Source organism: Homarus americanus, unplaced genomic scaffold (assembly GCF_018991925.1).
Source record: "Homarus americanus isolate GMGI-L3 unplaced genomic scaffold, GMGI_Hamer_2.0 scaffold51216, whole genome shotgun sequence".
Classification (NCBI taxonomy): Eukaryota; Metazoa; Arthropoda; class Malacostraca; order Decapoda; family Nephropidae; genus Homarus; species Homarus americanus.
The window spans coordinates 367969-423430 of NW_024721271.1; the positions used below are offsets into that span (position 1 = coordinate 367969).

At 36.9% G+C, this 55462-nt stretch overlaps 2 protein-coding genes across 2 annotated transcripts; both read left to right on the forward strand.

Annotated features, from left to right (window-relative positions):
* The first annotated feature begins 13883 nt into the window (after positions 1-13883).
* LOC121861662 (transcription initiation factor IIB-like) lies at positions 13884-29765 on the forward strand. Its single transcript, XM_042359557.1, has 7 exons — positions 13884-13913; positions 16580-16690; positions 19309-19495; positions 21391-21504; positions 23373-23474; positions 24642-24896; positions 26760-29765. Exons 1-7 carry the CDS (start codon positions 13903-13905, stop codon positions 26919-26921), a joined length of 942 nt encoding a protein of 313 aa, XP_042215491.1. The 5' UTR covers positions 13884-13902; the 3' UTR covers positions 26922-29765.
* Positions 29766-35652: 5887 nt separating this feature from the next.
* Positions 35653-51590, forward strand: LOC121861663 (programmed cell death 6-interacting protein-like). Its single transcript, XM_042359558.1, has 11 exons — positions 35653-35918; positions 37607-37725; positions 38977-39104; positions 40052-40205; positions 42525-42703; positions 44123-44311; positions 44504-44821; positions 46144-46337; positions 47153-47351; positions 48570-48722; positions 50127-51590. The coding sequence occupies exons 1-11, from the start codon at positions 35707-35709 to the stop codon at positions 50886-50888; spliced, it is 2607 nt and encodes an 868-aa protein (XP_042215492.1). The 5' UTR covers positions 35653-35706; the 3' UTR covers positions 50889-51590.
* Positions 51591-55462: the final 3872 nt, after the last annotated feature.

Genomic DNA, 55462 nt, shown 5'->3' on the forward strand with positions numbered 1-55462 from the left:
CCTCCCTTAACCCGTCTCATACCTCCCCACCTACCTTACCGCTCCTACCCACCTCCCCACCTCCTGTGACCCGTCTCATACCTCCCCACCTACCTTACCGCTCCTCATCCACCTCCCCACCTCCTGTGCCCCTTCCTCCATCCCACATAACTTGCTCCATCTGTTCGTCTGTTTTCTTGCCAGGACGAAGTATTGTGTCAGTTCGATCCAGTCTGAGGATTATGTGTATTTATTACTTTTCCAGTGGGTTTTGAGGTGTCGCTAGCATAGAATTATTACTATTATTATTAATAGTAGTAGTAGTAGTAGTAGTAGTAGTATCAAATACAACTTCGAAAAAATCCTTAGCTAATACAACCCAAACTCAAGACAATTTCGTTTGGAGTCTGTGACGTTAGTTTGTACATAAACCGGTCAGTGGTAACTTAAGAACATAAGAACATAAGAATGGGGGAAACTGCCGGTACGCGGAGAGTTTTCAGAAAAGAAAGAAACTATAATCACGTTCCACACCACGTGACACTGCCGGGACATCTGACTCGGTCTTTTTTTTTTTACATTTTCATTGTAGTTTTTATATTTATTATGGCTATATTTTTCATTTACTCACTCATGTTAAAAGTCATTGCTATGCAACTAACGAATGCGATATAATGAACAGCAAAACAGAGAACTGAAATACGTATAACAACACCTTCATGATGGTGTGGCGTTTGACTCTGTGGGAACCACACCCGATATATAACTAGGGCGCATAGAACATAAGAACATAAGAACATAAGAAAGTGGGATACTGCAGGAGGCCGACTGGCCCATACAGGGCAGATCCCTTTCACACCCATCCCAGCACTTCCATGTGCCTATCCAACTTCGTCTTGAAGCTCCCTAGCGTCCCCGATCCTACTATAGCACTCGGTAGCCTATTCCACATATCCACAACTCTATTACCAAACCAGTGCTTGCCTATATCCTTTCTGAATCGGAATTTATCTAATTTAAAAGCCATTTGTTCTAGTTATTTCGTTATTACTGAGCTTCAGAACATCTTCCATTTTACCCTTGTTAATCCCACTTACCCACTTGTACACCTCTATCATATCTCCCTAACTCTACGCCTCTCTAATGAATGTAAGCCTAAGCTTTTCAGTCTTTCTTCATATGGAAGGTTTCTAATATTATGGATCATTTTGTCATTCTTCTTTGTACTCTCTCCAAAGAATCTATGTCCATTCTATAATAAGGACACCAGAACTGAACCGCATAATCCATGTGTGGCCTCACTAATGCTAGGTAAAGTTTCAAGATAACGTCAGCAGTTCTGTTACTCACAGACCTAGATATGAACCCAAGAATCCTGTTTGCCTTGTTGCGAACGCTAATACATTGTTTTCTAGGTTTCAAGTCGTTGCTAACAAATACACCTAGATCTTTTTCACAAACTGAGTTTTCTATTTCCGTGTTACCTAGTTTATACTTAACGTTTGTATTCGTCTTCCCTATCTGTAGTACCTTGCATTTATCAGTATTAAAATTCATTTGCCAGTCTACTGACCACTCATGTAAGGTATCTAGATCTCTTTGAAGGTGTTCAAAGTCACTGTCTGAATTTATCACTCTCCCCATTTTGGTATCATCTGCAAATTTACTAATCCTACTAGTTATGCCTAAATCAAGATCATTAATGAATATAACAAACAGCAGAGGGCCTAATACAGATCCCTGGGAACTCCGCTTTTGACCGCACCCCAGTCTGACTTTAATCCATTTATGCTGACTCTTTGTTTCCTACCAGTTAACCATGACCTAATCCATTTTAATACTGATCCACCTATTCCATGTGCTTCTACCTTCCTTATCAATCTCTCATGAGGGACTCTATCGAATGCTTTACTGAAATCTAAATAAATTATATCATATGACTTATCATTATCTACCGCTTCATATACTTCTGAGAAAAAGCTAAGCAAATTTGTGAGACAAGAACGTCCCTGGGTGAACCCGTGCTGAGAAGAATGAATTAAGTTGAATGTTTCAAGGTGGCTTCTGATTTTTGTAGCAATAATTGACTCTAGCAACTTGCCTATGATTGACGTGAGACTAATGGGACGGTAATTTGATGCTATTGATTTATCACCCTTTTTGAAAATCGGAACTACATTTGCAAGTTTCCAAGCTTCTGGCACTAGGCCCGATTCTAATGACTTATTAAATAAAACTGCTAATGGATTACTCAACTCATCTCTACATTCTTTTAATATTCTAGCATATACCTCGTCTGGACCAGGCGATTTATGAGGCTTCAGTTTGTTAATTACTTTAAGTACATCGTTACTAGTAATATTGATATTCATCAACATATTTTCTATACTGTTGTTATATACCTTATGAACTTCTGGAAACTGTGCTAGGTTTTCATTTGTGAATACGGAGCGAAAATGACTATTTAACGTACTACACATTTCTAACTCATCATCAGTCATTTCTCCTGTCGTAGTTTTAAGGGGACCTATTGTATCTCTAACCTTTGATTTATACAGTTGATAAAGAGCTTTGGGGTTATTTTTCGATTCGTTTGCTACCTTGATTTCATAATTTCTCTTTGCTTTCCTAATTTCTGTTTTTACCTGTCTTGTTAGGTTCTGATAGTAACCAAGTAAGTGATTTTCGCCTTTCTTAACTTTTCTATATACTCCTTTCTTTTTCCCTAGAAGATCTAAGAGTCTATTATTCATCCATTTTGGTTGGTTCCTTATCGATCTGAATTTTCTTGTGTTGCAAGAATTGCCACGTATCTCGGCCACCAGTTGCGCCATATCCACCCAAAACATAAATCTTTTTATTTTAAGTATGGTAGTTATTTAATTTCGGATAAAATAAATGTATGCATCCCATTAAAAGAAATGGCCGATTATTTACTATGCGTGCCAGCCGTGAAGGGTGTCACACAGCTGGCAACCCTGCTATTTCACACGTGTGGATCAGCAGTCTGTGATGTCAGGTCACAGGTCAGTGGTTACATAAGAACATAAGAATGTAGGAAACTGCAGCGGGCCTATTGGCCCATACTGGGCAGTCCCGTTTATACCAAACCCCTATTGCTCATATAAGCATCCAACCTATGTTTGAAGCTAATCAGCGTATTCGAGTTAATGATAATATTTGGTAACTTGTTCCATTCATCCACTAATCTGTTTCCAAACCAGTGTTTACCTATTTCCCGCCTAAATCTAAATTTGTCTAATTTAAAACCATTGTTACGAGTTCGCTCCTGGTTGGATAGTTTGAGTACCTTTGTAATAAGAACATAAGAAAATAAGGAGTCTGCAATCGGCCGGTTGGCCTGTGCATGGCAGCTCCTGTCGAGAGTTACTACCACTCTCTATCATCCATGAATCTATCTAGCCTCCTTTTGAAACTTTCCAGAGTTACCGCACTTACTACAAAGTTGCTAAGCTTGTTCCACTCGTCCACCACCCTATTTGTGAACCAGTTTCTTCCTATCTCCCTCCTAAACCTAAACTTATCCAACTTGAATCCGTTGCTCCGAGTCCTATCCTGCTCGGATATTATAAGAACTTTATCTATATCCCCTTTATTGATTCCTTTCACCCACTTAAATACTTCTATCATATCTCCCCGCACTCTTCGTCTTTCTAGGGAATGCAAGTTAAGATTCTTTAACCTATCTTGATATGGAAGGTTTCTAAGTCCCGGAATCATTTTTGTCATTCTTCGCTGCACCGACTCAAGTGAATTTATATCCATTCTATAATAGGGGCACCAGAACTGAACCGCATAATCGAGGTGCGGCCTAACTAGTGCAAGATATAGTTGCAATAAGACCTCTGCACTCTTGTTGCTTACACTTCTAGATATAAAACCCAATACTCTGTTTGCCTTGTTTCGAACATTAACGCACTGTTTTCTAGGCCGTAGGTCCGGGCTTACAAGTACCCCTAGGTCTCTTTCACAAGTCTCTTTCACATCCAGTACAACATGTATATAGAGAGCACATTGTGAGTTTCCTTTCTCCATTCCATCCTGACTGTGAACCAAACATCCTGAACCCCACAGTAGACTTGACTAACACTGCCGCAGGTACAAATGCACTCGATGTGGAGCAGGGCTATCGGGGTTCCCGATTCTTGTTTACCGAACACGCTGATTGGTTCAACTGCTCGCGTTGCGATTGGTTGCGAGAACATGACGTAATATTACGATTTTCTAACAAAGAATGTGTGGTGAGGGTAACGAAGATCCCAGATACGGTAATGTGTGGTGAGGGTAACGAAGATCCCAGATACGGTAATGTGTGGTGAGGGTAACGAAGATCCCAGATACGGTAATGTGTGGTGAGGGTAACGAAGATCCCAGATACGGTAATGTGTGGTGAGGGTAACGAAGATCCCAGATACGGTAATGTGTGGTGAGGGTAACGAAGATCCCAGATACGGTAATGTGTGGTGAGGGTAACGAAGATCCCAGATACGGTAATGTGTGGTGAGGGTAACGAAGATCCCAGATACGGTAATGTGTGGTGAGGGTAACGAAGATCCCAGATACGGTAATGTGTGGTGAGGGTAACGAAGATCCCAGATACGGTAATGTGGTGAGGGTAACGAAGATCCCAGATACGGTAATGTAGAGGGTGAAGATCCCAGATACGGTGTGTGGTGAGGGTAACGAAGATCCCAGATACGGTAATGTGTGGTGAGGGTAACGAAGATCCCAGATACGGTAATGTGGTGATACGAAGATTCCAGATACGGTAATGTGGTGAGGGTAACGAAGATCCCAGATACGGTAATGTGTGGTGAGGGTAACGAAGATCCCAGATACGGTAATGTGTGGTGAGGGTAACGAAGATCCCAGATACGGTAATGTGTGGTGAGGGTAACGAAGATCCCAGATACGGTAATGTGTGGTGAGGGTAACGAAGATCCCAGATACGGTAATGTGTGGTGAGGGTAACGAAGATCCCAGATACGGTAATTATATTAGAGTAGTCCTCATACTCGGTGAATTTCATTGTTCCTGTCCATTAGTTTTATAAATTTCTGAATAATAAACACGGCATTATACACCATTCAGAGTGTTATATGAGGTCACATTAGATTTGTATTTTATCAATTGTAATTTGTATTACTTTTCGAAAAAACTGAATAAAAAATAACCATAACATTCCAACAATTTTATTTTGACAATACATAAAAAAATACAAATATACAAACATTTAGAAGCATATCCTGCCGAACCGGATATATATTTTTTTTTAAGATGAAAAAAATAGTACCTTAGGTTCAATCTATGAATTCTGGCTTCCTTTATATTATATAATGCAAAGGGGCTATTTTCTTAATAAATCCAGCTAAAATACTGAGGCTCGGGTTCGTGACCCTGCAGTAGACAATGCTGTACTGGTCCAGTACAGCATTTGTAACTCCTCCTTCACTAGTGGTGTCTTTCCTGATAAACTGAAAATTGCTAAAGTCCACCCGGCATATAAAAAATCTGGGGACAAAGGTCTCTTTAAGAACTACCTCCCCATATCAGTCCTCCCAGCCTTGAGTAAGATACTGGAAAAGCTAGCATGTAATAGACTAAATGCCTTCTGCAATGCCAATGACATCTTTACAGACTCCCAGTTTGGATTTAGAGCTAGAAGGTCGACTGAGAGTGCTCTGCTAGCCTTTACTAATGACATCTTAAATTCCTTTGATGACAGTCAGTTCACAGTCGGTATATTCTTGGACCTCTCTAAAGCCTTCGATACTGTCGACCATACCATCCTCCTTTCAAAGCTTGAACATTATGGCGTTAGGGGCCTGTCCCACAATTGGTTTACCTCATATCTGTCCAACAGGATGCAGTATGTCTGCTATAATAACCACCAATCTGACTCCTCGCCTATCTTGTATGGAGTCCCCCAAGGTTCAATTCTCGGTCCAGTACTGTTTTTTTTGTACATAAACGACATAGTCCACGCCAGCCCACTCATAAAATACAACTTATTTGCCGACGATAGTAATCTCTATGCCAGCAACTCGGACCTCCATTCCTTAATGAGAACTATGAACACTGAATTATCTAAAGTCGGGACCTGGGTAATAAGGAATAAACTGACCCTAAATCTTGAGAAAGCCTACTACACGAAGAAAAAACTTACCTCCAGACTTGAACCCCCTGTTCCTTGGTAATATAGTCCTCAAACGCGAACAAAATACTAAATTCCTCGGAGTTATTGTTGATGAGAAACTTAACTGGAGAAACCACATACAAGCCATTCACAGTAAAATCAATAAACAGTGCGGTATCATGTATCACACTCGACAGTCACTCACTCTCACAGCATTGAAAGAAATCTATCATGATCTTGTTTACCAACACCTGATACACTGTCACACACTATGGGGGGCCTCTGGCTCTTCAAAAACACAATATCTGGTTACTGCACAAAAGAGAGTTGTACGGACAATGACCTACTTGAAAAAACAGATCACACAAACGAAAAATTTGCTATATTGAAATTTTTAAAATTCGAAGATATTAACACTTACTGCTGTGCCCTCCTTGTTTACAAATCTATCAATCACTTGCTTGACAATAATTACTTCCAGTTCCGGAATAATCAGAGATACAACTTAAGGCACCCAGAGCTAATAAGACCACCCACCATGAGCTCCTCTCAGTCCCAGACCTCCATAAAATATCATGGTGTGAAGGTATGGAACAACTTACCCCCACCCATCCGAGCAAAGACTACGCTCCCTTCCTTTAAATCATCTCTAAAAAAATATCTATTGTCTAAGTATTAATATTTCTTGTAACACTTACTATATTTACAGTACCTGCTTTTATTGTACCATCAAAACCGTCTTATCGGAAATTATCATGTAAATAAATAAGTAATTACCATTGCAATACACAATACACATAATTGCCAACTAGACATAATCCTGAAAGCTCTGTCCTCTTGTTTAACCTTATTACTGCACAACCCAGGTTGCACTGCTCCCCCATTATACTTATGTTTTTAAATTCCACCCTAATTTATATGTATATGTGTGTGTGTATGTATGTGTGTGTGTATATATATATATATATATATATATATATATATATATATATATATATATATATATATATATATATATATATATATGTATATATATGTATATATATTTCAGTTGCCTCTGAAGATGTCTTGAATAAAGACGAAAGCTAAGGTACTCCGTTGTTTCCATTTTCCCGTGTGATTTTATCAAGATATGTATATATATATATATATATGTGTAATGAGACAAATCTCACAAGAAGAAGATTACATATAGGTAGAATATTGATAGTATAAGAGTATAAAAGAGAGGAAGATTTTGGTAGCGTGGCCGTGATAGTTATTTACACTTATCGTATGTTATACGTCAATACACATCTATTACGTCTTAAGGGCGACTTCTCAAACACCGCTTCGTTACAACTCTTTATTAATTACGAACATGACATGGACACATTAATAACACCTTCTATTGAAGTTACTAGGACATTATGTTTACGTTACTAGGACATCATATTACGTTACTAGACACTGATTCTCGGACACGAACATGAAATGAATACACTTCCCACGTAAGTAACTCATCCCATGGAAAGCTCTGACAAAAACTCACGTGACCTAGGGGAGGCCTAGCAGGTGGTCCTGGGTTGTCTCTATGGGAGACTGCTTAGCTGGGCACCGGTGTGTCGAGGGCAACTCGCTCCCGACCGGAGGCGACCGGAGGCGGCTTGCCTCCGGCCCCTGACTTCTCTCGAGCAGGACTGGGGACGTGGTAGCTGGCCCTTCTTGGTTACAAGACACACTCTCTCTCTGTCTCTCTCTGGGGAGAGGGAGGACTAGGACGTCCTATATATTGGGAGGCGAGCCGTCAGGTTGAGCTGATCGGGGGGGGGCGGCGAAGGGTCTCCTTACATTTGCCCTCGCTAATGTAGGGTCAGGTCTGGACTTTTTCACAGACTATAAGTTGTATCTTCTGGAGAAATCATCAGGTGAGGCCGTGTGACATGAGAGGCCCTGGTTGATTTGTGGCCTCTTGACTTGGGCTCGAGAGTTGCATTTGACCTGGCTAATGTGAGGTCAGGTCTGGACTTCTTCTGCGATGTAGGTTATTGTGTATATTGGGAGAGAGTCGGCTGGTGCCTTCTTACATGTTTGTTGGGGCCGTGTGACATGGGAGGGGAGCCTGGCTGATTTATAACCCTTGGTCAGCCGTGAGAGTTACCCTACACTTTTGACCCCCCTAATGTCGGGTCAAGTCTGGACTGTTTCTGGGATGTAAGCTGTGGTCTGACAACCCATCACTACATATGTGTATATGTATGTATAAATAAATAAATAAAAATAAATAAATAAATAAATAAAAATAATAAATAATAAAATAAATAAATATTGAAGTGATAACCGTGGTAACACTATGAGATGTTCTTATTACTACCATGCTATTGTACTATTCCAGATGATACTAAATGTTACATAATACTTCCTTGAGATAAATGTATAGTATATATCAGGTGCCTCAAAGAGAGCTCAGTTTCTCAACTGGCTCAGCCATGTTAATATTGTTATTATTATCCACTCTGTTTGTGTATTTTTCTGACTAAATAAACTGTTACAATTCAATTCAATTCAATTCAATTCAGCGAGCAACACCTCCGCGCCAGCCGTGCGGTTGCCGCTCCCGCCAGCGACCTTGGCGTCCCTCAAGCCGCGTGCCCTCACTCTGGGCACCCTCACCACCCAGCACTCTCTACTCAACGCTTATTACCATGCTACCTACCCAGCAACAAGCTGCATTGTACATCCAATACAATATGTATACAGTGAGCACATTGTGAGTTTCCTTTCTCCATCCCATCCTCAGTGTGAACCCCAACATCTCATAACCCCACAAATGGTGACCTCGGAGTGATCACTCACACAGGATGGAGGAGAATCTGATCACTCTCCCAGTCTTCAAGCAACATGGAAGACTGGCTTACCCACGCAGAGGCAGCTCTCATCGGCTCTACAACTTCTTTCTCTACACCGCAGGTTAGACACCCTAGAGCAGCTCTGCTACTCTAAGCAGACAGCCGCTCCTCTTCCTGCCCCAAGCACCACGTCCTACCGACCCCAACACACACGTCCTGCCTCAGACCCCGCCCCCGGCCCAGCAGTACCCCCTGCCGCTCCTCCTGACGCGGACCCACACACCCCTCTTTTCTCCCTCAGGTACCCCCTGCTACTGTCCTGCACCCTGCTGCTGTCATGCACCCTGCTGCTGTCATGGACACTCTTCCTAATGCAGCCCCTGCTCCTGATCCAGGTCCACACACCCCAGCAGGCGCATCTGAGGACTCTGTACCTGTCGCGAGTGAAGCTCAACATTCATCGCCTCCACAACCCTCCTTCCCCCCTCTGTTCTCCCACACATCACGTGTATCTAGACAGAGCTGTCCCCCCTAGCGGCCGGCTCATCCACGCCCTCGCCGTTATGTCCAACATGTGGCAGACACCGCCCGTTCTGCCTCACATGTGGCACCCAACTCTGCCAATCTCAACTGGCTCAGCCATGTTAATATTGTTATTATTATCCACTCTGTATCTGTATTTTTCTGGCTAAATAAACTGTTACAATTCAATTGTTACAATTCAACCTCCAGCCTCCCGCCGCGCCCGGAGGGGAAGGGGAGTATTGTAGTGGATTCCTCCCCTACAAGCACCGAACCTTCTCGAATTCCCCAGCCTACTCCTCCAGCGCCGCCCACGGAGCGGGGGTCAACTATCTACCCATGCCTACCCCCGCCTTATAAGGCCTGACACCTTTAGTTTAACAAATTTATTGGCAGAGCTTGTAGTACAGTTTGCCTATTCTGAGTACAGTCAGGTCTTGACACTGAGGGTGGTATCACTTCTCACTGCCACGCAGGACAGAGGTTCATACACAAAGAAATACATCATATTCATTAACAGCTATAAATGTATAGAGGTCAGATTCATATGGGTAATATCACTGTTCACTGCCATGCAGGACAGAGGTTCGTACACAAAGAGATGCATCATATTCAGACAGTACATATACATATATGTACACACACACATACACATATACAGTACATACATATACACATATACATACACATATACATGTACATATATATATACACATGTGCACACATACATACATACATACATATACGTCGGTCAGATTCATGTGGGGTAATGTCACTCTTCACTGCCATACAGGACAGAGGTTCGTACACAAAGAATGCAACATATTCATTGATACTATATATAGGTCAGATTCATGTGGGTAATGCCACTGTTCACTGCCATGCAGGACAGAGGTTCGTACACAAAGAAGGAAATACATCATATTCATTAGCAGTATATATAGGTCAGTGGATCACATACATTGGAGTCATATTCTAATTGAAGAATAATCAGTGTGGGCTAGCAAATTTGGGATAAACAGCAAGAATGTCCTCAAGCACACCTGATTCAATGAAGTATTTACATAGTTCAAGATACAATAAGTCAGGTGGCCTGAAGTCTTTGACAGTGTCACAATCAATAATATAGTGTTCAAGTGTATGCTTTAAAGGTTTATCACAAAGTTTACATGCTGAGTGTTCCGGTATGGGTACAGCGTTACTAACTTGTCAGATGTGTCTGTATCCTAGCCTAATTCTGGCCACGACTACATCACATTGTCTGGTTCTGTCCTTATGCTGGCCATACCGGTACCTCTTGTCACAAAATTTGTCATATTTACTAATGCTACAACTGTCAGGTCTCTGCATTTCTCACTTCTTCTAGATCAGAGTTCATGATTCTGACTTGAATGAACCGCTGTGACCACCCTCTTTCTACTCAGTGCCACCAGTAAGCAACACCTCCTCCGCGCCAGCCGTGCGGCTGCCACTCCCGCCAGCGACCTTGGCGTCCCTCAAGCCGCGTGCCCTCACTCTACTTTTACTTTTATCCTCTTCGCCACTGATCGGCTTGTTAGCCGCTTGGGCGATCGGTCACGCCTCTCTTCATTTATATTCTTCACCAAGAGATCGGCTCGCTAGCCGCTCGGGCGATCGGTCACGTCTCTGTCACGCACTGTTGGCAAATACTGGGCATGCACCGGCTCCTGAATGTACCTGAACCCGCTCCTGTGTTGGTCAAGTCTTCTCTTGAAAGAGCTCACACTCGGTGTCCTCACAACACTCTCTGGTAGATTGTTCCAAGAGTTTACAACCCTCACTCCGAAAAAGTTTGCCCTCACGGTTTTCTGGACTTGCGGCTTCTTCAATCTTGAGCTGTGACCCCTTGTGGGGCGAGCGTCCGCCAGCTCCAAGTAAGGACACTCAACTGAGTAGTGCCCCCTGAGATGCTTATAAACCTCAACTAGGTCCCCCCTTGCCCGTCTGTAGTATAAGCTAGGCAAGTTCAGGCGCTCCAATCTCTCAGGGTAGCTGAGGTGCCGAAGTGCAGGCACCAGTTTGGTGGCCCTCCTTTGAACATTTTCAACCAACTGACAGTCCCGAGCATATCTCGGGGACCAGATGGGGTGACAGTACTCCAGATGGGGAAGCACTTCACTCTTGAAGATCGTCACGAGGGACGGACCGTCTAGATATCTGAACGACCTTCTTATAAGACCCAATAATTTATTTGCCTGATTTACCTTCTTCTCACAATGGCCCGAGAACTTCAGCTCATTGTCAACATACACACCTCGGTCCTTCTCACACACAGTCTCAACTAGTACATTTTCTTCATCCCGTTGGGACATATGGTACGCCTCCTTACCGTTGGCACGCCCCAGGTGCATCCTCTTACACTTCGTGACATTGAATCTCAGCAGCCATTCCTTCGACCATTCCTGGAGCCCACAGAGGTCCTTCTGCAGCTCTTCACAGTCCGCTTGGTTCTTAATTTCCCGAAATAACTTGCCATCATCGGCAAACATTTGTATGGAGGAGTGTACAACGTCAGGCATATCATTTATGAAACAAACAAACAACAGCGGGCCCAATACACTACCCTGCGGTACCCCACTTGTTACAGGTACAGATGACGATTTCGTGCCATTAATCACCACACATTGCTTGCGGTCATGTAGAAAGTCTTCTATCCACGCTAGGACATTTCCCCGAATTCCGTACCCTTCCAGTTTGATTTTCAGCCTTTCGTGGGGTACACTGTCGAAAGCCTTGGCAAAATCTAGGTAAATATTGTCGATATTACCACCCCGTTCTAGAATATGGGTCCAAATATCCAATACCTTGAGCAATTGTGTCAAGCAAGAGCGCCCCGGCATAAAACCGTGTTGGCAATCTTTTACAAGGTTGTTTCGTAGTAGATGTTCCATCGCGGCATCTCTGATAATACTCTCAAGTACTTTACATATTATGCTGGTCAGGCTCACCGGTCTATAGTTGTTCGTGGAGTGACTATCGCCCTTCTTGAAGATAGGACTCACATAAGCCACTTTCCATTCACTGGGGACCATTTGTTCATCCAGGCATTTACAAAACAGAATCTTCAGGGGCTCTGTAAGCTCGTTGCACAGCTCTCTTAGCACTCTAGGATGCACCATGTCAGGTCCAGGACTCTTATGGACCTTTAGCCTGGACAGTTTATTTCTAATACCCTCTTCTGTGAACACAATGTGGGTCAGTGCTGTGTCGAACCGTCTGTCCTCAAACGCAGGAAGGTTAGTTGCACCCTCACCACCCTCACCACCCAGCTCTCTCTACTCAGCGCTTGTAACCATGCTACCTACCCAGTAACAAGCTGCATTGTACATCCAATATAATATGTATACTGTACAGTGAGCACATTGTGAGTTTCCTTTCTCCATCCCATCCTGAGTGTGAACAAATATCACATACCCCCACGCTCAGTATTTTAGCTGGATTTATTAAGAAAATGGCCCCTTTGCATTATATAATACAAAAGAAGCCAGAAATCATCGATTGAACCTACGGTACTGTTTTTTTCATCTTAAAAAAAAATATCCGGTTCGGCAGGATATGGAGCACATCCCTATGATAGTAAATGCACATGTACAGTACAGGAAATCTTTCCTACTCAGGGTTGAGTCGAGAAATTCAGTAGGGGGTTACTAAACTTGTAACGATCCTATAATGTTCGTGTATTACTATGCTTCAACAACTGAGTCCTTCAAAAACGTAGCTAGGTCCATAAATCACAAGTACGCTAGTCATCAACAAGTAAAATTTAAGAAAAATTTATCTATAACGAGTAACCCAAGAATGCATTTAAACGCAATAATTAAATATTTTTGCATTAAAGGACGTTGCATTGCTTGAAATCAGTCAGAAAAATGCAAGGTTAGTATTTATGGATGTTGTATATCCGCACTGTGTACACACTGAGTCAATGTTCATTTTATGATGATAGAATGGGATCCGCTATGCCTTTTAGCTAAAGAAATGTGCAACTGGTGTTAATATCAATAATCAAGTACTGTATTTTGTATTACATTTGATTTTATATTTCACTTTACTTGGGAAAACAATAAATATTTAGTTTAATGGGTTTAAAAAGTGTAAAATTTGCTTCAAGGAAATAATAATATTTGTCTGTTCAAATTCCCAATTCTGGCGCTGTAATAACAAGTCCTCCATGATGTGAGATAAGTTACCATGTGATAATTTTATATATATTTTTAGTTCTCTTAATACAATATTTGATAAAAAAAATGCCATATCAATAAGAGAATAATTTATTAATGTATAGATATTTATTTAATATAATTAGTAAATGTATCTTCTCGTTTACAAAATAAAGAAATATAGAGTCCCTTTGGTAATACCTCGTCAGTTGCCCATCAGTTCCTTGGAGTAAACATGGCCAACACGTAAGGCAGCCTTTTACCTCCACGTTTATTTACTTTCAGAGTACTCCTAGACACCCTATTGTGGTCTGGTGTGGTGTGGTGACCCATGAGATAATAGATAACTTACAGGTATTCAGTTAAACCCTGTGAGATGTGTGGTTTAGTAGGTTAGGCATCACATATTCACAGTTTTGCTTACATCGTCATAATCTTTGTTTGAGTTTTGTGAGTAATATTTATGTCCTGGTGTACTTTAAGTGAAATGGATAAATATTGGGTAGTATCAGCTCGCATCTAAACAGTTAGGAGTAGAATTAGATCATAGATGTGTAATTGTGAAGGAAAGAGAAATTGTGGAAAATTTGAAGGTTGGTGGATTGTGTTGTAGTTCAGACAAAGATGGTGCAAGCTGTGGAGAGGAAGGTCTTCTCTTTGTATTCTTTTTTTATAGGATTAATATGTTTGGGTAGTAATTTAGGTCATTTTTTAGGACATCACAACCACCAGAAAACGTTTATGGATTTCCCTTAGTTTTTACTTGTTTTGGTGATAGTATGTGGTTTAGGAGTAATAACTTTATATTTCTCCTTTAGTATTTTTTTTTCCTATACAGTATCTTCGATCATAAATCACTTGTTAGTGGGCAGGACATGAAAGAAGGAAATAATGAGGTAAAAACATGTATAAACCTGATACAACAGCATTTTCAAGCCTCTATGACTTCTATACTCGAAGAATAAATTTTTCATCGTTAAACATGGAGCCACGGGTCTAATGGCCATCTGATATTATAGTGGTTCGCTTTCCTTGTACTGCGTCTTCCATCTTTCCTCGCAAGCTACATGGGGGTCACTTAGTTAGGAGGTTAGGTCAGGTTTTGACAGTTTGGTGCTACTGTAGCGTGCTGTTTGCAAGATATTTAGGTTAGGTTAGACTTAAGATATCTTTGTAGACCGCACACTATAGTATCACCAACAGTTCTCTGTATTCGTTATTAGTATTTGCTGTGTTTTTCCCCACAATTTTCCTCTTCCTTCATGGCCTGTCCATTAACAAATGATTCATGATCGAAGGGTGGTCAAATATAAAAAAGTCGAAAATGATGATTCAAGTAAATGCCGCCTCTTTTAGAATACTTAATATAATGATAAGAACATATTGTGAAAAAAAATTAGAAATATCCGTGAACTTTTTCTGGTGGTAGTGGTGTTCTCATACACTATCCTTCATTAATATGTTTGGGGAGTAGTTTATGGAAGGGTCGTGTCGGCAACCTTCACAAAGAGATGCAACTACGCAATTCGAATTCCAGAGCTTGCACATTCTCACAAATACCACGTGACATCCAAACTTCCACTAATTGGTTGAGTAAGAAGTAATCAATGTATTTTCTGTGAATTTGTACAGTACTGTGCAGTATTATGTTCAAGTGAAATAGAAAAATTAAAATAACTTGAAAAAAAATTCTGGCGCAAACACTATACATTACTACGTGGTTTTTTCCTTGTCTTCTTATATAGTTGCATGGCAATTATATATATTATTTATTATATACATAAACGACATAGATATTGGCATAGACAGCAACATAAGTAAATTTGCTGATGACACTAAAATAGGATGTGTAATTAAATATGACGAGGACTCCACAAAACTACAGGAAGATCTAAAAAAAAATTTGAATGGTCGGAAAAATGGCAGATGAAATTCAGTGTTGAAAGATAACCCTGTTGAGAGGTAGAACATATGTATTGTACACATCTTTTAATTATATTTCACATGTTCCGCACAGTATGTATTTATTTTATGTTGTCTTTTTTTATTTTTAAGTGTTTTTGTACAATAAAAAAGTTTCTTTCGTGAGGTAGGAATAACATGAAATTGTTTGAGGAGAACTTTATCAACAAAAATTATCAGTTTGTGAATAGTACTGTACAGTACTGTTTGGAGTTAATGAGGGATCAATTTATGCAGAGCTATATCCAAAATAATTTTACAAAATACAAGGGCCCCCCAAATTCGCGGGAGTTAGGTTCTCAAAGTGGCCGCGAATAACATTTGCGGACTGGTAGTGGGGGGGGGGGTACATTTTTACTTGTGTTCAAAGAAATTTATATTCCCTTTATGTGTTTGCCCTTAGGACAATTGTTTCTTTTACCTGTATTGTATATGTGTGTGTGTGTAGACACACACATACAAATAAATAATAATTGGAAAATACTTTCACAAATAATCAGAAACAAATTTATTAAAAATGTGACAGCCAACCCTGAAGTCCTTGCTCTATTAATAAAGTAATAAAGCACGGATTTCAGGGTAAACTCACATTTTTAATAAATTTGTGAGAGGATTTTCCAATTATTATTTATTTGTATGTGTTTTGTGTGTGTGTGTGTTTACACACACACACACACACACACACACATATTTACAATACAGGTAAAGGAAATTACTGTCTCTAGAATGAATGGCTCCCTGTCCCAGCTGCGAAAATGCCAGCAACTTTTAAAACTACCCACAGACATTCTTGGGTACATTCAGGGTGATATCTTTGAAATAAGGATCCGCGAACTTGGGGGGGGGGCTGTATTTTCATTGTACTGTATCAGTATTTCCAGAATTTGAATTAAAATTATAAAGATTATTTGTTATAACAAGAAAATAATGAGGAAAATACTCTTTTTCAGAGGAAGATTCAATGAAGTGTCCTGCCCATATCACCCAGAGGCTCATCTCATTGAAGATTATAGAGCAGGAGACCAGATATGTTCAGAGTGTGGATTGGTTGTTGGGGACAGGTGAGATTCTTCATGAGCAGTGTTGTACAGTAGAACCATGGTAATCCACATTGCTTGAGACTGAAGGGCTTTTGGATTACAGTACAGTACAGGTGCTCCTCTACGTTCAACTTACAAATTTTCAAAGATACAAACATCATCACTGTGGGGGGTTACCTACCAGAACAGGTGTTTAATGTGGATGAGACTGGATTATTTTGAAGAAAATTCCAGATAGAAAAAACATTATCCAAGAGGAGAAGAAGAGTGAGTCAGGTTTTAAGGCTGTATTAAAGGGTATAGCTGTACTAAATAACCATAACCTTTTCATTTTTTACAATATGTTTGGTATCTACAAGAGTAAAGTTGGACTTATAAACAATCCTCAGGAACGTAACTCGTTCATAAGTAGAGGAGCACCTGTACTGAATATTTCATTGTGTTTAGAGAATACTGTACTTATTTCAGAGTAAAATTGCATTGTGTCACTCTTATTTTATGCTTTTGTTTGTACAGTACAGTGATCCCTTGGTTAACGAAATTTTGGTTAACGAATTACCTTCCATAAGAATCTTCAACTCGATTAACAAACAAAAATTCGGTTAACGAAATCCTTACGAAATCGTGTCAACATGTTTTAACCTGCTCACCAGCTGGAGTATTAGTCCGCCAATACAGTAATCGGTTTCAGGGCTTAAATTCGTTACCATTTGAGTAAATATCAAGAAGGTTGTACTATTCAATAATTTTCAAAGTCTTATATTAAAATCTTTAGTCATTTTAACAATTATTTAACATAATTGAAGTACAGGGAACTAGTTTTTAGCTCGCCAAACAGCCACTTGATTCACCCAGAATGACGTCAGTTTGTGTCTGCTCAGTGGAGGTAGCATCTTGCTTGCGACTCTCTTGAACATAAACTATTTTTACGTTTTTACAGTACAATTATCGGTCATTCTGAAATTTATTTTACATATTGACAATATATAGTGCAGTGCAGTGTTGATTTAAAGAAAATAATCTTGAATTACACCAAGTGAACTTAAAATTTTATGGGTGAAATGGCAGCATGAAGCATGTGGTGACTTCTCTCTCTTCCACCCCCACTGCCTTCTCTTCTCCCTTCTCCTCCACCCTCACTTCTAATTCCCATCATCATCATCAACCAGGAGCCTTCTACATGCACACCTCAAAGTAAGTGTACTTTGCTGCATTTATTTTTACTTTGTATTTAATTTTCGGTGAGCTGGAACCAATTACCCAAAATCCCATTGAAACAATGGTTTCGGTTAACGAACTACCTTCTAGAACGAATTGTGTTCGTTAACCGAGGGACCACTTTAAGGTTGAGCAAGAGGACAGAGCTGTCAGGATTATGTCTAGTTGACAAATATATTTATTGCAATGGTAATTTCTTATCTATTTACATGATAATTTCTAATAAAACTGTTTTGATGGTACAATAAAAGCAGGTACTGTAAATGTAGTAGGTATTACAAGTAATATTAATATTTAGACAATAGATATTTTTTAAGAGATGATTTAAAGGAAGGGAGCGTAGTCTTTGCTCGGATGGGTGGGGGTAAGTTGTTCCACACCTTCACACCATGATATTTTATGGAGGTCTGGGACTGAGAGGAGTGCATGGGGGGTGGTCTTAGTAGCTCTGGGTGCCTTAAGTTGTATCTCTGATTATTCCGGAACTGGAAATAATTATTGTCAAGCAAATAATTGATAGATTTGTAAACAAAGAGGGCACAGCAGTAAGTGTTAATATCTTCAAATTTTAAAATTTTCAATTTAGCAAATTTTTCGTTTGTGTGAGTTTTTTTTTTTTCTTTCTTTCTCCCAAGTAGGTCATTGTCCATACAACTCTCTTTTGTTCTGTAACCAGGGATTGTGTTTTTGAAGAGCCATAGGCCCCCCATAGTGTGTGACAGTGTATCAGGTGTTGGTAAACAAGATCATGATAGATTTCTTTCATTGCTGTGAGAGTGAGTGACTCTCGAGTGTGATACACGATCCCGCACTGTTTATTGACCTTACTGTGAATGGCTTGTATGTGGTTTCTCTAGTTAAGTTTCTCATTAACAATAACTCTGAGGAATTTAGTATTTTGTTTGCATTTGAGGACTGTATTACCAAGGTACAGGGGGCCCTGTTGTCTCGGTAGGGTTGTCAAAATTCTTCTTCTGTTGTGTCATATTGTCCAACAAATTTTGCAGATACTTTTTGTAGCGAGTGATCATAAAAATCCATAAATATACATCAATGGGAAATTTTTTCAAGATCAGACAAAGACTCCCCAAGGTTGGGTGGTATCACTGACTTCGCAATATAAATTTGTCACAGAATTTTCTGATCTTAAATTGTATATTTCTTGCTTACATCTTTGGCTTTAGTGACTCTTCTTCTACATAACACTATTTCAGTCCATTCTTATCCATCATTGTAGACTTGGAACAAGTTCCCCTTGTGTAGTCTTCTTTCACTATAAAGTATAGGTCTACTGTATCTAAAGATCACCAACTATGGCATTTTAGTTCGCAAGATCACTTCTCAATTTTGTAATTGAGTCTGACATACATAGTGAAAAGTTTCAAATATAAGAATATTAATTTTGGTGTTTCATATTTCAGAGTGATTGATGTAGGGTCAGAATGGCGTACATTCAGCAATGAGAAGGCCAACAATGATCCATCTCGAGTTGGTGGACCAGAAAATCCACTTCTCAATGGTTCTGATCTATCAACTATCATAGGTCCAGGAACTGGTAGTGCATCATTTGATGGTTTTGGAGGCTCCAAATATCAGAATCGAAGATCGGTAAGTTCATTTGATTGAGGATATTTTCTGAATTACTATACTGTACTTATAAAGACCAGAGCCAGGTAAGATCAGTACTGGAGTAATAACAATTGTATCCTCAGACTAACTCCCTACATATAATGTCAACCAATCGTCTGTGTTCACAGGCATTACTTTGAAGTACTCCAAAAACAATAATTATCAACCTCTGCTGTGTCTTTGATGACATTGGTGGACTATTTGTGTAGCCATCAGTTCAAACCAAAGCAAGGTGGTGTAGTGGCTAAAAGGAAGCTTAGTAGCTATGGGATGGACGGGAAATTAGAAATTACATGTTGTAAGAAAAGTGTTAAGCATGTCTCAGTGAACCACTTTCGCTGAAATGAGTGTGCGAGTGCATGGTCAGGTAGCCCTGCTGTGTGGTTAGTGGTTAGGTAGCTTGCACCGCATCAGCACACTGACCCCAAACGACATGAAGTACCTTCAATAAGTTATAAAATTAAATAATTTAATAAAATAATGTGAAATCAAATGTTTCTAAGGTATGTATATATATATATATATATATATATATATATATATATATATATATATATATATATATATATATATATATATATATATATATATATATATATATATATATATATATATATATATATAATGTATGTGTGTGTTAAAAGATATAAAAAACTTTGGGTGTCACTTTCAATGTGATGGTCCCGATAGATCTTATTCCTATTAATTCTTACGGGAATTAATTCCCCTTTATAAGTGGCTTTTCTGGTCCATATTAACCACTTATAATGAGGACCCCCTGTATTTCCATGGGTTGAAGTTCATGTACTTGTGTGTGTTTTGGAAGGGGGGAATTAGCTGGGTGGGAGAGAGTGGTGAGTTGGTCCTGTTGCAGAGGCTGAAACATAATCAGAATATGTGTATGTGAAATTTTCAATACATTGTTGGAGTTTTATTACATTTTTCATGAACATATGGTTACTTTCACACTGTGTGGGAATATGTTTGCCTGGGCCTAACTGTAATATGAAACAGTTAATTTGGGGAATGTAGGCATAAGAGGGATATCTCAATAGGTGACCCAGTATGTAAATGATGCTGTATGATGGTAAGTCTGCTGGAGCCTCCCTACTAAATAGTGATATGGTGGAGTTGCAATAATTTGGGGGAAATAGTGTAATCAGTTTGGAACCAGAGGTCAAAAAATAGTGATACACTGTTCCAAAACTGCTTTAAGAAACACCAAGCCTCATACATAATACTGTACATGAAAAAATAAAGTAACAGATATAATACAAAAATAGTTCTACGTTACATAAACAGCTTTTCCCCAATATTCCATTAAATCAGTCAGGCACCTGGTTGGCTGTGACCACACTATGTAAACAATGTATCAGGAATTTAATACCATACAATAACTCATCTGGTGTCGAGTGGGATTTTTTCTAGAAAATTGGTTACCTTACGATATGTTTTATTAACCCAGCACCAAATGAACCTAAATAATATGGTAATTATGATGAAATTGTTTAATGTTGTACTTGGGAGGGGGGGGGGGCCTCAGTCCACTGCCATACCTTCCACTTCCCACACATTATTAAATTTCTACTTTTAAGTTTTCTTATTTTATAATTTTATATTTGAATTTCCTTATCTCTAAGTCAAATTAGACCATTTAAATGATATTCCCACAACTTTTATGGATTCTTATTTAAATAAACACTGCAGCAGTGGATGGCCATGAATTGTGAATACTGTATATGACTGCAAAATATAAAGAGATGGTAACAGAGGTACCTATAAATTATTGTGACTCCACTGTATATATTATTTTATAAATGATTTAATTACAAAACTTCAGTCACCCATTTTCATGATCTTTCTTTCTTTTTCAGATGAGTAGTTCAGACAGAGCCCTCATCAATGCCTTCCGAGAAATTAGTAATATGGCAGATAAGATCAATTTGCCGAAGACCATTGTTGAGAGAGCAAATGTTTTATTCAAACAAGTAAGTAAAAAATTACCCAAGTAGATGTAAGTAATGAGGCTGGCCTCCTGTTATGTGGTCGCTGTGTTGTAGGATTATATTAGACAAAGGCATTAAATTTTAATAATTTTACCCCATAATATCTGGTTGGAGTGTATGAAAATTTGTTTTTAGATTTTTTTTAAGTTAAGCCCAAGCTTAGGTTACCATGGAAGGTAATAAAGATGAGAAACGTAACTTATGACACAACACAGATGCTGAGAAGGTAAGTTATGTGTTGAGAGTACTGTAGTGTGAGATCCACTTTTAGCCCAGGTCCCTTATGTAGCATCAAAGGTAAGTTGTGTTTGATAAGCCACTTTGAAATTAAAAAGAATCTGAGATTGTGCATAAAAGGCTGACCAGTTAGAAAATTTAGTGTTAATTTCTGAAGTCTCTGACTTAAAATTGTTGATGAACACATTGACTTGTGGAAAATGTACTGGTTGATGAAATTTTTGTATATAAGAAATATTTGGATCTTTGAGTTGGTAATATTTGTTTTGCTAATGTGATTCTTGTAATTTACGCAGTGGATTGGGTGATTTATGTACAGTTAACAATTTATGATTGAGTCTAAATTTCATAAAATAATATTTCTCTCTTGACACAATTGTATCCCTATGGGGTAAGTTACCTATTTTGTCAAAAGCTGAATCTTTGCCTCTTATACTAATATGCATATGCTTCACAACCCATGTTACCCTTGGCTACAGACATGAGAACACACTCAATCCCACCCAGCTCTTAGTGCTATGTATTTTGTCAGCTAGGTGCTGGAGTTTTGGACTCTTATCTCCGAGTAGGTTATTCGGGCGAGGAGAGAGCGGGGTTGCTCTAAATGAATGTGGTTATATTTGCAGTAATTAAAGTACTATAGAGATGTCAGGGTCAGCTGAGTGGCTCTTGTTAAGTGCGCTACCTCCCCATAATGTTCATCTTAAAGGACACCTTTGTGAATGTGTGGTGTTTACACTGTACTGTACTGCATTCTACTCTTTATATAATGTTCATTCTCATCCATTGCTTTATATGTTTAATGTTATTTGTCTTAATATACTGTACATAATAATTAGTGAAAAGAGAAGTAGAGTAGTATGTAGTGGATATACCCTGAATGTGTTCTCCAAAACCGTGAATTTGTTTGTGACTTCAACAGTAAATATTCTTTACTTTTTCCTCATATCTTGAAAGTTAACATTTTCAAGCATTTACCGCTTATTAAATTCATCATTAAAGTGAGCCAGAACTGGGTATCCTTAACAGTTATATATGGATTGTTTGCGATATATAAATCTTAATGGAACATTATGTGTGAGCCAATGAACTACAAGGGACTGGGTTTTAGCCTAGTACTGTCAGCCCCCCCCCCCCCCAAAAACTATAGATCAGAAATTTTTTAATGGTAATTCCATTGTACCATTTTTATGAACTTTAGTACTTCTTGTATTTTATAATCATTTTTAGATATGGAAGAGACATGTGTAGTATTGTAACTTATGTGTTATCTTTGGTTGGCTTTTGCATTTTGTATACTGTAGTTTAATTGACACTGAATGGGAACTCTCCTTACCATATAAGTGAGCCTTCAGTCCTGAGAACATATTTTTTGGTGATGGTAAGTAACTGCAGCAGCCAAATTGTGACTTCTGTATATATAATTTTTGTTATTGTTATTACCAGCTGTGTAGTGTTTTCAAACTGTCAATTATGTGATTATTATTGCTCTGGTTTTCACTTTCTAGAACTACTGAGGACCTTATTTTACATAATAGTTGAGAGCATAGGGACAAAATTTTGTGGTTCAAGGTTTACAGTATACAGTTATTTAACTTGCGTGTCTCTCTTAGGTTCACGATGGTAAAAACCTAAAGGGGCGTAGTAATGATGCCATTGCTTCGGCATCTTTATATATTGCTTGTCGACAGGAGGGTGTACCAAGAACTTTCAAGGTAAGTAGTCACGTTTGAGTAAAAGTTTTGTCTTATGCCTTTCTTAACACTCGTGCACCATGATGTGAATACATGTCAATAATAATCTTGCCCAATTGGCAATGACTCGTATTTGAGTCACTTAAGAGAAGAAAAAATAATAATAAAATGAGTAATTCTGATTGATGTGTAGGCCTCTTTTTCCGTGGTACAGTATATTTCACAAAACCTAGCTCAGTATTTTTCATCAGTATGTATGTTCATCCCCTTCAACCTGCAGTGTCCCACACCTCATGAATTTTACTTGATAGTATTGGCTAGAATACTGTATAATTACATTGTTGGCAATTTATTGTAAATTAGAAAAATTTATTTTAAAAGTTTTTATATTTTGAGAGGAGATGCCTTCACCTAAGTATCACAGCTACTCAGCAAATATTTTACTAAGACAAAGTGTCTTCAGTCTCACACATTCACCTGTTAAGATGAGAAGATATCAAACATTTTTCCAAATACAGTATACTGTATATCAAATTTTGTCAAATACATACTAAATAATTTGTGTAGATAGAGTTCTTTAAAAATACAGTTCTCTGTTCATTATGTACAATATCTTCTTTACAGTGAATTTATATTTTTCATTAGTTGCTTACAGTGTATGGCAAAAAAAAATGGAATTACTGCACCATACAGTATGTGCTGCTGCAACACAGGCTTTTTGTGCACTTCTCACACATCATGTTTTAGACCTGTTTATTTTGTATCAACCAAACTTAACCAAATCTACCCCAATGACCTCAGGACTAAGAAATTTTTAGTTATGCCTTATTTTTTGAAGTGTCCACTCTTTCTACATTATTTAGACTAGAGACAAGGGTAAACATAATCTATAAAGGAAAACGGCAGAGAAAACTGCCTTCTAAATGTTGGGAGAAAAAAGGGTGGATGTGGATACTAGTGTTTCATATTGCAAACCTATCTGTAAATGTCATTTGTGTTTGTGATTTGTTTTAGTTTCACATGTTGTGAACCTGATAAAGATGTAGAGAATTACCGAGTTGTGACAGGATGGACACAAGGTAAATAAGCACAATGGTGTATATATTCCATTAACCACATTTTAGTTATTTATAATTAGTGATGAAACACTAATATATGACCTCCAGTTAATATTTATCTAAATTTCAGGAGATTTGTGCTGTGAGTAAGATCAGTAAGAAAGAAATCGGTCGTTGTTTCAAACTCATCTTGAAGGCACTTGAAACACAAGTAGATCTCATTACTACTGGTGACTTCATGTCAAGGTTTTGCTCAAACCTTGGACTACCTACCTCAGCACAAAAGGCAGCAACACACATTGCACGAAAGGCAGTTGATCTGGACATTGTTCCAGGAAGGTCGCCGATCTCAGTTGCTGCAGCGGCGATATACATGGCTTCACAAGTATGTACTGTATTGCAGTTAAATAGAAGAAAACTTTGTGCCCCCCTCGTCACAGTATTGTGTGTTTCTCAGTGCTGCTTGAAGTACATGTCTTGAGGGGGGGGTGTTACTCATTTGTTGCTCTATTTGTTTGTTTTCCCTCTTTCTTACTTTCTTTACCAGGTGATATTTCAGGCACTTTTTTTTGTAGAGGGCTCAGACAGGAACACAAAGGGTTACCAAATGTTTTTAATTTTCTAAACTCATTCCTTGAGCCAGAATCTTCGATCCCTGACTTGACGCCACCTATGAGGTTAAACATACAGTATTTTATTTGGATGATTTTTTTTTTTTTTTTTTACTTTCATTTACTGTATTTTGTCATTCTGTTTCTTCTTTTCTTTTAATTTAGTGATTTTAGATGTATATAAGGACTTTGGCTATGATATAGGGGAATTTTAAACATTGTTCTGTAAGTACTGTATGCACATAGCATTCGTTTCGACATGTACATTTTATACTTAAGAACGTCCTCAGGAACGGAACCCGTTTGTAACCCAGGGACCTCCTGTAATGGTGTTTCTAACTGAATTAGAACTGATTTCATAGACACTGGTATAAACATTTCTTATGTTTTTTCATAGAATTGAGTTCCCCATCATTATATCATGTCCCAAAATATTTTTTATAGAATTTATTTAGGATTATTGGTACAAAGTTCATCTTTTGAACATAATTAGAACAGATGCTGTGGATAAAAGTTTGTACACTTTTCGATAGTTGTAAATATTTTTGCTCGTGCCCACAGCCTCGTGTAATGGGAGAGTGATAAGAGAATCGAAGGAAGTAGAAGTATTTCATAATTATGTTGTACATTATTACTGCACTATAATATGCCTGTTGCTAAAAAAATTGAAGCACATAGTACATGTAAATAATAAGGTACTGTACTTATTATTTTTCACTTATCATGAGGCTAGTGAGAAGGCAGGTGAGGCAGGAAGTGATTGTACAACGCTCTCAATGTATGCCATTGAAGATTGGAGCAAATGTTATGTTTTCACTAATAATTTTATTTACTGTAAACTACAGTATTTACATTTCTTAGACACTTCACTTAAGTGCTCCTCAGCAACCTCCCCACTGCCTCCTCAAAGACAGCTCCTGAATTACTCTCCTGTGCCACAACAGTGGCAGCCTCTGCTTACACGAACTTTCCTCTGTACTAACTGAAAATTTTTGGTCGTGTTTTTCTGGGTTAGGGATACATGTGTTCAGTGCTGGTTTTCAAGGGGATCCGGATTAAGCGAGTCCGGCTTAGAGGGAGTTAACTATATAGTACAGTACTTGACGTGACAGTAGTGTTCCATAAATAAATACCGCTCTGTGTCTGTCTGACTGCAGTTATGCCTCTGTAACAATAACCTCCATGCCAGATGCAAAGTTTAGATATGGAAACATTCACTGATGCCCGGAAAGATTCCGTCAATGTGTGATTATTTCTGGGATCAGAGAATTTGTCTTGGTACCTGGAAACGTTCTGCACCAATTGTTCCGGCTAATGAGGAGATTACAGTACTGTATAATGTACAGAATATACAAATTCTCTGACGTATTAACTATGGACACTCAATGTTTTGTTTACAAAGTGCTTTGCTGACATTAGGTCAGGTTAATAAGGTGACAATGGCATGATATGTACCTGGCTTCTAGTTAAAGATGATATGTGTGTGGTGTTTCTATATAAAAGCAAGAGTACAGTAACAATTTATATAAACACAATAACTAAATTGTGCTACAGTAGCACCTAAGTCAGATATTGTTAGCAGTTATAAGGTATTATGCATCTTCAGTTGAATAACCACAATATTTTTTTCTTAATAGGCATCAGAGGACAAGCGTACACAGAAGGAAATAGGCGACATTGCAGGTGTTGCAGATGTCACAATTAGGCAGTCCTACAAGCTGATGTATCCCCATGCAAAAGAACTTTTCCCTGAGGACTTCAAATTTTGTACCCCAATTGAGATGTTGCCACAATTATAGGATTCTGTATCCACTGTACCCTCGTTACTTCCGATTGTTATAAAGCGGGTGTCGTCTTAATTCTTTTTTTTTTTATGAATTAAACGATTTGAATTCCAAGTGAATCTGAAATATCCAAGTGGTTCCGAAGTCGCTTTGGCTGCCACACAAAATATTCTATTTATAATTACTGTGCAAACAAATATTTTTTATATGTAAAAAAAAAAATATATATTTATAAAGTAGTTAATACACTAATATATAAATGTAACACTTACATTGGGTGGTGAGCTAATAATATTCCGAAAGTAAAAATTCACATTGGAGAAATAAAAGGCAAAATCTTGGAAATGGTATACTAGGACCCTCTTCAGCCAACTAACAGAACAAAGCAAGGGAGAATGACATAGAACATGTTGAGGTAGGGTCTGGGGTCCACTGACCTGATCCTGAATACTGTCATCAAGAAGATTATTCCTAATCCTCACCCTGCTTCAACTTGGGAGACAAGTCGTGTGACCAGTAATTATAAATAAAATATTTTATGAGAAAGTTTGTTGGTTGGATTAATGAGGAATAATCTTCGGAATAATCCGAAAAAGGTGCAAAACTGAGAGAAAACTGGGAATAATTGAATACGAAAACTCGGCCATTGCTGAACAATGCCAAAATATTCCTAACTCGGTTGATGCTGATTTTTCAGTAAAATGAGTGACTCGGAGCCCCTTTTTTGTCGAATTAACGAGGGTATAGTGTATGCATAAGATGTATTTGGTAGATTCCACTTTTTTATAGTGGGTTCTGATATGTGAAATTTATTTTTATTTTTTATGCTATACTGTAGTTAGTTCTGTTTTGTAAAGGTTTTTCAAAAGACCAATTAAAGACATTACCATCTGCCATAAAAATTTTAAGAATGCAAGAACTCCTTTGGGTAGATAGGTTTTCTTTTTTTTGTAATTTGAAAGTATAAATGAACCTCTTGAATGATTTTCCTGTAATACTTATGTAAAACATGTCACATTCTTGTACTTTTGCTACTTTTTTTAATATAAACATTATTGTAATTGTACATTACCTGTATTTGTAATACCGTATTTGGAAGAAGATATTGATAGGTATTTATGTAACGTATTGAAAGTTAATCTTTGTGATTGTACTGTACTATCAGTTTGTGGCTCATTGTGAGATTAATGGAAGTACCTTCAGATTATGATGATTTTGGATGGTATTGAATTTCAGACGTCTGCTGTGTTTTTTGTTTCTGCGAAGAATCAGTCAATTTATGGAGGGTCAGTATTCTTGTGCCTTGTTTTCTCTTATTGTTGTTATCCTTATTAACATTATACATCATCTGAATGAAAAAAAATATGGAATTGTACAATTTGCTGCTTCAAATTCTTATATTGTATTGTACAAAGCACCATTTTGAATCAGGAAAGTCCCACAAACTTAGATGTACAGTACAGTACCATGTACTAATTGAAGCTGGCTGACCTGATTCTCTTGGCCAGTTTTTACTCAACTTTTGAAAACTTAAGGTTACAAATAGAAGCCATTACTTTTGGTTAAAGTCATGGTTGTATGCAATGATTAAGCCTCCTGTTTTTTAATCTACTGGTGTATTAAACATTTACAGAGGGGAGTTTTGAAGTTGTAATTGCTTATGTGGCAGTGTGTAATAAAAATTCATGTAGGACAAGTGTATTAATTCTAGAGTTAATTGTTTAATTATTTGTTTTGTATTCAGATCTCACAAAGCTGTGTGTCATGAACAGATTTCAGTGATGGTGCTGCACTGAAAGAAAGCCCAGTTGATATACAGTATTCATATCTGTTCTTGAAGCACATTAATTGCCATAGAGGTCCCTTTTACCTGGTATAGTTTATAAATCCACAATTAGTACCTGTATAAAAACTAACATGACGAACTAATTACTTAAAAGAAGTTATATAATCATTGAGTACTGTACTGTATAAGAAACTTTAAATTCTTTTCTCCTTGCCTCCCAAATTATTTAATTTCAGTGTACCTTAAAAGGACATACCAGGTATTAGTCAAATTACTTTTGTTATTGAATTAGTCTTCATAAGAAATGTAACTAAATTTGGTGATCCAAAGACTTAAGAGTCATAGTTGCCAATTATTTGTCTTTGTAAAACCTGTCATTCCCTTCCATTTAACTATATAAAAATGATTGAGTTACAAAATGTGTAAGTTTTTAAGCTGGTTGTGTATGCAGGTGTCTTTACTGTAATACATGTTTTTGTTTTTCAAATTTAGACTAGTTTAGATTTTTTTTTAACATTTTTTTTTGGGGGGGTTTACATCATTAAACATAATTACAAGCCATCCTTGATCACAAATTAGTAAACTTATTCTAAGGAAGTTTGCTTTTTTGTTTGACTATATTTTTGTGTGGAGAACTAGCTTTGCTTAGTTGGGGTTACTTTCAGGAATGAATTAATGATGACCTCTTGATATTTCTGATTTGGTTATAAGGTTGTGGATTACCTGCATGTATAACCCCTTAAGTCTTTAGTTTGTTTTTAGGGATTAGGAAATGTAATTGTTCTTGTATTGTGTTCATTATATACAAAGTAAATTAAGGTATAAATGGTTTTCAGATTTGAATCCCAACAGTATAGAAGTTGTGTTTATGTTGAAGCACATATTGTGTCACTACATGGGCTTTTACAGTGAAAAACAGTTTCTGGCAACCAGCTTTAAACTATAGCACTGATTTCAGTTGTACTGTATCATATATGATTTATATAATACCCAGGGTGTTTTCCTCATTGCATATAAAGGATAATTATTTTAAAATTCTGTGTAGCAATTCTGTAAAAAAAAAAAAAAAAGAAGTACAGGTTGTACCTCTCTAGTCCGGCAACCTCGGGACCTGACCGGTGCCGGACCATGGAAATTCACCCTTTTCCTGGATAGATAGTGACTTGTGCTTATGCCTGGAAGCACTAGCACCACTTTCTCTGCGTCATGGTCTCTTTGAAGACATATTGAAGGGTTAAATGTCGTATAGTAGCTTCTCAAATTTCGCGAGTTTTTAATTCTTAACGTATTTTATTGGAACACACAAAAAAATAAATAAATAAAAATTTTGACGGCGGAAACTTGAATTTCGACGGGTTTGAACGGCCCGCCAACGTGCAGACGACGTGCATAATCGTGTAAACAGCGTCATTTCTCTTATGTACAAAAGATTCATTATTGTTTATTACTGAATGTCTTTTTTATTGAATTAATGTTTGTGTGCAAAATGAGCAATACAATTCATTAATAATACGTAGAAAATTAAAACACATGAGGAAATGACACAGCATTGTTTTCGTTGATTACAAAACCAGTGACTGACTGGTTCTACATATAAAACTGAAGAAAATAAGACCTTGGTTGTAGCTGTAGTAAAATTAATATGGTTGTTTTAAGTAATGTTATTTAATGTTAATAAATGGAACAATAGAAGTAGCTAACGATAATGGTAAAGAAAAAGAGAGATCGCATATGTAAGTGCGCATGCGCACACGTGAAAACATATCGTCATTACTTTACATAAGAATATGAAAGCAACACTTATTTACTGTTCATATATATTTTAATTAATGTTTCTGAATTTGTTTTTATTGAATTAATGTACGTGTGTGCAAAATTAACAATACAATTTATTAATAATACGTGGAATATTAGAGGAGACGAGACCGCTGCCGGCATTGTTTATGTTAAAGCTTACGAAACCAGTGACTGATTGGTTCTACATATAAAACTGAAGAAAATAAGACCCTGAGTTTAGCTGTAGTAAAATTAATGTAAAAAATGAATATGGTTGCTTGAAGTACCTGTAATGTTATTTAATGTTAATAAATGGAACAATATAAGTAGCTAACCATTAATGGTAAAAAAAAAAGTGAGACTGCTCGTATGTAAGTGCGCACATGTGAAAATATATCGTCATTACTCTACATAAGAATATGAAAGCAACACTTATTTACTGCTCATATATATTGAAGGGTTAAATGTTGTACTCTGTATAGACAAGCAGAGAGAGAGAGAGCAGCCGAACTGCCGGATGTAAACAAACCTTAATTTCCCGCGGCTTTTTTTTTTTTAAGGGGATTAGCCCACCCGGGCATAGGTCACTGACCCACATTGGGGCCTGAGGGGCAAAAATTTAATACTCCTGTAATAATAATAATAATAATAATAATAATAAAAAAGATAAAAAAAAAAAAAAAGCTGCCTATCTACCTATTGGACAAATTAAAATCGTTCCGGATCACAGAATGCCGGACTAGAGAGGTACAACCTGTATTAGTTAAAATATCTTGCAAACACTCTTGCCATAAAATTTTTTTACCCTGTATTCTATGTCTCGGTATGTTCTCATCTGAAGTAAATTACTACTGAATGCTTCATTGATAAGATCAGGAAGTCATTGCACAAGTCAGCGAGTCATTAATGTATGGCAATGTTGTAAATTACTTTTAGTTATTGTTTTTGATTAAATGTGGGAGAAACACAATTTATGTGTGGAATGGGAATAGGAAAGTTTCTTAGAGAGTTTTTCAGTAATTTACTTATATTTTGTATTTTGGTGTGTTTACTATGGAAGGTTTGATCACAGGAAAATAGAATACAGTATTTAGAAAACTTAAATTAGGATGGTCCATTCCAGTCTAAGAGAATGATTTAAGAATGTATTTCAGATCCACTAAAGATGAATCCAAGGTTTATTTTTCTAATTAAAAAGATAAACTAAAAAAAAAAAAACAATCAAGCATCCCAATTTTATTGAAGTATTAATTTGGTATTTCTGCATTTTGTCCGTCATTTTTTACTCGATCCAGGCTTTAATTCACTTATTCCATCCTTGATATTTTGAAATCTGTTTGTTTGTCAAAATATCTTAGAAATTTGAATATCTGAGCCTTTCATATTTTAAGGCAAAATTATGTTACATATTTTGAAGTCGATGATGAGCATTATGGACTTGTAGCCTTTACCTGATAACTTTGATATGTTCAGTATTAGTTAAATGTACCTTGGCTCATTGAGTTACTTGTTAAAATAATTTATTTTAATTAGGGAAGTAACTCCTTTTTATCTGTTTTCTGATGATTATATTTTAGCAGTAGAGTGTATGCTTATAGTGAGATTTAGAAATTTATTCACTAGCATCAACAAAGGAAGATGTATAAAATTAGAAATTTGCTGCCTTTATTATGTAATTTTGTAGCCAAATAAAAGTTAAAATATGCTGTATTTTTTCATTGGTGTGAAAGTCAAGACAATATACAAGGAAAGAGTATTTGTGATACTGTACCCGGTAATTTTATTTCAGGTACATACTGTCTTGCATATGTTACAGGTGGCTACATAAGCACCCTGCAAAATATGTAACGAATGTCACCCTGTACTGTGTATTGCTCACACACACTACTACTACTAACTATATATATATATATTTTTTTTTAATGGCCTCCATATTCACCTTATAGCCACACCTCCACCATTTCATTACCTTAAAATTAAATATCCTAATACATAAGTAGCTATCCTAGCTGTGTTGAGTTAGTTGAGCTGCAGATCTATGCAGCATTCAGTGACTGTTGCCTCATAGTCAATATCTGCGACCGTTGTCGGCTCTGAGACCGAAGATATCGTTCCATTGAGGCAAAGCAGTACAGACTTGGAGAGAAGGACAATCAACATCTCATACAGACTGCAACATAACTTCTGGGCTGCTGCTTCTGTTCATATGCAGCTAGGATTCCATATATTGTATGCGTTTGTGTTACATTGCCTTGGAAAACGGACACCCACGTTTCCATTTGCAATTGCATAATCTGTCTTACACAGCGGAAACAGGACAGGAAAGATGGCTATGACGCAATTTACAGTATATGAACAGGATGATTTGTTATTAATTATCCTGGTTTTGTGTAAGATCATGCGTGATGCAAAGGGAAAGCGGTCAAGGAAACTTAGATGGAGGGTACATAAAATGCTACTGAATCTGTCCAAATTTGGAGCCTTCAATACTTTGGTAAAAGAGCTAAGCTTGGATGAAGAAAAATTCCAAGAATATTTTCGTCTGAGTAGACAACAATTCTTACATGTTCTTGCCTTGGTTGAGGAGGATTTGGTGAAACACTGCAGGAACACACAAGTCATTTGCCCAAAGATAAATAATAAGTGACAAAATTTGTATTCCAAAGAAGCCTTTTATTGAGACCATGAACCTTCATTTAAGAACGTGTCAAAAATGGATCTAATAAAGTGATACATAGAGATTGATGCATACTTAATTACCTCATTAAATAACACTTGCTAGGTTTCTAAATGTATTATATAAATGCATTACAAAAATAGGTACTTTTGTTGGGATATATATACTGAGTGAACTGATGAAACAGTTGCTAAGTTTCTAAGAACATTGTTGATAAATGCTGTATAAAATTAAATTGTTTGTAGTCACATTTCCCCTTACATATTTGTGATTTTTTTTTAGCTTTGGCAAGAACATCTGATATCTGGATGAGGAGAGCATGTGTATGAAACAGGAACTGGTGACGTCACAGTGTGGTATTCGCCGTATTCCCTTTTCCGTTTCCAAGCGGTTGCGTTTTCAATCGTTACAGGGGCCGATTGAAATGTACTGTAAAAGTTAAACGCTAAGGCTGCCTATAACGCAACCGTGCCAATGGAAACAACCGTGTACATTTCAATATGATCTATTTTGGGCGCTACAGCATGAACGGAATCCTAGCTTTATACAGTACTTTGTTCAACACCAGGAGTCCACAATCCCCTTCCTTTTCTGTTCTGAGTGATGTCTAAATTTTGGGCTAGTGGCCGGTAAGACATTATTCCTTATATTTTTGGGTGAAAATCAAAAGCAGGGAAATCAACATACTGCTGTGAGCAGACATTCGGTGTGTTTACCTATGTGAAGAACATTTACCGTTGTAAGCTTGTGGTGGAAATTTCTCCTACAACTACAACTGCCGTTTGTCGCTGACTAGCCGATCCCTTTTCGGGTTACCCAGCCAATGCCTCGTGGTCTAAGGTCGGCTACTAGCAACGTCTGACAAAACGCAGGTCAGCCATCAAGCCACTTTTATCCTCTTCGCCACTGATCGGCTTGTTAGCCGCTTGGGCTATCGGTCACGTCTCTTTTCATTTATATTCTTCACCAAAGGATCGGCTCGCTAGCCTCCCGGGTGATTGGTCACGTCTCTGTCACACACTGTTGGCAAATACTGGGCATGCACTACCTCTGCTATATAAGCTCTCAACCTCGCTGTGACCTCCCTTCTTCTACCTGAGTCCAGCAGCACGCAACACCTCCGAGCAAGCTCCTCGCCAACCAGCTCTCTCGACTCCACGCTCCCGAACCAGCAAGCTCCTAACCTCGCAGCAGCTTCCCAGCACCAAGCTGCATTGTACATCCAATACAATATATATATACAGAGAGCGCATTGTGAGTTTCCTTTCTCCAACCAATCCTGAGTGTGAACCAACATCTAGTTCACAAGCAGTCACACCACAGAACTTGTGAGCTGTGACACACTTTGAACCAACTTTCTGAAATTGTAAATCACCTCCAGGCTCAACCCTCACATTAGTTTTGGTATTGTTCTGTGTATTTGTATTTGGAATTGAAGCTCTTATTTTCCTTTGCAAAAAGCAAACTTATTTTACCCGATATATATATATATATATATATATATATATATATATATATATATATATATATATATATATATATATATATATATATATATACAGTATATATATATATTTTGGAGGGGGGTTACTGTACTGTGTACTGCAGGATATACTGTACAGTACTACTATTTTATAAAGCATTTTCCCCTGTATGCTTGTATTTAGGGAGTGAATCCGTTATAATACCGTTATTTTGTACTGCTCGAAGACAGTTTCTTATTTCCATATTTTGTTTTGCTAAAAGTTTTTTCCCTAATTTCTTTGCAAAATATTTAACTAGGTTAGTGGCTAGTGCTATTATTTCAATGCTGAAAATGAAAGCTATATTTAGTCTTAAATATCGGTGTTGTTTATAACAACTTTATGACAATAAAGTATAGTTCTGATTTTACTGTACATTCAATTTTGTGGAACGCAGCTCTGACTTATGGTGACTTAGTACACCTGCAGCCGATCTCTGATTACTTGCACCATTAAGTGGCCGACAAGTGTATAAAAGGTGCGGGCCCTTATCTACAGTACAGCAGGATATCATGCAATGGTAAGATTCGTTATCATGAATAGCTGAATATTTAAGAGGAAGAGTTAATGCAAGAAATATACACTTTAAGTAAAATGATCATATACAGTACATTATATATATATATATATATATATATATATATATATATATATATATATACACACACCACACGTGCCTTCGCTAATGTCCGTATGCGTCATCATCAGGTGGTCATCACAGCCAATATCAATTTGTTGGAAAAAGTCATACGGAAATGACACATGTTTGTCCCAACACTGAGGCTCGGTTGCTAGCATCACATACATCGCGAACGATATTGATTTATCTAAACAAAATTATGACCATTATTTTACGTTAAAATTATTAATTATAGAAACAAAATGTAGTTGTCATTAAATATAGTAAATCAGATATTGGTACTTGAAGTACCAATTAACAGTGTTGAAGTAAGAGCGAGTCTACCTTCAGTTGTTTAGGCAGTGACGTCACGCTCCTATGAAGACTGAGTGACCAGCCTTTATCACACACCTCCCAGGATGACGATGGCGGCTGAGACTTTTGGCGTACCGCTCAAGAGGGCGTCTGACATTGATATTTTGAAGCCGCTGAAAAATCTAATAACATCACGCTACCAGACGGCAGAGCAGGAAAGTTATATAGGTCCCATAAATGACTTGGCGAAGCTGAGGACATTAGCGGTGTGCAGGACGTTAGACTACCATGAATCATCACTGGAGACACTGTACAGGTAAAGTCATGAATCCTGGGTTATTATTTTAAAATTTGGTTACTTTAGTTTTGAATATTCATTGTCAATAATTAATTAAGTGAAGCGTGTAGGTAGACGTTATTAAACCCAAGAAGATAGCAGTAAACTATGGCAGCTCGATCAGGCCATGAAGTGATACCTTATTTAAAGGCTGATTTTAGTTTGCAGGATGATGTTTGCCTACACTTCTTTGTCGCTCCAGAGAATTAGGTTTTTAATACTTTAACTGTTATTCCATCAACAAAACGTCGGCATTGGTTCAGTTTATATGCACCCTTTAGACAAAGCATTTTGATGGTCTTACAGGGTAGTGCAGTTATGTCTGTAGAATCAATGTAATGTGAGTATATTTCCAGCTCTTTATGCTCATGCCAAAATTAATAATGTCTTGGGTTTTCAGTTATATATTTTTTTAATTTATTAATGTATTTAATTAGGTACTTATGTTTATTTCTCTATATACATCTCACCATGTGTACTGTATATCATAATGTCACTTGCTCCACCCATTCCTGACAACATCTCCAGCTTAGGTTAGGTTTGAATTCTATAATAATAATAATAATAATGGTACAGTATCTGTTTTATAGAAGTGTTTCCTTGCATTCCTTTATTATGTCGTCATTGTTAGAGGGTGGAGTGGCAACGTAATGTAAACAGTTACTTCAGCATTTATAGGTCTGTGTATTCATGGTTGTAATTTGTGTATTTTGACCAAGGGACAGTAAGACTATGATATATTGAAGATGAATATTGTCGTGTAGTAAACTTTGACCTATTATTTGTTGCACCCCCCCCCATATTACACACTCACTCAAGGTCATTTCCCTGTGTTTTGATATGCAACAGTTACAGTATGAGAAAATAATTATCAAATGAAGTTACTGTATAATGAAAATATCTGATTCAAGTGTTAATAACTGTGTGGTAGTAAGATCCATATCAACAGAGGGTCCGACTAATTACCCAAATGTACCCAAATGTAGCCGCAATGAAGTCAAATGATGGTCCTACAAGAATAAATCGGACTGCCAATCACTTCTCAACTAGTATTTGGTGTCACAAAGTAAAAAAAAAATTGGAAAACGTAATTTAATCTGAGTTAATAGATCGAGTGCATGTACCTAACCTAACCTAACACAACTCAGATTAAATTAAGTTTACCAATGTTTTGTGACTTTATGACACCAAATCATAATCGAGAAGTGATTCACAGCCCGATTTACGCTTGTAGGACCATCGTTTGACTTCATTGCGACTACATTTGGGTAATTACTCACTCCCTCGGTACATACACGCGATCTATTAACTCAGATTAAATTACGTTTTCCAATTTTTTTTTTTACTTTGTGACACCAAATACTAGTCGAGAAGTGATTGGCAGTCCGATTTATTCATGTAGGACCATTATTTGACTTAATTGCGGCTACATTTGGGTAATTAGTCGGACAGTCAACAGAAGTAAACATACCTATCTGTGCACAGTCCATTGTTATAGAAGGAGTTTCATTATTGATATACCGGGTATTATCTGTGTTGATATATTGATGTGTGTGTGGTGATAAGGATGTGATATACAGTATAGTATTTTAGCATTATTCTACTTTAAAATTATTATTTTTTTTTTTTTTTAGATTATTAAATGTATTTTAATTCAACCACTGTAGGTACTATGACCAAATTGTTGCTCTGGAGTCCAAGATTCCTGCGGCAGAGATCCAGATACCATTCAAGTGGAAGGATGCTTTTGACAGAGGCTCTATTTTTGGGGGTCGCATCAGTTTAAGTATGTTAATGGTTTGAGTGTTGTACAGTATGTACATTTCTTGTGTTGTTTGATTTATACTGTGCTCTTTTTAGTTTTGTTTCATATCATATTTACCATAATGCACAAAATCACTTGGTACAGTATATTATAGTTAAAGGAAGGTTGCTTTTTTGCAAATACAGTATTATAGTTAAAGTGAAAGCACTTTGTACTTATAAGTATATATATTTTTTTAATTTTTAAGGAATTGGTGATAGAAATACAGTATTGTACACCAGTATGATTTAGTCCAGTTCCAATTTTGCAGTACAGTATACTTTACAGTACAGTGACCCCTCCATTAACGAACTCAATCCGTTCCAGAAGGTCGTTCGTGAACCGAAAAGTTAGTTAACCGAAACCATTGTTTCAATGGGTTTTTGGGTAATTGGTTCCAGCTCACCGAATATTTCCTAAATTCAACAAAAATGGTAGAAAAGTTCACTTACTTTGAGGTGTGTATGTAGAAGGCTCCTGGATGATGATGATGATGATGGGATTTAGAATGGGGGTGGAGGAGAAGGAAGAGAAGGCATTGGGGTGGAAGAGAAGTCACCCCATGGCGCCATTTCACCCATAAAATTTTAGCTCTCTTGGTGTAATTCAAGATTATTTTCTTTAAATCAACACTGCACTGCATTATATATTGTCAATATGTAAAATATATTTCAAAATGACCAATAATTTGCTTGGAAACACAGAAAAAAAGCGTTTAGTTGAAGAGAGTCTCAAGCAAGATGTTACCTCCAGTGAAAACAGAGAGAGACTAACTCCTGTTTGCTGTGTTAAGAGGCTGGATGCCGCGCATTAAACTAGTCACTTTACCTTCAATTATGTTCAATAATTGTTAAAATGACTAAAAAATTGAATATTAAACTTTTAAAATTATTGAATAGTATAAACTTCTTGATATTTACTAAAATAGTAAGGAATTTAAGCCCTAGAACCGATTAATGTATTGGCGGACTGATACTAAAGCTGGTTGCCCGGTCAGTGCAAGCGAAAACATGTTGAGGTCGGTTCGTAAGAACTTCGTTAACCAAATTTTTTTTCGTTAACCGAATTGAAGATCCTTATGGAAGGCAGTTCGTTAATCGAAATTACGTTAACCGAGGTGTTCGTTAAACGAGGGGTCACTGTATAAGGTACAGTATTGGTGTAATATTCTGAAAAATACCCAGTAATTAAGTATTTTGTGGTTTTTAACATGTACAATATATTTTTTTATAGCTGTGGCATCTCTGCTGTATGAGAAAGTATGTGTTCTGTACAACATTGCTGCTCTCCAGAGTCAGGTAGCGGCAGCACAGAGCTCTGACTCTGATGAGGCCCTCAAATTGGCAGCTAAGCTTTTTCAGGTTTGTTGTTTATTTACAGTATTTACATTTTTATAATTTCTTTTACAAACTAGAGATAAATGCTGAATAGCTTTAAATAAATTTTCAGTACTTCCTCATATTTCATCATGGATGTGTTCCTAGAAAACATGTTAGATGAAACATTAATCATTACTGCATACTGTATATACTTACGTTTTCTCATCATTCCTGGGGGATAATTTTTGGTTATGCTTTACAGGAAAAATTATTCGGTAACTCCCAAAGGAGATATTTACAATATTGCTGCAAGACTAAACAAATATAAATATTTTTATATGTAGAAAATTCAGTGAGTATTGAAGATTTTATTGATTCATGTTTTTATTTATGTACGGAACTGTGGGTTACCCTTGCTGTAACCAGGAATCAAAACATCTAAAGTTGGAATGGATTGTTACAAATTTTTCAAAGGAAATAAAGGCAAAGAACAAATATGTTAAGAAAATACAAATTAATGACATGGGCCATTAACAAAACAGCTGATTATAGCAGGCTAGCTGAGACACAGCTCTTGAGGTTTTTTATTTTTCAAATTCTTTTCAGGGCTAAGGCAGCTGTGTATTTAGGGTAATATATTGGTGAGGTGTATGCCTGAAGGAAGTCTTAAATGAATTAGGTATGTGGAGAGAATGGAGAAGACCCATTGACTCAACAGATGATTTAGTTTGAATGTGAAAGAGGAGAGTTAGAAATAGGCAAAGAATAATTTAGGTAGAAGTTGCGAGATAAGAATCTAATGAAAGAAACTGCAAGAGACTTGAGCTTGGAGAGTTACCATCAGGTAGTAACAGCTGACTCCGACAAGCATGGAAAATGGTCATAAAATGGTGGTAATGATAAAAAGCATTTAGTGAATTATGTAAAGATTCTGTTGATACAGATCTCAAATTTGAAACTTTATTACACACAAAGTTATGAATTTTCAGAGTGCTGCTGGAATTTTCACCCATTTGAAGGGCATTGTTCATTCAGCTGTGCAACAAGAACCAACTCCAGATCTTCAGCCAGATACTCTTTCTACGCTGGCTGATCTATGTGTGGCTCAAGCTCAGGAAGTCATCACTGTCAAAGCTATCAAAGGTAATGATTGATTTAGTTGGTGAAATACAGAGGTGAGTTTTCAGTATTCATATACAGTATGTTGCTTATACATAAACACTCAGGTCAGTAGTCTTTGCCAGCCTATAAGACACTCTCCTATTTTACAGGGAAGTTTTTTGGTAAATACAGCATATACTGGAATACAGTAGGTAATCATAAGTGCTGGATATATAATAATATCCATGCATTTTTGTGAGTCATTTATAGTGAATGATAACTACATGGTACATACTCGTGGTAGGCTGTTCTTACCAGTAATGTCCTTTAACCTGGGCTGGTCTACCATACACCATGATTCTTTATGTTGCTCCAAAGAACCGAACTCATTTGCCATATATGCCACTTTAAATCTACAAATACCTGATGCAAATGATGGATACAGATGATATTCTTTCCATTTGCATCTGTGTATATTGCTGGTGGCATTATTGCCAAGTTGACTCATCATTATATCCACATCGCTCTAGCTCTCTCCCTACCAGGCCAAGCTATGAGCTTTATTATGGTTATTTTTCAACTCATAATCTCAGGTTTATATACATAAACTTTCTTCATATTCTTTTTACACAGTTACATGTACACACAATCCTACATACAGAATGTGCAAAAAACAGTTAGAGATAAATAATTATAAGGTCAAAAACATAAAGGCAATAAACATTTCTTCGTGTGCGAGTGAGGCAAAGTCTTTGCTGGACTGCGTTGCTATGGCGAGCGTTGAGGCCAAGCCAGCCAGCTGGTGATCCTGAGAATGTGATGCAGTGTGTACACTAACCTGTAGTATTTTAAATTTTTTATGCTTTCCTTATTGCTATTTATAGAGGAGCTCACTGGTTGAGTGGTTACAGCACTCGCTTCCTTTTCCGGGCTTTGGTGGTTTGATTCCCGGTCGCTCCCAATTCACCCAGCTGTAAATGGGTACCTAAGTTTACTACTTGGGGGAGTGAATGTGGTTGAGAGTAGTATTGGCCATGCTGCCTCCTTGTGTATGAAAGGCTTGGTATACTGTACAGTGTGCTGTATCCACACTGTCCTTAATAAGCAGTCATAGCAATGGGACCCACTTGCACTTTTCCTTGCCATTTATGTGCTTTCATTATTGCTGAGATTGGCAGTTGACAGTGAATTGATCTTTGAAGATATTGTAAATGATAAGTTAATAACGTGAACTAGGAGAGGAGTCTGACTTGGCAGTCATTCATTTGCATAGATGCTAAAAATTGGATATGTTGAAATATTGTAACCATTTTATGGGCCTGCCTACCTAATTACCAACCGAAGAAAGTTCAAACGGTGCTGAACACGGCTGCTAGACTTATTTTTGCTCTCCCACCAAGGACTCCCACTACCCCATTCTTGATTGAATTACATTGGCTTACAATTAAAGCTAGGATAAAGTTTAACTGACTTTAAGACACTACGATTTGGTGAACCTAAGTATTTGGCCAACCTACTAATTCCACTGACTACACATTCCGAATTAATTTTGCATAGTAGTGATGATCCTTTATGCTTTGAGGAGCCTAAAGCAGTATGGGAATGTTCTTTTGTTGCTCGATCCTATTCCTATACAGTACAACACCCAGGTTGTTCAATGGGTTGCCTGCATCCATGAAGCTGCTGATTTCTATGGAGGCCTTTAAGAAACAACTTTAGACCTTTCTTTTTTTGAAAGCTTATGATCCTGAACAGGGTACAGTGATGGAGAATGGAGAATTACAGGGTTTAGAAAGTATTAAAACATAAGGGTATATGAATGATAGAAGCCACACTGCAACTTTTTGTGATCTTTTATTATAGTACAGTATTTTTTTTTTTTGTATTATTATTCTCAAGGCTTTGGCCTTGAATTCCAACAAATTTGTCATGAAAGGGTTAATATTTGCTATGACAAATCTAATTGGTTCTAGAACCTTGTTCGTTATAGCATTCGTTCGATATAGGATTAATCCGTTCCAGGCCCCAAAATACAACCACTTAACACTGAAAAATATAATATAAAATTGTAAAAATGTGCATAAATATGCATCTAAACCCCTGAAATAAAGAATATCATTAATACTTGTAATAACAAAAAACAATAAATTAGTAAAAAAAAACAATCGTAGGAGTTTCGTTCGTTATAGCATTCTCAATTTTATAGGTAAAACCGTTCATTAAAGTAATATTCGTAGTAGAATCCATTCGTTATAGTATACCCCACTGTACGTACTTTTATTCGTTCACTGTATGTTGAAGAAAATTTCTGTGAATATTGGAACTGAACTTTGACAGGAACTAGATATATTTTTCCCCCAGACCGAATGAAGGATGCTGTGGTGGCAAAACTCTGCTCTCAGTGTGATGATATGTATGGAGATGCTCTGAAACACTTACAGAGAGAGACCCTAAAAAGTCTTTGGGACCGTGAGTGGATATCACGTGTGGCTGGCAAACAAGCAGGATATCATGCCCTTGCAGAGTATCATCAGAGTAGGGTAAGTGTATTGTTTTAGCCATGTGTTACGTCATATATGTATTTATCTTGGGTTGTTTATTTCTGACACCTGTGTCCAAACATATGTAAAAGAAAGAGAGTTTGTGTCACAGTGTTGGATCCCAATGACACCGGGCAGCATCTAACATAAGTTACTTGAATCTTTGGTTTAATTTGACCAATATTAATTGCAAAAGCTATTTGAACACAATATTAATATTAACACAAGTAAATGAAATTGAAAGTAAGCTATTAGGCTGTATATTCAATCAGTTAATAAGTGTATAATTATAAATTCTTACTTTTTGCAAATGTCTGGACATATGAGTTGTTGTTAGGAGTCGGACATGAACAAACTCAAGATATGGTATACAGTATACCTTGTAGGCCTACCTAGGCAACTCTCGATGTATAAAAAGACAAATATATTTTTTTATTTGAAGTTTGCGTACAATGACATTTTCTTTATTGTGTCCTTTAAGAGGTAAAACAAAAGTCAACTGAATTTGTGTGTGTGGTAACAAACTTGACATAGTCTGTTGGTAGGTCTAGGGCAGGGGTCACCAAACTACGGCCCGCGGGCCGGATCCCAAGTCCTTCCCCGGCTCGTGGTAGCTCCGCCTACGCTCTGACGTTACCAGAGCTTTCGTTCTGGCTTGCAAGTATTGAACAGAATGATTATGCGGCCCGCGCTCGTCATTCTTTCAGTTATCCGGCCCACTGTGAAAAAAGTTTGGTGACCCCTGGTCTAGGGTAACACATGAAATAGGACTCAGGAAACAGCAAAATCCTTGAAGCTGGTTTGGTGTTGATTCCAAGGGTCCTGGAATTGAGGCTATACCTGTAATGTATATTTACTAAGAATGTTACGATTGCTTACTCATATTATTTTAAGGTGACACTTATTTTTGCTTAACTAATAGTTATTGCAGTGATTTTTTTTTAGTTCACTACTGAAAGAAACTGAAGCTTTGAGAAGTTTTATGAGTGCCCTGTTTTTAGTGTGTAAAAATAGCCAAAATATATTGTACAATCTTTAGGAAAAGGTGGTCTTTATTTTCAGTACTGTATTGTTAACTTTAGAACCTTTAAACAGATTCAGGTAATTTTTATTTACATATACTGTACAAACTAAGTACAGTATCTGCATTCTACCTAATATGCTGAGTGATCAATGTAGAAGTAAGTTCAAAATTAGTCATTGTTGAATATACACCTAAATATACTGAGACATTACAGGAGTTAAAGTTTTCAGATTTGAATTGTTGAATTTTCTAAATGCTCATGAGTGAAGCAGTCGCCATTTGTATTACACTGCTGAATGACTGCCCAGAATTTGTTAGGGATTTGATGGAAGATATATGGCTCTTTTTGCACTTTGGAATCTTCGTGGAATGTAGACTTTAATATTTTTCTCCAGGTGTGCAATAGCAATAAGGCTGTTGGTGAGGAGATTGCCCGCTTGAGACATACTGTTGAGTTGTTTAAGGGTGCACAGACACGCTCAGGAGAGATTTCATTCTTCGAAGACCACCTTGGTCGAGCTCAGCGTGCTCTTGAAGAAGCTGTGAAGGATAATGACTTCATATACCACGAGAGGATCCCAGATGTGAGTCATAGTTACATAAGAAATGCAAATTTTTGCCAAGTCATACAATCCATTGCTATCTTTAATACTTATGGTACCCTGATAATTTTTTTGAGTACAGTTTATCATATTTCAAATAAAACTTGACATAACTAGTTCACTTGCTTTTTTTCTAACTTTCTACTAAATACTTTTGGTGTTTCTTTGTTTCAGATAAAATCATTGCCAGGAATTGGCAAAGCCCCGGTTGCTAAGCCAACTGCAATACCAGAAAAGTTCTGCTCCAACTTCACAGATCTCTTTGAAACCTTAGTACCCGTTGGGGTTCAACAAGCTATTGTAAGTTATGACACTCGCAAAGAGGAAATAGTGACCACGGAAATTGGAAAACTCCGAGAGAGTACACAGTTGCTGAACTCAATCCTCGCCTCACTTAACTTGCCTGCTGCTATTGAAGATGTTGGGGGAGAGAAGGTTCCTCAATCCTTGTGGGAGAAGTCAACTAGTGTAGTTAATGCTGGAGGGTGTGAGGTATGTCTTCTTGATATTTACATTAAATAATTTTTGAAACTACTGTATAATCAAATTTAATTTGTATGTGTATTTGATCTCTACTTTTTGCATGTTCTCATAATCACTATAATTGATAGGTGTAGTTGCATACATGGAAAATGAAAAATTTGGTGTAATGCACCCTATACATTGATGAATGTACTTCCAGATTGCTTGCTATTTGCTTGCTATTTTTGTACATAAAGACCTATTTATAAGTATATGTGCTTATGCATATTACTTGAATAAATTTACACACATACACAGTAATACAAAACATCATTTGAGGAATATGTTAGTGGATTGTGTCGTCAATTTCCCCTGAAACTGAACTTTGGAAATTGCTACTTGGAGGTTTTGTTTTGCTGTTGAATCATGTTAATGAGTAAGGCGGATGGATTATATCGGCACTTTTACAGCCAATTTCTGCTGAAAAGGTTTGGTCTCTGGTGAAATATCAGCCACCTGTTAATGGCTTCAGTTTTACTTGGTAGAAGTCCGTATTTAGTAGGGAGTAGTGGAAAGTTGATATATAGTACAGTATTATAAGAGGAACCAAGAAAAGTAAATTGCAATGCATGCTGGGGATTCTCCACTAGAGATTGAAACAGAAGTGTTTCTGACTTCATATAAGCTGTATAAAATAACTGTAAACTAGGCTGTACAGGGTGTCAGATGAGGATCATGTCCTTATCAAGTGACTTCTGTTATTGATAATTCTTATCTGGGGGTTAGTTATACAACCGAAAACCTCAGCGATGTGATATTACCCCTCCCATTTTCATATCAGAAGATGCGGAGGTGGTGACATAGTCGTCCGGGAGCATCCCTATGTCTGTTAGTCATTGGTTTTGGTTGTGGATAGTTAGAGAGGAGATACACCTGGACGCTAAACCCATGTCCAACCCACAGTTGTGTTCTGTGCTAGTGTCTGTGAGAACCTCTTGAGAAGTTTCTGGCACAAATGCATTAAAATCAACCCCATGTAATCTAAATATACTTTTTTTTTCTGTATTTATGGGGAGTTTAGTGATTTTCTGTAATGATTTATTATACCTTGTACATGTTATTTAGTTTGGTTAGTTTTATTGTGGAAGGTGTCTGAAGATCATCCCCAAGCCCCAAGAATGCATCCTCCATATATAATATGGTTTAAGGGAACATTTCTCACTAAACAGTATTAAAATTTGCTTTCTGCACCTCTAGAATCCATCCCTGTCATGTATTGAAGACTGCCTTTAGACACTTAAGTTTGTCAAGTAAATGTAACAAACATTTTGAATGGATTATTTTGTTTCCAGGCGCTAAACAAAATGATCACAGAGTTGCCTGACCTCTTGGTTCGTAATAGAGAACTCCTTGAAGAATGTGAAAGACAGCTGAATGAAGAGAGAGAGTCAGACAACCAGCTGCGCACCCAGTTCGGAGAACGGTGGACGCGAATACCCTCTGAAAAACTCACTACCACATTCCAAACTAATGCACAGAAGTACAGGTAACAAGCATGTCATTTGTGAAGTAATTTGATGATTTTGTTTTGATTGATCTTTTTTTTTTATGAAAATACAGTACATGACTAAAATAAAAGAAATATTAATGAACGTGGTGTTGGAATAGTTTTTGTGTATACAGGTATTTCATTTCTTTTTGATACAATAGTTTCTTTTGAAAAGTAAAAGTGTAGTTTGTGTCGATATTTACAGTAGTTATATACAACTGCTTGGTAGCTCAATGAAGAATTATGTTAGAAGAACTGGGGCTTTTGTGAAGCAAAAGACCAGTCGTTAATATTATTATTATTATTACTTTATTATCATCCAGCAGCATTTGTCCATATTAAGCTACTCAGTAGTTATGACTTGATATAGGTAGTCTAAATAAAAATTGTCCCCCCCCCCACTCGTGGTTCGTTGGAACTGGAAATAAGCAAATACGTCGGCCACTCATGGTATGTGTTGGGTTGGCCTACCTGCATTTTCTAAACACTTCATCCTCTGTTCCGGAATGAAAAATATGGAATGCGTCGCGACAATTTTTTTGTTGACCTGTGCCTGTATCATGAAACTGTATTTTGTAAAGATTTAGGTTTTGTCTGCTAGATCACATTTTTTACCCCAAGAACAACACCGCAAATGAGGAAATCATCCTTTTTTAATATTCTAAACTTGTTCACACAAATGGCAGAAAAACTTGACTCCAACCTGGAGCTTACTCATGAGGACACTTGTTCACATCCCATCTTTTCTTTGCTACACCTGTGAGCATATTTTTTAAACCATTTTTAATTGTGATATCCCGTATATTTTATAGGAAGGTTATAGACACTGCTGTTGAAGCTGACAGTACCATCCGTGAAAAGTATGATGGGCATAAGGAAGGCATGGAGCTTCTGTCTGCTGGCCCAGAAAATGTGGGTGCTGCCTTGCCTTCTGCTGGAGCTAGTACCAATGGCAGCAACCCTGCTGTCCAGAGACTAAAGCAGCTCATGGAAGATGTTGAAACCCTTAAAGTTAGTACCTTAATATTTAAATACCTTTGAAGAACGCTTAATAAATTTGACACTCCTTATTTTGAGGCAGTGTAGAAGTGAAGATCACTATATCAGGAGGTGCTTATTATAGGGAAGAGGTGGGCATATAAAAGCCAGTTGTTTGGCCAAGTAGGGAAAGAAAGATGCAGTACAGGGGTATCAAAAGTAAAGAGAATTTGGAATGAATACCAGAAACATTTGAATGAAGGTAAGGGTCTGTTTGTAAAGGGAAAAAGCCAAGAGAATTAATAGATAAGAATGCAAGTGGAAATATGAAGTGAAAAAAAAAAGATTTAGTAAAAGTGATATGGGTAGAAAGTTTTGAGCATCTACTAAATGTAGTGTATGAGAGGACAGAGCTATTGTGTTTGGGGTGTAGAGGAGTAAAAAATTATAAATGGTCTGGGGAGACTGGCTGTAAGCAAACTCAAGAATGGTAAGGTTCCTTGGAATCATTCGTTTATCTATTACGGATGGGAAGTGAAGTGATAGAATGGATGATGAATTTATAGATAGGGTTTTAATGGTAGGAAAAGTACCAAGGAAATGGCAGAGAGCAAAAGGTAAAGGGTTATTAGAATGCAAAACTTAAAGATGATTAAGTATTATTATCACCTGGGAAAGTATGACATAGCTATTGATGAGAGAATAATTTGAAATATTAAAATTTTATTTGAGGAAAAATAATGGGGATGCAAAGGTGTTAAGGAGAATGGTTAGTAGAAGTTTTGTAACAGTGTACTGTATATAATTCAAAGGGAGAGGGGAAGACTAAGGAGGATATAAAAGGATTGGGTAAAGGAAGTATTGGAAGTGATGATGATGAACATCCAAGAAGCAGCAGTGCATGTAAATGAGAGAACACAAAACTGTATTGTAGTTTGTGTGGATGTTACATCAGTTAAAAATGATGAGATAAAGTTAAGTCCGTTTGGTCTTGATTCTGGCCACCCAGTAAAACAGCGGGGAAAACTTTCAAGGTTTACAGAAATTCTAATTAGAAGCCGAGTGACTGACCCACTCAGAGAATTTCCCACCCTGCCTGACCCAAAACACTACTATAACCAGTTCTTGTTCAACCATTTTAATTTTATCACCTTTTCATTCCAAGACGGTAGTTTGTACAGTATTATAGAAATAGAAAAATAAGGCGAGTTGTGACTTCTATTGTAACTTGATTGTTATTCTACCCCTTAGGCTGAAAGAGATGCCATCGAGTGTGAATTAAAGAGTGCTACAATAGATATGAAGGATGTCTTCCTGAATGCACTTGCTCAAGATGGAACAATCAATGAGGCAGCAATTTCGACTGAGAGTCTGGGTCGTGTGTTTGGTCCTCTACAGAAGCAGGTATGCTAAAATGCAAACAACTTTAGTATTTCTTTGTTTGCTTTGATAAATAATTAATTGCAGTTATTTTCCTTGGTTGGTCATAGATATACCTCCCAAGTTTGCTTTAGATCAATGTAACTTTCTTTTTAATTGTGCTGATATCAAGTAGAGGGCTGTTCAGTAAGTAATGACATTGGTTCTATAAAGTTAAAAGAATAAACTTCAAAGCACAAATTAGAAAGTGTTATACTACCTGCATTTGTATGTTATGCCATCATTTCCTTTGATAATATAGGGCCAATTGCAAGAACGGTTATGGGGTGTACGGCGCCATTTACGATGATCTTCTTGCCCTGGTCTTTTTTCAGCAATATCGCCTTTAACACATGGAATTCTGCACTTTTCGAAGCTTTGGAGGAGTCTCGAAACAAGTTTCCTGGTGGGAATTATTAGCTAGTGCTGTACTCAAAATATCGAAACTTCGAGATCTCTCCAGAGCTTTAAAAGGGTGGTATAACTGAAGCAAGATCAGGGCAAGAAGGTCATCGTAAATGGCGTCGTACACCCTACGACTGTTTTTGCAATTGGCCCTTAGAACAAAGGGTAGCTATCAAACTTTACCAAAGAGTTCCAAAATTCACCATGTGGTTGATCAAGCATAACATTATCAAGCTGTTTAATGCAAAGAGTGTTTGGGTGCTACAAAAAATATCTTCATTCATTAGGGATTTCAAGTTGATTTGAGAGAAAGGCACAGAATAAACACGATTTGTTTTACATGCACTAAATCAGGAGTTGCATCAACAATTAAGAGAATACATACTTTGAAGTTTCTTATTCTTTTAGGATAACACTAGTCACATTGTGTAAAATCATGTTTACTTTCTGGGGGCAGGGAAAGAAATTGCAATCAGCCATGTATAATCTGAGATTCCTTCACTTTGTTTTGATGTTTTTAAAGATTTGTATCGTAATGGTTGATTAACTCTAAAATACCCCCCAAAATATAATTTCTTTAATCAAATCAACTTTGCAAAATATACTTTGCAAATTACCATATGATGAATCCCTAATGACATGACTTTCTCCCAGCAACAATGTCACGTATAGAATTCTGCTTATTATTTGTTAACAGTGTGCTGCCCGACTCTGAATGCTCAGCAAAAGTAGCTGGTTCACAGTATAATCACACTTGAAGTGTTTCTCCAAGTTACGGCATTCAACGTCACACATTTTGTGGCTACTACTGTTTTGGTTCTCAGGAATCATTTCATGTAAATTTTTCTATTTCTATCCAGTGGAGTAGACTGAAATTGAAGCTGGAGCTTATTTATTGCCCTTCTGGTTAGCTTTAGTGTTTACTCATGTGTAACATTGTAAATCATAGGTATTCATTTGGTAACTCTTTTACCACAATCACAGGTGAAGGAGAGTGTGGAGCGCCAAGAAAGCTTAGTGAAAAACATTCAGGAGGCCCATGCTGATTTCTGCAAAGCTGCAACTGGTGTTGGAGGTGAACGTGAGGCAATGTTGAAGAAATTGGCTGCTGCTTACGATAATTTCAATGAGTTGAAGAGCAATCTTACTGAGGGCACTAAATTCTATAATGACCTAACACAGTTGCTGGTTAATTTCCAAAGTAAAATTAATGACTTCTGTTTTGCCCGACGTACTGAGAAAGAAGAGTTAATGCGGGACCTGACCCAGGGACTAGCAAATCAGAATGTAGGCTCAGCTCCTAATCCTCCAGCTCATCACCAAGAGGCACAAGGTATGCAGAAAGTTGCTCCACCACGCCCTCCCCCACCTTCTGCTAACCCTTACCAGGGAGTGCCTCAGGGTGCAAACCCGTTTGCACAAGCACCACCTGCACAAGCACCACCTGCACAAGCACCACCTGCACAAGCTCCAGCAGCTGGAGTACCTCCACCTTATGGTGCCCCACAACCTGGGAACTTGCCATATCCAGTGAACCCTGCAGGGATGCCTGCTCCACAAGGATATGTATACCAGAGTTATCCTGTCTACACTCCAATGCCTCAGGGATATAACCCATATTTTCAGCAACAGCCTCAGCAGGCAGGTGGTTATCCAGGTGGCTATCCTGCTCCACCATATCCACAACAGCCATATTCTAACTATCCATACCCCCCTCAGCAACAGCAGCCATGGTCTCAACCATAAAGGTACAAGAGTGCACTTTCCATTGCAAACTCTCTTTATTTACTTATATACATAAGCATCACAGATAAAGTAAAAAACAACAACAACAATGATTTAAACAAGATATCCCAGAATAGATGTAATGCCTATGTGACAAGGCCCATCATAAAAACATATTCTATTGCAAATTTTTTATTTATTAACTTTTAAATTGCAGTTGATCAGTACATCCCTGTTTTCAAGTGGTTTTAAAATTATATTAGCCAGATTAGCAATTGAATCCAGACATGTTGAATTATGTGTTGGGTGTTGAAAATAGATATAAATATGAAGTGGTCAGTTAACCCTTAAAGGGCAGGTTTATTTATGTGCACTGTCTGCCTAGGACACTATATTTTGTTAATTAGATAATGGAGCAAATCGCATAAGATAAAAATGTTAAAATACATGTAGAATGTGCCCTAATAATTTCTTGGGGAAATCACGAGTTGAACTGGGAGTAACTACATATTTTTCCAGCTCTGGAATGAGCTGCCAGAGTCGTCATAGTAACTAGACAACAGCACAGCCACTAGCGCACCCAAACAATGGCGCAAAAAACTTTATCGTGTGATGTCTGCCGCCCTTTATACGTTTTCCTCAAACATCCTATGTCTGCTGCCCTTTAAGGATTAGATATTGTCCCAAATGGCTTTTAATTTGAAAAAGTTGTGCACTAGGAGAGAAAAAAAATTTGATGCATAGTTTTATCTAGCAAACTGTGCATTAGTGTTTTGTATGGTTATTGTATGGTATTTCTATCAAAATGTAGAAGAATGTGACTGTCACGGCTTTGGCTCACCTGCTCAGAGTGCAGAAAATTAATCCTAGTACTGTACTTCTCAATTTTTCACCATGACTGGCAAATCTGCCAGAATGTCTAAAGTGAAACCTAGAATTTCCAAATTTTCTGGGGATGCAGTCCCTGGACCCCTAGTATGGCTGTGATTGTCTCTACACTTTCACCTCAGCAACTTCAGGTAAACGCTGGTGTGATGTGATCGGAAGCACTAACACTACATGTTATATTATATCGGAGTTAATTTTGGTTGCTTAATTTGAACACCACTGAAAATTAGTTTTGTCTGCCAGAAAGAAAATTGAATTAAGGAAATAAGTTAAACTTACTGTAAAGATACACTGGTAAAAATTGGGCCCAAAGGATAGAAATAGGAGTATTTAGTTGTTCAATTTTATCATTGTTATTTTTTAAGGACTTAACTGTGTTGCAGAGGAATTTTTTTGTACATTTTGTGAACCTTCAAGTCATTGTAAGATGAATTTACAATATTTGATTTGTCTGCAGTTTACTTATTATTCATTAGTATTACTTTTGTATTCTTTCTACAGCTTGCTTCTGTGCAGAATATGAATGGCATCTTCATGATACTTTTGTTTGAGCCATTTATGTTGTCAGTATATATATATATGCATATATATATATATATATATATATATATATATATATATATATATATATATATATATATATATATATATATATATATATATATATATATATATATATATATATATATATATACGTATATATTTATATATATATATACGTATATATACTATATATATATATACGTATATATATATACGTATATATACGTATGCATATCTTAGTGTAGTATTTTTTATTTGCATTGTTTCCTTTTTATAAGCTTGGAAGTACCTGTATTTTTTTTGCATGTTTGCTAATGATTTTGAATATGCCATGACTTACTCATGTGGATTTCACCTCTCATCTTTTATATTCACATTTTGGAAATACTTGTCTTCTGTCCATTCTCAACTGGTTGATGAAATTGGAATATATTGAATAATACTGGCACTTGCTATATGCCTCATGCATGTATGCTTTTGCAACAGTTGTCCAGCTATGTGGTTAACTCGAGCAATGCTTTTGTATATACTAGATCAGTGGATTGATCAGTCCATTTCTCAAATTATTTTTGTTACAGAAAAATACCAAGAATTGTCAATAAGAATGATATAATGTATGTGTGTGCTTTTGCAGAAATATTATTTTGAACATACACAAGAACCAACATATTTGCATGTATCCACATATACTAAAGAAGACACACATGTGAACAAACACCTGCACAAATATTTTTATTAGTGCTCTTGCATACAAAGTGCATATTTTGTATGCATGTACAGTACTGATAAGTTTACACACACACACACTGAAATTGTTGTTAACAAGTGTTTACTCTATATGATTTTACTGTAAATGTTGACTAGCCTACTTTGAAGAGAGCAATTCAATTAACTAAAGATTGAATTTATATTGATTAGTACAGTATTGTATATGTAAAGTTAGAATACTTACTCAATCTCAGTTTATACACTGCGAATGCAAAACTATAATTTGTTTGTTGAAGTTGTATGTGCTCTCTCGCAAGCATATCATTTTATGCTATACTGTAGATGGAAACACAGTAGGTTGTTATTCTGTGCTTATACTGTATTTTATTTTGAATTTTTAATTTTCCTGGTAAACTTATTGTCTTGAATAGTTGTATCTTGGTTATTGTTGACTAAGCTGGGGAAATTTAAGGTCACAACACTCATTGTTTCATGATATTCTTATAATTAATTTGGGGTTCAATATACAGTATATATACTATTGGGTTTTTGTGCTTAAGTGACCTGTATGATTATGTACATATTGAAAAAAACTGTTAGTTTCAAATTGTAATCACAAAATACTCTGTGATTTGCTACTATTATTATATATTTACATGAAATGCAATAAAAGTTAAAATGTATATTTTCTTTGAAGTCATCAAAAAAGCTTAATAATCTTGCAGATGATAAAAATGAAGACATGGTTGAAATATAAGCTAGCCAATGCTGTACTATTACAAAATTATCTGCAAATGTCTGAAGATCAGTCATAAGAATTGGAAATTATTTAAATTATTTTCTTAGTGGAGAAACATTTTGGAGAAGCTGAGGAAAATATAAATGTGACCACAAATTTCTTTAAAAATTATTATGGATTTTTGTCAAGTCTTGTCTTCTACTTAGGTGTCAACCCAGATACTGTATATCCTGATTTTTTTTTTATGCCCTCGCCATAAAGTTTGGGGCTTTTCCTACGTATCTATGCTATTCTCTCCATCCGTGTAAAATATTTTTGTTAAGGGACTTGAGAAAATCTTCACAGATCAAAATGAATGTTCAGAACATATGAGCCGAGTTCTAGAATGCCTTTTTTCTGTCCTGTTTATAGAATTGTGATATGACAATCCCTTATCCGAAATTCCGAAAACCGAAAGTTTTTTGTGGAGCAATTTTTTTTTTTTTTTTTGGGGGGGGATCAGCCCACCTGGGCACAGGTCACTGGCCCGCGGGGCAAAAATGTAATAATAAATATAATAATAATAATTATTCATAGTAAATAAATTTTATAATAAAAAAAATAATAAAATAATAATAAAATTAATAATAATAATAATAATAACAATAATACAGTACTGTAATAATAATGATAATAAAGAAATACAAGAATGAAAAAAAGATCAAAAGTGAGAAACACGACAGACCTAAGAATTATTATTATAATTACTATTACCTGTATTATAATTATTATTATATTTTTGCCACCAGGCCCCAATGTGGGTCAGTGACCTGTGCCCGGGTGGGCTGATCCCTGTAAAAAAAAAAACCTAACCATTCTGAAATCCGAAAAATTCTGAAATGCATTTGGTCCCGAGGATTTCGGAGAAGGGTTTGTCAACCTACCAATTTAATGGGATTTTATGGCTGGGGAATACAGCCTGTTTAGTGATGGTCTTCTATAATTTCATTTATTTTTGCATACGGTATATACTGTATAGCTGATGGAGCTCCTAAATCTATTTTGTATATCACTGACTTTTTCACCTGAATTGGATATTTGTTTGAAAATGGGAACATTTACTAATTCATTTAAGGTGTTATTTACTATCATACAAAATATATCCAAACTGTTCATAGATTAGATTAGGTAAAGTTTGAATAGGTTAGGTTAGTAATACTATAATGCTAAAGTTTAGTTATTCCAAATTTACCAATGTTATAAAGTACAAGATTGTTTTGCCAAACAGGGATAATTTAATGGAAATTAGTTCTCAGGCATTAAAATTTTTTGTTTCACTTAAGGTATTGTATACAATCAAAAGATAACCAAACTATGCCTAAATTAGGTTAGGTGAGAGGTTATTTAGGCTAGAAATGATGCTGTTTACTTGCAGTTTGTAATATGATTATCTTCTTTATATGGATTAGTCTCCAGAAAAAAAATATATTACTGTATCATAATTATCCTTATTTGGAACCAAGGTAATCCTGAATTTAGAGAGAGACAGTTTGTTGAGAGTATTACTGTACGCAACCACTTTTGACACCCTATAGCTGTTTGTAGATTACAGGTATATACAAAAAAGAAGGGAAGTCACCTTAAAGAATAAAATAATCTCTCTTCACCACTGAAGGCTTGTAAAATCATTATGTAATTAACTACCCTTTAGAAATACACATATAGCAGACTTAGTCAT

What these genes read in the sequence shown, in the direction of transcription:
- LOC121861662 (XM_042359557.1), top strand. An exon ending in GGATTGGTTGTTGGGGACAG is followed by an intron (nt 16,691 to 19,308) that starts GTGAGATTCTTC and finishes TTCATATTTCAG; the next exon opens with AGTGATTGATGTAGGGTCAG. An exon ending in CGATATACATGGCTTCACAA is followed by an intron (nt 24,897 to 26,759) that starts GTATGTACTGTA and finishes TTTTCTTAATAG; the next exon opens with GCATCAGAGGACAAGCGTAC.
- LOC121861663 (XM_042359558.1), top strand. Translation starts at nt 35,707, where the DNA reads ATGACGATGGCGGCTGAGACTTTTGGCGTACCGCTCAAGAGGGCGTCT. An exon ending in CAGAGTATCATCAGAGTAGG is followed by an intron (nt 42,704 to 44,122) that starts GTAAGTGTATTG and finishes ATTTTTCTCCAG; the next exon opens with GTGTGCAATAGCAATAAGGC. An exon ending in AAGATGTTGAAACCCTTAAA is followed by an intron (nt 47,352 to 48,569) that starts GTTAGTACCTTA and finishes TCTACCCCTTAG; the next exon opens with GCTGAAAGAGATGCCATCGA.